This window comes from Bos indicus x Bos taurus, chromosome X, assembly GCF_003369695.1.
Source record: "Bos indicus x Bos taurus breed Angus x Brahman F1 hybrid chromosome X, Bos_hybrid_MaternalHap_v2.0, whole genome shotgun sequence".
NCBI classification, from domain to species: domain Eukaryota; kingdom Metazoa; phylum Chordata; class Mammalia; order Artiodactyla; family Bovidae; genus Bos; species Bos indicus x Bos taurus.
The window spans coordinates 24,228,991-24,279,656 of NC_040105.1; the positions used below are offsets into that span (position 1 = coordinate 24,228,991).

Consider the following 50,666-nt stretch of genomic DNA (forward strand, 5'->3'; position numbering starts at 1 on the left):
GTTCCAGAGCCCTGGTCTCAAGGACCCTGCAGAAGCCCCCTTGGTTCATGCCGGGGAGGAATCTCCCCACTGAAGGTGCTCACAATATCTCCTTATCCCTCCTCCAGGTGCCATCCTTACCTGCTTTCCTGCCAGCATTCTCGCCTGTTGTTCCTGATCTGTGTCATTATGCCTCAGAGGCACAACAATAAGTACCAAACCCACGGGAATTGCCACCAGGTCCAGGGGGACACTCAGGAGGCCCAGATCAGTGCTGCTGCAGTCCCAGGAAAAGAGTGCCCTTCCTTCCCCTCGTCTGTCCCTCAGGGTTCTCCCCCGAGCTCCCCTGTTGCTGCGATCACCAGGAGCTTCAGGGAGCCACGGCTGCTAGCTCTGCTGGTGCAGGGTCTTCCAGTGCAGGATCTGATGAAGGAGCCCAGGACCCAGAGGAGGAAAATGCAGGTGGCTCCCAGGCAGCCCCTGCCACTCAGAGCACTCACAAAGATCCTCTGTCAGGAAGGCTAGCATGCTGGTGGAGTTCCTGCTGGACAAGTACACCAATAAGGAGACCATCACTCAGAATGCCCTGCTGAAGGTCGTGAGCAGGACGTACATGCAGCCCTTGCCCGAGATGCTCAGGAGAGCCTCTGAGCGCGTGGAGCTGGTGTTTGGCCTGGAGCTGAAGGAAGATCATCTCACATGCTAGCAAAGTGATCCTCAAAAATCTCCATGCCAGGCTTCAGCAATACAAGAACTGTGAACTTTCAGATGTTCAAGCTGGATTTAGAAAAGGCAGAGGAACCAGACATCAAATTCCCAACATCTATTGGATCATCAAAAAAACATCTACTTCTGCTTTATTGACTACACCAAAGCATTTGACTGTGTGGATCACAACAAACTGTGGAAAATTCTTAAAGAGGTGGGAATACCAGATGACTTTACATGCCTCCAGAGAAATCAGTATGCAGGTGAAGAAGCAACAGTTAGAACTGGACATGGAACAACAAACTTGTTCCAAATCGGGAAAGCAGTATGTCAAGGCTGTATATTGCCACTCTGCTTATTTAACTTATATGCAGACTACATCATGTGAAATGCCAGCCTTGATGAAGCACAAGCTGGAATCAAGACTGCTGGGAGAAATAGCAATAACCTCAAATATGCAGATGATACCACCCTTATGGCAGAAAATGAAGAAGAACTAAAGAGCCTCTTGATGGAAGTGAAAAAGGAGAGTGAAAAAGTTTTCTTGAAACTCAACATTCAGAAAACTAAGATCATGGCATCTGGTCCAATCACTTCATGGCAAATAGATGGGGAACCTATGGAAACAGTAAGAGACTTTATAATTTTGGGCTCCAAAATCACTAGACATGGTGACTGCAGCCATTAAATTAAAAGACACTTACTCCTTGGAAGAAAAGCTATGACCAAGCTAGACAGCATATTAAAATGCAGAGACATTACTTTGCCTTCAATGGTCCATCTAGTCAAAGCTATGGTTTTCCCAGTAGTCATGTATGGATGTGTGAGTTGGACTATAAAGAAAGGTGAGCACCAAAGAATTGATGCTTTTGAACTGTGGTGCTGGAGAAGACTCTTGAGAGTCCCTTGAACTGCAAGGACATAAAACCAGTCCATCCTTTAGGAAATCAGTCCTGAATATTCATTGGAAGGACTGATGCTGAAGCTAAAACTCCAATACTCTGGCCACCTGATGCGAAGAAATGACTCATTGGAAAAGACCCTGATGCTGGGAAAGATTGAAGGCAGGAGGAGAAGGGGATGACAGAGGATGAGATGGTTGGATGGCATCACTGACTTGATGGACATGAGTTTGAGCAAGATCCAGGAGTTGGTAAAGGACACAGAAGCCTGGCATGCTGCAGTCCAAGGGGTCACAAAGAGTTGGACACAATTGAGTGACTGAACTGAAAGCCTTTGACTGTGGGGATCACAACAAGCTGTGGAAAATTCTAAAAGAGATAGGAATACTAGACCACCATGCCTGTTGCCAAATTAACATGTATGAAGTTTAAGAAGTAACAGAACATCACATGGAATAGTGGTCTGGTTCAAAAGTGGGAAAGGTGGATATCAAGGCTGTATATTGTCGCCCTGCTTATTCAACTTCTATGCAGATTATATCATGCAAAATGTTGGCCTAATAAATCACAAGCTGGAATCAACATTGTTGTAAGAAATATGAACAACCTCAGATATGTAGATGATACCCCTCTAAAGGAAGAAATCAAAGAGGAGCTAAAGAGCATTTTGATGAGTTTGAAAGAAGAGAGTGAAAATGCCTGCTTCACAGTCAACACCCAAAAAACTAAGATCATGGCATCTGTTCTTACCATCTCATGTAAAATAGATGCGGAAAAGTGGAAACAGTGGCAGACTTTATTTTCTTGGGCCCCAGTATCTTTGTGGATACTGACTTCAGGCATGAAACTAAAAGATGCTGGCTCCTTCAAAGGAAAGCTATGTGAAATTTAGACAGCATATTTAAAACAGAAATGTCAATTTGTCAAAAAAGGTACCTATAGTCTAACCTATGACTTTTCCAAGTAGTCATGTACAAATGTAAGAGCTGGGCCATAAGGAAGACTGAGTGCCCAAGAATTAATGCTTTCAAACTCTAGTACAGGAGAAGACTTTTGTAAGTCCCTTGGACAGCAAGGAGATCAAACCAGTCAATGTTAAAGGAAATCACCCTGAATATTCAATGGAAGGACTCATGCTGAAGCTGAGCCCCAATAATCTGTCCACCTGATGCTCTGAAAGATTGAGCACGGGAGAACAGGGTGACAGAGGATGGGATGGTTGTATGGCTTCACCAACTGAATGGATGTGAGTCTGAGCATACTTTAAGAGAGACTGAAGGACAGGGAAGTCTGGCATGCTGTAGTCCATGGGATCGCTAAGAGTCAGACATGAGTTAGTGACTGAAGAAAAGCAACAAAGAAATTGAAATGTCAGGCACCTACAGTAACGGCAAACAGTGAACACAGTGTGAACACACACACACACATACAAACACACAAACACAGCATACCTGTTATTGAGATAAACATAAACCCTCATGCTAAAAGCCCAGTTAAGTCAGTTCATATTATCCAATAACTTATGTTCAGCCTTCAACCAAAAATTGTAAACTATGTTAAAAAGCAGGAATGTCTAGTCTGATGAAACAATGAAAGAAATTAATCACACTCAGATATAGGATACCATTTTTAATATCAGATTAGGATTTTAGAATAGCCATAATTCACATAGCTTATACCATCCCTCGTTGCTCAGCAGTAAAAAATCCACCTGCCAATGCAGGAGACGCAGGTTTGATCCCTGGGTGGGGAAGATACCCTGGAAAAGGTATTGGCAACTCAGTCCTGTATTCTTGGCTGGGAAATCCCATGAAGAGAAGAACCTGGTGGGCTATAGTGCTTGTGGTCACAGAAGTGTCAACCAAATAATAATTTTAAAGAACAGTAATCAAGGATTGTGGAAGAATTACAAGGAACAAGGAATGTATACAACTGGAGGAGCCTGGTGGGCCACAGTGCATGGCATCACAAAAGCCTCAGAAAAGACTTAGCAACTAAAAAACAATGCAGAATGGGAATAATATAAGAAGCAATAGAGAAAGAAGCAGAATATATAAATTAATAATGACTGAGAATTTTCCCAAATTAATGAAAGCCAGTAAACCACAGATTTAGAAAACTCAGAGAACATGAAGCAGGACAAACAGAAAAATAAAATAAAATCTACACCTAAGCATATCATACCCAAACTGCAGAAAACCATGAAAAAGAGAATTCTTGAGAAACAGTAGAGGAAAAAAAAAAAAAACACTATAGAGGAAAAAGAGTCACAATTACCTAAAGTTTTTCTTCAGAAAGGGCTTCCCTGGTAGCATAGTTGCTAAAGAAACTGCCTGCCATGCAGGAGACCTGGGTTTAATCCCTGGGTAAGGAAGATCCCCTGGAGAAGGAAATGGCAATCCATTCCAGTATTCTTGCTTGGAATATCCCATGGACAGAGGAGCCTGGCAGGCTACAGTCCATGGGTCACAAGAGTCAGACATGACTTAGCTACTAAACCACCACGACCATTTCTTCAGAAACCATGCTATCATGAAAAGACTAGAGTTAACTTTTTATTTATTTATTTTTTAAGTGTTTTTTTTAAATTTTATTTTATTTTTAAACTCTACAATATTGTATTAGTTTTGCCAAATATCGAAATGAATCCGCCACAGGTATACCTGTGATCCCCATCCTGAACCCTCCTCCCTCCCCATACCCTCCCTCTGGGTCGTCCCAGTGCACCAGCCCCAAGCATCCAGTATCGTGCATCGAACCTGGAATGGCGACTCGTTTCATACATGATATTATACATGTTTCAATGGCATTCTCCCAAATCTCCCCACCCCCTCACTCTCCCACAGAGTCCATAAGACTGATCTATACATCAGTGTCTCTTTTGCTGTCTCGTACAGGGTTATTGTTACCATCTTTCTAAATTTCATATATGTGCGTTAGTAAGCCAGAAAGAAAAACACCAATACAGTCTAGAGTTAACTTTTTAAATCATTGAAAGAGAGAGGAAAAAAAGAAACACTAAAATCAACCTAGAATTCTGTAACCAGGGGAAAAAATCCTTCAATGGTAATGAGAAACAGATCCTTAAATGGACAAACAAAAACTGATGGAAAGTTGTCACCAGTAGATCTACTCTGCAAGAATTGCCGAAACAAATTCTTCTGGGAAAAGGAAAATGATACCGGTCACAAACTTTGCCTACACAAGGAATGTAGCAGAGTTAGAGAAAAAATAAATGAAGATCTCATAAAGCTTTTTATTATGTTCAGTTCAGCAAAAACATAGCTGTTTTTCCAAAATAATAATATAACTACAATATATCCAGTGATTATATATTCTGAATAAAAGGAATAAATGGCAGAAATGATACAAAGGACAGAAGAGGAAGAACTAGGAATATCTGCTACGAGATACACGGACCAACCTTCAAGCAGGATCGTGTTACTCCAAGAGGATTTGAATAAGTTGCAATTGTATGATGCAAACTCTACAGAAACCATTAAAAATGTTAAGAAGTATAACTGATATGCCAAAGAGAACAGAAAACAAAATACAGTTAAATCTTGATTCAAAACTAGAGAATGCATAAAAAGAATATTAAAAAAGGAACAAAATATAAGTTCAATAAATAGAAAACAGTTACAAATACTGTTAATCCAATACTATGCATAATCACTTTTCATGCTAATAGTCTAAATAGACCAATTAAAAGGAAGATATTGATGAAAAGAATTAAAACAACAAAAATATACCTAACCTTATGCTGTGTATAAGAAATCCACTGTACATTTGAAGATAAAATAGATTAAAAATAATGTGATGGAGAAAACTATACCATGCTAATATGAGTGGGAAAAAAAGGTGGACTACCTAAATTTACTTCAAACAAAGCAGTATTTAGAACAAGAAAGCCAGGAGTAAAGATAGGCATTATGTAATGATTAAGTGGTCAATTCTCACAGAAATCGTAACAACCCTTAATGTGTTTGGACCAAAAAAACTGTTAAAATACACACGGCAAATATAGATGATGCAGAAATACTCTTACACCTAGAGATGTCAACACATGTCTTTTAGGATTTGTCAGACCCAGTAGGCAGAAAATCAGTAAGGTGTAGTTGAACTAGATCTAAATGACATTTATAGAATACTTAACAACAGCAGAAAACACACTGTTTTCAAATTCACATGGAACATACAGCAAGACAGATCACATTCTATGCCATAAAACTCACATTGCTGCTGCTACTGCTAAGTCGCTTCAGTCGTGTCCGACTCTGTGCGACCCCATAGACGGCAGCCCACCAGGCTTCCCTGTCCCTGGGATTCTCCTGGCAAGAACACTGGAGTGGGTTGCCATTTCCTTCTCCAATATATGAAAGTGAAACGTGAAAGTGAAGTCGCTCAGTCCTGTCGAACTCCTAGCGACCGCATGGACTGCAGCCTACCAGGCTCCTCTGTCCATGGGATTTTCCAGACAAGAGTACTGGAGTGGGGTGCCATTGCCTTCTCTGAAACTCACATTATCAAACTTAAAAGAATAGAAATAATATAAAGACTGCTCTCACACTGGGATCAAAATAAACTAGAAATTGACAACAAAATGATAGCAGTAACACTGAGAGTATTTGGAGATTAAAAAAATATACTTCTAAATAACATGTGGGCCAAAGAGAAAATCTAATAATAAGTCTTGAAATATTTTCAACTAACTGAAAACAAAATTACAATTTATCAGAAGTTGTGGGATATAGCAAAATCTGTAAAGAGCTATATACAGCATTGAATGCCTATATTAGAAAAACCAAAAATTAATAATTTACCATTCCATCTTAGTAAACTTGTGAAAGGAAAAAGAGGAAAAAGAAATGAAGCAGAAATTAATGACACTGGAAAAAAGAAGACAATAGAGAAAAACAACAAAACCAGAAGCTGTAACTCTAAAGAAAAAAAAAATGATAAAAGTCTCAGCACCATAATCAAGAAAAAAAAGAGAAAACACAAATTATATTATGAATAGTAGAAATGAAAGAAGAGTCATGATGACGGATATGATGGACATTAAAAGGATAATAAATGAATATCATAAACAACTTTGTACCTTCAAATTTAAAAGTTAAATTAAGAAATTGCTTGAGGATATGACTAACCAAAATTTTGAAAGGAAAAATACATAGTTTGAATAGGTCTGCCTCTATTAAAGAAATTTAATCTATAAGTAATAAGCTTCCAATAAAGACAGCAACAAGCCCAGATGATTCCACTGATGAAATATAACAAAAATTTAAAGAAGAGATGATAACAGTTCTCTACAATCTATTTCAGAGAATAGAAGCAAAGGGAACACTTCTTCATTCCTTCCATGAGGCCAGCATTACATTTTAATTTCAAAACCAGAAAAAGAAATTAATAGAAAAAAAATCACACAAGGATTGTATTCAGAGAATGAAAAGCTAAGTCACAAACTGGGAAGAAAGAATTGTAGGACACATATCTGAAAATAAATATGTAGCCAAAACATACAAAGAACACTTACAACTCAACAATAAGAAAACAAGGAAGTCAATGTAAAAATGCTTAAAAGTGCTGAATAGACCTCTCACTGAAGAATATAAAAAGATGGTAAAGAGTATATGAAAAGATGATCTACATCATATGTCTTCAGGGAATTTCAGATCAAAACAACAATATAAAAACAGCCAATAATAGGGCTAACGCAAAAAAAAAAAAAAAAAAAAAAACAAACCTCACGATATCAAATACTGGCAAAAATGTGGACAAATAGGAACTCTAACTCATTGCTAAAGGGAATGCAGTGATATAAATACTTTGGAAACTGGCAATTTATTTTAAGCTAAACATAGTCTTATCACATGATCTAGCAACTGAACGCTAGGGTATCTACTCAAAAGTGTCAAAACCTTATGCCCATCCAAACACCTTCAAACAAATTTTAATAGCAGACTAATTCATGGTTGCCAAAAACTAAAAATCACCAAAGATGACCTTCAGCAGATGAGTGGTTAAAGAAAGTATGGTACTCTACATGATGGAAAGCTATTCAGCCCTGAAAAAAAAGGTTTCAAACCATAAACAGATATAGAGAAATTTCAACATGTATTGATTAGCAGAAAGAGCCAGTATAAAAAGCCGACATACTGTATGATGCCATCAATATTATATTCTGGAAAATGCAAACCTTTTAAAGAGTAAAAAGTTCAGTAGTTGTCAGTGGTTCCAAGTGAGGTTTTGAGGGATGGACAGGTGGAGCATGGGAGATCCACAGGGGATTCAAGCTCCTCTGCAGGACACCGTGTTGGCTGAGTACATAATATGCATTTGTCAAACACTAAAGAACTGTAAAACACATAAAGTAAAATACATTGTAAACAGTGGACAATAGTTAATAATAAGGTATTGATATTAGTAGATCCATTGTGACAAATGAACTCGTATCCATTGAACCAATACAAGATGTTAATAACAGACGATATCAAGTGGAGGAAGAGTGGCTGGATGGGAACTGTCTATACTATCTGCTGACCTTTTTCTAATCCTCAATCTGTTCTTTTAAAAAAAGAAATACAAAGGGTCAACAACCACATGGAAAGATGCACAACACTCATCATGAGAGAAATGCAAATCAAAATTACACTAAGGTATCATCTCATAATGGTTAGAATGGCCATCATCAAAAATTGTACAAGCAGTAAATGCTACTGAGAGCTTAGAGAAAAGGGAACTCTCTTCCACTGTTGGTGGGAATGGAAACTGATATAGCCATTATGAAGAACAGTAGGGAGATTCCTTTAAAACATAGGATTAAAGCTATCATATAACCCAGCAATAGAAATACTGTGCATATACACTGAGAAAGGAATAACTGTAAAGACACCTGTATCCAAAGTTCATTGCAGCACTATTTACAATAGCCAGGACATGGAAACAACCTAGATTTAAACTGAGAGATGAACGGATAAAGAAGTTGTGGTAGATGTATACAACTGAATATTAGCCATAAAAAGGAATGAATTTAAGTTACTTGTAGTGAGGTGGATGCACCTACAGCCTGTTACACAGAGTGAAGTAAGCCAGAAAAAGAAAAAGAAAGTATATTCATGCATAAACATGGAATATAGAAAATGGTACTTGTGAACCTATTTGCAGGGCAGGAATAGAGACGCAGATGTAGAGAATGGTTATGTGGATGCAGCAAGGGAAGGAGAGGTGGAATGAATTGAGAGTGGCACTGACAAATATAGAGTACCATGTGTACCACAGACAGCAAGTGCAAAATTGTATATAATACAGGGAGCTCAGCCTGGTGCTGTGTGACAGCGTAGAGGGGTGAGATGAGTGGGTGGGAGAAAGGCTAATGAGGCAGAAGATCTATGTATACTTATAGCTGATTCATTCTGTTGTATAACAGAAACTAACACAACATTATAAAGCAATTATCCTCCAATTAAAACAATTTTTTAAAGCTCTACTAATTTGAAAAATAGAAAAAAAAACTATGGATAAGAACACATAGCCAGTACCAAGTTATATACAAAAATGCCAAATAAATAAGATTCAGGAAAATGAAAAGCAGAAGATGATGGTAAAAACTTGATCCTCAGATTAAAATGCTTAGGGAACAGGCACAGAAAATATTAACAAATATAAGGAACTTCAGACATCTGGTATAAAAAGATCAACACAGCAAAGTCAAGAGACTGCTCTGGAAGAATCAACAATTGCTCAGATCATGTAATAGAAAGTACAACATAAACAAAAGCAACCATATAAAAAATATACCTACAAAGAAACCTTAAACAATGTATACACCCCAGATGGAAGCAACAAAAATTCCCTGAGAGCCTTAGGAAAAACAGGTGTCAAACAAAATACTATGTTATGTGTATTCAGGAGGAGCAGATATTGTAAGGCTCACTTTTCCTTAACTCCTTTACAGATTTAATACCACATGCAGAGCAGCTAAGACCCCAATCAACCATGGGCTGCTATTTCCTGGATCCAGGAAAAAAAAAAAAAAAAACACATGGAAAACTTACACAAGGAATAAAGAAAACTATTAACAAAAGCAAAAACACAAAATTACATAATCCCTGATGGACAATAGGTCTCCATTGAACTAGGCCATATGAGTGCCCAGGTTGGGGAGTACTCTGAGGCTGACATAGGTGTGCAGCCTCCAAGGGATGCAGACAACAAGATAAGCTGGAAGAGGCTTGAAAGTTGAGCCCCTGATTCTTCAAGTATGCCCTTGGACCATGAATCTCTACTGCTTCACTGAGGGTATCTGAGGCAGCATCTCAGAGCCCCATGCCAGGACCATGGGGCACCAAAGTTTGGGTTGGATGTAGCAGTATGGCCCAGAGGTCATTAAAAAACCAGCACAAACTTTGTTGTGTGTTTGCTGAGTTGCTCAGCTGTGTCCAACACTTTGCAACCCCATGGACTATAGCCTGAAAGGCTCCTGTGGCCATTTTGATTCTCCAGGCAAGAATACCGGATTGGGTTTCCATGCCTTCCTCCTGGGGATCTTTCCAACTCTGGTATCGAACCCAGGTCTCCCACATTGCAGGCGGATTCTTCACCGCCTGAGTCACCAGGGAATGTTAGTGGATTACAACTGTGCCTTTTCAACGGTCACCTTAATAGACTATCGCACAGGGACCAAAAGAGAAAGACTAGTATTACAGTAATTATACAAAAGGACAGAAATTCATCTCAGAACTTAAGAGCAATGCCCCTGTGGTCAACTAAGAGCCCACAGTGAGAACTGTCAGGCGAAGGATCCCCTTCCTTCACTTACTCTTCTGGGATTGTGTGGGCCATGGTTGGGGACAGGGGTGGATTCATGCCAGAAAGGGAAGGATTTCCAGGCCTTGCTAGCAGTCAATATGAAGATCCTGAGTGACATGTGAGGGGTTCCACACCACAGAAGACAGTCTCCCATCCTTCACTCTCAGTTCGTCTTACCTGCTTCAGCCATTTCCAGGAAGCCTCAGGCAGAAGTGTCCAGATAAGCATCAGGCAGAAGTGTCCAGATGAGACGTACGTGCACGTCACACCAGGACTCTGGGGATTTGATGTCTTCCATGTGAGGCTTTGTTCTCAGGTCAGCAGATGGGCCCTAGCCCAGCACCTACAGCAGTCAAGGGAAGACACAAAGAACAGAGAGCATCACTCAGCACAGAAGAAGGGGCCCCAGAGAGCCCTTGCTCTCAGTCTCCAGAGCTCCACGAAGGCTTTTAGGCTCAGACTCCTAAACACTCTCTGCCAGGGTTGCTGACAGAAGTGAGAGGCATGGAGTGAGGCCAGTTGACTGAGCTCATCACAGTAACGTCCCAGGACCTCCTAAGAGTCAAGGAAAACTCCCATGCCAATGCTGCAGGAAACTCCCCTGGAACCCCACCCACCCAGGCCCCGCCCCTGGTGTCCTCCTGGAGCTCAGATGTGCATGACAGGAAGTGACATCTTCCGAAACACGCTGGAGTGAGACACCATCTGTGAGAGTTGCGTTATCTTTGAGAGCTGCTGTGGACGGTGACCAGACAGAGGAGTCCCAAGTCTCATCAGTTGTCAAAGGTGGAGGTGACATGAGTTACTAGTGCGGGGACACATCTCCACACCCCCAAACCCTTTTCCGGCCAAATAGAGGGGACCGCACAACTTCAGGCCACCCTGCCCCTGCTCTCAGACCTAGTTCTTAGGCCACAAGACCATCTGCTAACCCCTAGTGGGTGTCAGGGAAGAATGCCTCAGTCAGGCTCTGCTGGACTCTGGCTCTGCTCAATAGAGTAAGAGCCACGAGCCCTGTGGAGTGAAGGTGGGACATTTGGGGGACTGAGGGTCTCCACGCCCCAGAACGGTGGCTACACATAACACCCCAACCACTGAGACTCAGACGCGGACCATCCGGGCAGCACCCGGGCGGCTCTAAAGAATGAGGGGCTCCCTTACTGTGATCGAGGACACAGGACACAGCGAGGAGGGGACCACGGTCCGAGGAGCTGGCAGCCAGTCAGCAGAGGGGGGATGTCAGGGCTCGGGAGGAGTCAGGGTGACGACCATCCTTCCCATCACATGGACCACTCAGGACCCTCCCCTGTGCTCAGCATTTCCTCCCAGACAAACAGAGGGAAGTGGGGCTGCAGTTAGGGGAAGTTAGGGTGTTATTGTAAAGGAGCAGCCGCCGGACAGCAGAGGGGCAGATCCCGGGACCCTTTGGTGGAGGGCTGAGTACTCCCTCCTCTCTTCCTCTGGGGTGACAACAAAGGAGGCAGTGTCAACTTCAGAGCAGGAGAGGGAACAGGGTGTGTGCGGAGTGGTGGGGGTGGGGTTCGGATATGGGGGAGTCTTGTCCCAATTTTCATCCTGACTCTAAATGTGACCTGAGAGAACCTGCCTCCTCTGCCAGCCCTGACAGGCTCCCCTCTAACACCCAGGCAGGGCTGTCTGGCTGTGCCCCAGTGCTCACTCTCATATCCTCCTCAGGGGTCTTACGGGATAGCCTGACCAGGAGAACAGGAGCCCTGTGGTTCTAGAGCACTGGCCTGAAAGACCCCTCAGAGGCAGCCTTAGTCAAGCCAGGGAGGACTCTTCCGGGTGAAGGTGCTCACGGAATCTTCTTGTCCTTACTCTAGGTGCCCTTGGTGCCGGCCTTCCTGCCTGCATGCCCGCCTGCAGTCTGAGACCTGTGTCCTCATGCCTCGGAGGCACAACAATAAGTACCATGCCCATGTGAAACGCCACCAGATCCAGAGGGACACTCAGTGTCCCCAGGAGGCCAAGACCAGTGCTGCTGCAGCCGCAGAAGAGGAGGGCCCCTCTTCTCCCTCTTCTGGCCCTCAGGGTTCTCCCCCGAGCTCCCCTGCTGCTGGCGAAAGCCAGAAGCTTCAGGGAGCCTTGGCCACTAGCTCTCCTGATGCAGGGGCTTCCTGTGCAGGATCTGATGAAGGAGCCCAGGGCCCAGAGGAAGAAAGTGCAGGTGCCTCCCAGGCAGCCCTGGCCACTCAGAGCATTCTCAATGATCCTCTGACCAGGAAGGCCAGCATGCTGGTGGAGTTCCTGCTGGAGAAGTATGGCACGAAGGAGCCCATGACAGAACGCCCTGCTGACGGTCATCAACAGGAAGTACAGGCAGCACTTCCCTGAGATCCTCAGGAGAGCCTCTGAGTGCATGGAGCTGGTGTTTGGCCTGGAGCTGAAGGAAGTGGACCACAGCAGGAACATCTATGTCCTCATCAGCAAGCTCAGCCTCGGGGGGGACGAAGGTCCAAGTGATGAGAAGGGGCCGCCCAAGTCCAGTCTCCTCATGGCGCTCCTGGGGTTCATTTTCATGAAGGGGAACCAGGCCACCAAGGAGGTCTGGGAATTCCTCAGTGTGTTCGGGGTCTATGCTGGGAGGAAGCACCTGATCTTTGGGGAGCCCAGAAGGCTCATCACCAAAGAGCTGGTGCAGAAGAAGTACCTGAAGTACCTCCAGGTGCCCAATAGTGATCGTCCACACTATGAGTTCCTGTGGGACCCAAGAGCTTGTGCTGAGACCAGTAAGATGAAAGTGCTGGAGGTTCTGGCCAAGACCCATGATACGGTCCCTAGTTACTTCCGAGACCTCTATGATGAGACTCTGAGAGATCAGGCAGAGAGAGCAGGGCTGAGAGTTGCGATGCAGCATCCAGCTATGGCTGAGGCCAGTGCCCCTCCCAGGGCCAAGTCCTGCAGCTCCTCCCACATCTAAGGAGGGAGGCCAGGGCACTTTGTTCCCTTTGTGTTGGAACAGAGCAATCTAGCTCCTAAATAGTGCAGAGTAGTAGGGGTGGAGGGAACAATACCTATGTGTTCCTACAGTTTTAAGTAGAAAGGGAGTTTACCTGCAGTTCATTTTAACAAAATATGTATCTTTCCCCCTTTATCCATAGGAGAAATATCTAGTGAAAGATGATTTAAAGTAGATAGGTAAAGAGATGAGGGAGGTGGTAAGTATTTTGTAGTGTTACTACTTTTGATAAGGTTTATTGTGCTTCAGAATACAAATGTATGGATCATATAAATCATAGGTCTTTGCTGTTTTAAAGTTTTGAAAGCCACAGTCTGGGTATTTGTAAAACACATTGGAAGTACTGAATAGATTGTTCACAATCCAAACAAGGTAACATGACTTTGGAACAGAATTTTCTTGAAGAGTAGTCAAGCTTCTAAAGAGTGAAAGGTAGTAGGGGTGAAGCAAACCAAGTTTAGATCTCATTACTGTTTTACATGACTAACTTCTACACATTATTTATTTCCTTTTCTCCAAATGTTTTAACTTCTAAGTTTGTTTTTGTTCAGAATATTAATTGGGTAATGATATTGCTGTTACATTTATTGCTGTTTTAAGAGTTTTAAAGTTACAGTTTCGGTAGATGTAAAAGAGATTCACAAACCATCTTTATTGTCTCCATGATCTGGAAGTAGGTAACAGGGCACGGAAGGAGAGATTTTCATGGTAATGCAAAAGACGACCACAGAAAATACTGACAAACAAAAAGAAGTGGAGGAAAATGTCTTTAAGTTGTTGTTTACCTTATTTCTTTTAAACTTTCTATTAGTAAAAATAAAAAAAAAAACTTTGACTTATTTAGCTAATTTAATAATATTTGTTTCTTTTGTCCTAATTCACTGCATATTCTCTGCTATCTTCACAGATTAAAAATAAACTCAGAGGGGTAGGTGGTATTTCAGGGATTTACAAAAATCATAACTTGCAGTTATTACAGACCTATACTTATTAAAGACTATGCCACTGCTTTATATGTAGTACATGCATTCCAGCATTCATGCAGGATAGGATTTACCCTAACCCTATGCTACTGGAAGTTAAGGTAAGAAACCTAAGCTATGACTGAGGACCACTGACTCCAGAAGAGTGGAGCCCTATAATGTTCTGCTCCTCAGAAGACCCCAATAGCTTTGCACACATCTGGCTCATCCTATCTTCCAATCCAGAACTTCCAAGAAATTAATGCCTTGGTTCTGAGGAACACAGCCTCGGATGAGTGGAGGGTGCAGTCTGAGTCCAGTCAGGAGTTAGGATGACGTCCCTGAACGAAGGGCTAGAGGACTACTTAGCCCAGAACAGAGGAGACTTTGAAGACCCAGCCCTGATGTCAGCCATACATGGTCCAGGACAAAGCTTTCTGGCTGAAGTGCCCCTTTCCACTGGGAGTGGTGTCAGGGAGGTGAGAGACTTGGTCTACTGGGAGAAGCCTCACTCAGTACAGAATAGAAAACTAGTGACTCCAAATGAGGATATAGGGACTGTACCTAGAACACAGCCCTACCACTCGACACCTCCCACTGGCAAATTTGGGAATGCCAGCATGATGCACCCCACACATTTAGACCATCTCAGGAGGTGAGGAACTTGGGCTCAGGGACCAGCCTCTGGAGGAATTCCAGTTCAGGCCAAGAGTCAAGCAGAGGACCATGAGGACTAAGGGAACCACTCACATTATAAAAGTGGGGACACCACAGAATCCCTCCCCTAGGGTAAGCCATGAGTGACCACAGGCAGGCATGTCCACGAGGGAGCCTTCACATCCTCTGAGGTGGTCTCAGGGAATTCAAGGCTGTAGCATGAGAAGACAGGCCTCCCTAGGCCATTGGAAATCATTGTGAGGACCTGGAGAGAGGACCGAGGGGAACCCCAACCCAAAGGAGAAAGGGACACACAGCCCCAGCATCGTTTCAAGTCTGGGAGCCCCAGGCAGAGGTAGCCAGATGTGTCAACCACTTGCTTCCAGCTTGGGAGGATTCCGGTCGATATGGGGAAGAGGCACAGACCCTGAGAGAGAAAGTACTCTCAAGGTCACTGTCCCTAGGGCAAGGGAGGCCAGAGCATCCTGCCCTCTGCTGTTAGTTCTCAGAAGCCCCTCAAAACACCTGTGGGTAAACATGGCCTACTCGGACTTCTACACCTGGGGACTGAGGGTGCTATGGGCTTACGTATAGGGTTGGCTGACATGGCATAGGGGAAATTTCCGGGTGGTCTAGTCATTAGGGAGAGGACCAGAGGATGCAGGGGAACATGAAAACCATAACAATGGGGCAACCACAGTCTGTCCCTGCTATCAGTACTGGCAGACACTTGGATAGATGTCAGGATGAATGGAGGCAACTGCCAGTCCCCCTTAGGGTGACAGAAAAGTGAGGACAGTAATAGTGAAGACAGGGAGGATATATAGGTCTTCCCAGGAGTCAAACAAGGAGCCTGAGCGAGAACTGGTGGAGCCAGCCAGCAGTTCAGTTCAATTGCTCAGTTGTGCCTCTCTCTTTGCGACCCCATGGACTGCAGCATGCCAGGCTTCCCTGTCCATCACCTACTCACTCCTGGACCTTCTCAAACTCACATCCATTTAATCAGTAATGCCATCCAAACATCTCATTCTCTGTTGGCCCCATCTCTTCCTGCCGTCTATATTTCCCACCATCAGGGTCTTTTCCACTGAGTCAGTTATTCGCATCAGGTGGCCAAAGTATTGGAGTTTCAGCTTCAGCTATTCAGGACTGATTTCCTTTAGGATTGACTGGTTTGATCTCCTTGCAGTTCAAGGACTCACAAGAGACTTGTTCAACACCACAGTTCAAAAGCATCAATTCTTCAGCTTTCATCTTACTTTATAGTCCAACTTATGACTACTGGAAAAACCATAGCTTTGAGTTTGGCAAGGAAATGTCTCTGCTGTCTAACATGCTGTCTAGGTTAGTCATGGCATTTCTTCCAGGGAACAAGTGTCTTTTAAAATTTGATGGCTGTAGTCACCATCTACAGTGATTTTGGAGCCCCCCCTAAAAAGTCTTTCACTGTATCCATTATTTCCCCATCTATTTTCCATGAAGTGATCTGACCTGGTGCCATCCATGATATTACTTTTTTAAATGTTGAGTTTTAAGCCAACCTTTTCACTCTCCTCTTTCACTTTTATCAAGAGGCTCTTTAGTTCTTCTTCATTTTCTTCCATAAGGGTAATGTCATATGTGTGTCTAATGTTATTGATATTTCATCCAGCAATCTTGATTCCAACTAGTGCTTCATCCAGCCTACAATTTTGCATGATGTATGATCCATAGAAGCTAAATAAGCAGGGGGACAAATAAGTACAGCTTTGGCGTACTCCTTTCCCAATTTGGAACCAGTCTGTTGTTCCATGTCCAGTTCTAACTGTTGCTTCTTAACCTGCATATGGTTTCTCAGGAGGCAGGTAAGGTGGTCTGGTATTCCCATCTCTTTAAGAATTTTCCACAGTTCAGTGTGATCCACACTGTCAAAGGCTTTGTCATAGTCAATAAAGCAGAAGCAGATGTTTTTCACAAACTCTCGTGCTTTTCTATGATCCACTAAACTTTTGCAATTTGATCTCTGGTTCCTCTGCGTTTTCTCAATTCACCTGGAACATGTGGAAGTTCATGGTTCCCATAGTGTTGAAGCCTGGCTTGGAAAATTTTGAGCATTAATTTACTAGCGTGTGAGATGAGTGCAATTGTGTGGTAGTTTGAGCATTCTTTGACACTGCTTCTCTTTGGGACTGGAATAAAACCTTGCCTTTTCCAGTCCTGTGGCCACGGCTGAGTTTTCCAAATTTGCTGACATCATATTGAGTGTGCACTTTCACAGCATCATCTTTTAGGATTTGAAATAGTTCAACTGGAATTCCATCACCTCCACTAGCTTTTTCCACAGTGATGCTTCCTAAGGCCCACTTGACTTCACATTCCAGGGTGTTTGGCTCTAGGTGAGTGATCACATCATCATGATTATCTGGGTAATGAAGATCTTTTTTGTATAGTTCTTTTAAAGTTTTCTTGCCACCACTGCTTAACATCTTCTGCTTCTCTTAGGTCCATTCCAATTCTTCCTTTATTGTGCCATCTTTGCATGAAATATTCTCCTGGTATCTCTAATTTTCCTGACGAGATCTCTAGTCTTTCCAATTCTGTTGTGTTCCTCTATTTCTTTGCACTGATCACTGAGGAAGCCTTTCTTATCTCTGCTTGCTATTCTTTGGAAGTCTGCATTCAAATGGGTATATCTTTCCTTTTCTCCTTTGCCTTTCACTTCTCTTCTTTTCTCAGATATTTTAAAGGCATCCTCAGACAGCCATTTTGCCTTTTTGCATTTCTTTTTTCTTGGCGATGATCTTGATCACTGCCTCCTGTACAATGTCATGAACCTCTGTCCATAGTAGTTCAGGCACTCTGTCTATCAGATATAATCCCTTGAAACTATTTGTCACTTTCACTGTATAATCATAATAGATTTGATTTAGGTCATAGCTGAATGGTCTAGTGGTTTTCCCTGGTTCCTTCAATTTAGGTCTGAATTTTGCAATAAGGAGTTCATGATCTGAGCCACAGTCAGCTCCTGGTCTTATTTTTGCTGACTGTATACAGCTTCTCCATCTTTGACTACCAAGAATATAATCAATCTGATTTCCGTATTGACCATCTGGTAATGTCCATGTGTACAGCCTTCTCTTGTGTTCTTGGAAGGTTTTTGCTCTGAGAATACTAGTGTCTTCTCTTGGCAAAAGTCTGTTAGCCTGTGCCCTACTTCAGTTTGGTAATCCAATGCCAAATTTGCCTGTTACACCAGGTATCTCTTGACTTCCTACTTTTGCATTCCAGTCCCCTGTGATGAAAAAGACATCTTTTTTGGGTGTTAGTTCTAGAAGGTCTTGTAGGTCTTCAGAGAACTGTTTAACATCAGCTTCTTAAGCATTAATGGTTGGGGCATGGACTTGGATTACTGTGAATTGAATGGTTTTCCTTGAAAACGAATGGAGATCATTCTGTAATTTTTGAGATTGGACCCAAGTACTGCATTTCGGACTCTTGTTGACTATGATGGCTACTCCATTTCTTCTAAAAGATTCTTGCCCACAGTAGTAGGCATAATGGTCATCTGAATTAAATGCACCCATTCCAGACCATTTTAGTTCACTGATTCCAAAAATGTCAGTGTTCACTCTTGCCATCTCCTGTTTCAGTTCAGTTCAGTCGCTCAGTCGTTTCTGACTCTTTGCAACCCCATGAATTGCAGCATGCCAGGCTTCCCTGTCCATCACCAACTCCCGGAGTTCACGCAGACTCACGTCCATCTAGTCAGTGATTCCATCCAGCCATCTCATCCTCTGTTGTCCCCTTCTCCTCCTGCCCCCAATCCCTCCCAGCATCAGAGTCGTTTCCAATGAGTCAACTCTTTGCGTGAGGTGGCTAAAGTACTGGAGTTTCAGCTTTAGCATCATTCCTTCCAAAGAAATTCCACAGCTGATCTCCTTTAGAATGGACTGGTTGGATCTCCTTGCAGTCCAAGGGACTCTCAAGAGTCTTCTCCAACACCACAGTTCAAAAAAGCATCAATTCTTCGGCGCTCAGCCTTCTTCACAGTCCAACTCTCATATCCATACATGACCACAGGAAAAACCATAGCCTTGACCAGACGGACCTTTGTTGGCAAAGTAATGTCTCTGCTTTTGAATATGCTATCTAGGTTGGTCATAACTTTCCTTCGAAGGAGTAAGCTTCTTTTAATTTCATGGCTGCAATCACCATCTGCAGTGATTTTGGAGCCCCCCAAAATCTCCTGTTTGACCACTTCCAATTTACTCTGAAACCAATTTATCAATGGTAAATTTACCAATTTATCCTACTTAAAAGAAAGTAGGGGAAAGCACTAGACCATTCAGGTATGACCTAAATCAAACCCCTTATAATTATACAGTGGAAGTGAGAAATAGACTTAAGGGATTAGATCTAATAGACAGGGTGCCTCAAGAACTATGGACAGACGTTCATGACATTGTACAAGAGAGAGGGAGCAAGACCATCCCCAAGAAAAAGAAATGCAAAAAAGCAAAATGGCTGTCTGAGAAGACCTTACACTTAGCTGTGAAACGAAGAGAAGTGAAAAGAAAAGGAGAAAAGGAAACATAAACCCATTTGAATGCAGAGTTCCAAAGAATAACAAGGAGAGATAAGCAATCTTTCCTCAGTGATGGATGCAAAGAAATAGAAAACAACAGAATGAGAAAGACTAGAGATCTCTTCAAGAAAATTAGAGATACCAAGGAAATATTTCATGCAAAGAAGGGCACAATGAAGGACAGAAATCGTATGGACCTAACAGAAGCAGAAGATACCAAGAATAGGTGGCAAAAATACACAGAAGAACTATACCAAAAAAATCTAAATGACCCAGATAATCATGATGTTATCACTCACCTAGAGCCAAACATACTGGAATGCAAAGCGGGCCTTAGGAAGAATCACTATGACCAAAGCTGCTGCTGCTGCTGCTAAGTCACTTCAGTCGTGTCCGACTCTGCGACCTCATAGACGGCAGCCCACCAGGCTCCCCCCTCCCTGGGATTCTCCAGGCAAGAACAGTGGAGCGGATTGCCATTTCCTTCTCCAATGCATGGAAGTGAAAAGTGAAAGTGAAAGTGAAGTCACTCAGTCGTGTCCGACTCTTCCAGACCCCATGAACTGCAGCCTACCAGGCTCCTCCGTCCATGGGATTTTCCAGGCAAGAGTACTGGAGTGGGGTGCCATTGCCTTCTCCGCTACTGTGCTACTATAAGTGAAAAAAAAGTTGGACTACCTACATTTACTTCAGAGAAAGCAGTACTCAGAACAAGAAAGTCAGGAGCAAAGATTGGAATTACTTAATGATTAAGTGGTCAATTCTCAAAGAAATTACAGCAACCCATAATGTGTATGGACCAAAAAAAAAAAAAACTACCCTAAAATAAATACACCAGGCAAACATTGATGATGCAGAAATACTATTATACCAGGAGATGCAAACATGTGTCCTTTAGGAATTGACAGACTTGGTAGGCAGGAAATCAGTTAAGGTGTAGCTGACCTAAAAAGCACCAATAATTAACTAGATCTAAATGACATTTATAGAATACTTAACAACAGCAGAAAACACACTGTTTTCAAATTCACATGGAACATACATCAAGGCAGATCACATGCTATGCTGTAAAACTCACATCATCAAACTTGAAAGAACAGAAATCATACAAAGAATGTTATCACACTGTGATGGAAAGAAACTAGATACTGACAATAAAAAGCAGTAAAATTGACAGTACTTGGAGATTAAACAATATATTTCTAAATAACACTCGGGTCAAAGAGAAAATCTAATGAGAAATTTTAAATATTTCTAACTAAATGAAAACAAAATTACAATTTATCAGAAGCTGTGGCATATAGCAAAACCTGTAGAGATATATATACAGCATTGAACACCTATATAAGAAACCTTAAAATTCATAATCAACATTCTTAGTAAACTTGTGAAAAAAAGAAAGAAGCAAATGAAAAAGAAATAAAGGAGCAATCTACAGCACTGGAAAAAGGAAGACAATAGACAAAAACAACAAAACCAGAAGCTGTTTCTCTGAAACAAGAAAGGATGAAATTCTCAGCAAACTAATCAAGAAAACCAAGAACACACAAATTACATTGCAAACAGTGGAAATGAAAGAAGGGCCATGACTACTGATATCACGGACATTAAAAGGACAATAAATGAATATTATAAACAACTCTATGCCTACAAATATAAAGATTAAATTGAGAAATTGCTGGAGGATATAATTTATCAAAATTTTGCAAGTAAAACTTATGAATGGATAAGGTCTGCATCTATTATAAAAATTTAATCTATAAGTAATAAGCTTCTAATTAAGACAGCAACAGGCCCAGATGATTCCACTGATGAAATCTAACAAAAATTTAAGGAAGAAGTGATAACAATTCTTTAAAATGTCTTCCAGAAACAACAAACAAAGGGCACACTTCCTCATTTCTTCCATGAGACCAGAATTACATTTTAATTTCAAAACCAGAAAAAGAAATTAAGAGAAAAAAATTTCACACCAAGATATTATTATGAGAATGAAAAGCTAAGTCACAAACTGTGAAGAAAGAATTGTAAGACATGTATCTGATAATAAACATGTAGCAAAAATACAAAACAAACCCTTAAAACTCAACAATAATAATGAAGTCAATTTAAAAATGCTTAAAAGTGTTGAATAGACATCTCACCGAAGAATATAAACAGATGGTAAACAGCATATGAAAAGATGATCTATTTCCCATGTTTTCAGGGAATTTCAGATCAAACAACAACGAGATACCTATTAATAGGGCTAACACAAAAACAAACACCTCTCGATACTAAATGCTGTCAAGGACGTGGACAAATAGGAACTCTAACTCATTGCTGCACTGGGATGAGCCAGAGGGATGGTAAGGGAAGGGAGGTGGGAGGGGGGTTCAGGATGGGGAACACGAGTACACCCATGGCGGATTCATGATGATGTATGGCAAAACCAATACAATATTGTAAAGTAATTAGCCTCCAATTAAATAAATACATGTAAATTAAAAAAATAGACAATGCAGTGATGCAAATAATTTGGAAACTGTTTGGCAATTTCTTTTAAGCTAAACATAGTCCTATCATATGATCTAGCAAATGAACGCTAAGGTATTTACACAAAAGAGCCAAAAACCTATGCACATCCAAAAACCTTCAAACAAATGTTAATAGCAGACAAATTCATACCTGCCAAAAACTGAAATCACCAAAGATGACCTTCAGTAGATGAGTGCATAAACAAACTATGGTAAGCTACATGGAATGCTATTGAGTCCTGGAAGAAAACATTTCAAACCATAAAAAGATATAGAGACAATTCAATGCATATTGATTAGCTGAAGGAGCCAGTATAAAAAGCCTACACACTGTATGCTGCCATCAATACTATATTCTGGAAAATGCAAACCTTTAGAAAGAGTAAAAAGTTCAGTAGTTGTCAGGGCTTCCAAGTGAGGTTTTGAGGGATGGACAGGTGGAGCATGGGAGATCCATGGGGGATTCAAACTCCTCTGCATGACACCGTGTTGGCTGAGTACAAAATACCCATTTGTCAAACACTAAAGAACTGTAAAACACATAAAGTAAAATACATTGTAAACAATGGACAATAGTTAATAATAACGTATTGATATTAGTAGATCCATTGTGACAAATGAACTCGTATCCATTGAACCAATACAAGATGTTAATAACAGAGGATACCAAGTGGAGGAAGAGTGGCTGGATGGGAACTGTCTATACTATCTGCTGACCTTTTTCTAATCCTCAATCTGTTCTCTTAAAAAAGAAATACAGAGGGTCAGCAAACACATGAAAAGATGCACAACACTGCCCATCATGAGAGAAATGCAAATCAAAATTACACTAAGGTGTCATCTCATAATGGTCAGAATGGCCATCATCAAAAATTGTGCAAGCAGTAAATGCTACAGAGCGCTTAGAGAAAAGGGAACTCTCTTCCACTGTTGGTGGAAATGGAAATTGATATAGCCACGATGCAGAACAGTAGGGAGATTCCTATAAAAACTAGGATTAAAGCTATCATATAACCCAGCAATAGAAATACTGTGCATATACACTGAGAAAGGAATAACTGTAAAGACACCTGTATCCAAAGTTCATTGCAGCACTATTTACAATAGCCAGGACATGGAAACAAACTAGATTTCAACTGAGAGATGAATGGATAAAGAAGTTATGATAGACATATACAATGGAATGCTGCTGATGCTGCTAAGTCGCTTCAGTCCTGTCCAACTCTGTGTGACCCCATAGACGGCAGCCCACCAGGCTCCCCCATCTTTGGGATCCTCCAGGAAAGAACACTGGAGTAGGCTGCCATTTTCTTCTCCAATGCATGAAAGTGAAAAGGGAAAGTGAAGTCGCTCAGTCGTGTCTGATTCTTAGCGACCCCATCGATCAGAGCCTACCAGGCTCCTCCGTCCATGGGATTTTCCAGGCACGCGTACTGGAGTGGGTTACCATTGCCTCTCCATACAGTGAAATATTAGCAATAAAAAGGAATGAATTTAAGTCACTTGTAGTGAGGTGGATGCACTTAGAGCCTGTAAACAGAGTGAAGTAACTCAAAAGCAGAAAAAGAGTGCATATTAATGCATACACATGGAAAATAGAAAATGGTACTTATAAACCTATTTGAAGGGCAGGAATAGTGACACAGATGTAGAGAATGGTCATGTGGACACAGCAAGGGAAGGACAGGGTGGAATGAATTGTGAGTGGCACTGACAAAAATACTGTACCAAGTGTACAGTAGAGAGCTAGTGGGAAACTGCTATATAATACAGGGAGCTCAGCCTGGTGCTATGTGACAAAATAGAGGGGTGAGGTGTGGGGCTGGGAGGGAGTCTCATGAGGCAGGAGGAATATGTACTTATAGCTGATTCATTCGGTTGCATAGCAGAAAATAACAAAACATTATAAAGCAACTATCTGTCAATTAAAACAAGTTTTTAAGTCTACTAATTTAAAAACTAGAAAAAAATATGGATAAGAACACACAGCCAGTACAGAGTTATATGCACCAAAGCAAAATTAATAAAATCAGCAATAATGAGGAGAAAAATATCACACTAAGTATTTGATGCTTGAATTAAAATTCTTAGAAACAGGCACAGAATATATTGACATATAACGAACTTCAGAAATCTGGCATAAAAAAGATCAACACAGCAAAATCAAGAGACTGGTCTGGAAGAATCAACAGTAACTTAGATCATGTAATAGAAAATACACCATAAACAAAAGCAACCATATAAAAAACGTACCTACAAAGAAACCTTAGAAAAATGTATCCAGTCTACCTGGAGGAAACAAGAATTTCCTGAGACACTTCGGCAAAGAAGTCTCAAACAGTATCTTAGGTGTATACACGAGGAGGACATACTGTAATACTGTCAATTTTCCTGAAATCCTTTACAGATTTAGTACCAAACTGGGAGTAGCTGAGACCACAATCACACATGGGCTGCTGTTTCCTGTACTCAGAACAAACCATGGAAAACTTATACAAGGAATAAAGACAACTACTAACAAAAGCAAGAACACAAAACTAAATAATCCCTGAGGAACAATAAGTCTCCATTGAACTTGACCCTGTGAGTGCCCAGGTGGGGGAGTACTCTGAGGCTGACACAGGTATGCAGGCCACAAAGGAAACAGACAACAAGATCAGCTGGAAAAGGCTTTAAACTGGAGCAGTTGATTCTTCCACTGGGCCATGGGACCATGAACCTCTAGTGCTTCACAGAAGGAACCTGAGGCAGCATCTCAGAGCCCCATGCCAGGATCATGGGGCACCAAATGTTTAGGATGGACATGGCAGTATGGCACAAGGGTCATGAAAACACCAGCACAAACTTTGTTAGTGGATGACAACTGGCCCTTGTAAATAATCAGCTTAAGAGACTGTCACACATGGACTAAAAGAGAAAAGCTTGTATCACAGTAATTGTACAAAAGGACAGAAATTCATCTCAGAACTTTCAAGCAATGCCCCTGCAGTCGAATAAGAGCCCACAGTGAGAACCGTCAGGCTAAGGAGCCCCTTCACTATCTCTGCTGGGATTGTGTGGGGCATGGTTGGGGACAGGGGTGGTTTTATACCAGAAAGGGAAGGGTTTCCAAGCTCCGCCTGCAGTCAATATGAAGTGAGATGTGAGGGGTTCCACACGACAGAAGGAATTCTCACATCCTTCCCTCTGGCTTATCTTATCTGCAGCAGCCATTTCCAGGAAGCCTTACGCAAAAGCCTCCAAATGAGATGCGGGTGCACTTCTCACCAGGAGTCTGGGGATGTGACATCTTCCAGGTGAGGTCTTGCCCTTAGGACAGCAGACGGGACATAATGCACCATTAAGGTCAGAGGAAGACAGGGATAGAGGACAGACAGCATCACTCAGCACACAAGAAGGAGCCCCAGAGTGCCCTCACTGTCTGTCTCAGCAGCTCCAGAAAGGCTATCAGGCTCGGGCTCCCAAATTCTTCCTGCTTGGTTTACTGAGAGAAGTGAGAGGCAAGGAGTGAGGCTAGTTGACTGAGATCAGCAGGGACATCCCAGGAGCCACTGAGTCGAAGGGACCACATCCCCCCTCTTGCCTGAAACTCCCTCAGAACCCCCCCCACCCAGGACCCTCCCCCCTGCTGACTTCCTGGAGCCCAGATGGGCATGATAGCAAGTGACAGCCCCCTATCCACACTGGGGTGCGATGCCATCTTTGAGAGGGCTGCTATCTTTGAGAGCTGCTGTGGTTGTGACCAGAGGGAGGAGTCCGAGGTCTCACCAGGGGTCCAAGTTGGAGGTGACATGAGTTACAAGTACACTGGTTAGTTACAAAGATATGCCCTGGCACTCCCAACACCTTTTCCAACCGAATAGAGGGGACTTCCCAGCCCCCCAGCAATCCCGCACCTGCTCTATGCCTGGACGCTCAGACCAGGATCTTAGGTCCAATGTCCATCTGTTATGCACGTCGGTTCTCGGGACATAACCTGGGTCAAGGGGTGGTGGATCTGGGTGTGGGGTTGCTGGACCCTGGCTCTGTTCAGTAGAGGGAAGTCCGGGATCCTGTGAAGTGATGGAAGGACCCGTGGGGAGACAGTATCTCCATGCCTTTTGATTGGCAGCCACCCCTAACCCCTTACTCAGCGTGTCTTGGCCAGAATGCAACCAGTCAGCATCTGGGCAGTTCTAAAGGCTGAGGGCTCCCTGACTGTGATCACCGACACAGGACGCTCAGGGAACAGGGGACCTCGTTCAGAAGGGCTGGCAACTGGTCAGCAGAGGGAGGATGTCAGGGCTCGGGGGGATTCAGGGTAATGACCATCCTCCACACCACACAGCCGACTCAGGACCCTCCCCTGTGGCCAGCACTTCCTCCCAGCCAAACACGGGGACAGGGGTGGTGGTCTGTCAGGGGAGGCTGCAGCTTGGTTGTGAAGGGACAGCTTTGAGACAGCAGAAGGGCAGGTTCCAGCCTCCTTCATTGGGGGCCTGAACATTCCCTCCTCTCATCATCTGGGGTGACAGGGAAGGTGGCAGCGTCAACTTCAAAGCAAGAGAGGGAACAGGGTGGGTGAGTTTGGGGGCGGGGGAGATATGAGAGAGTCTTGCCCCAGTTGTCATCATGACTCTGAAATGTGAACTGAAAGGACCTGCCTCCCCTGCCAGCTCCCATAGGCCTCCCTCTTAACACCGAGGCAGGGCTGTCTGGCTGTGCCCCAGCGATCGCTCTCACTTCCTACTCAGTGGTCTCAAGGGAGGGGCTCACCAGGAGAACACAAGACTTGTGGGTCCTAGAGCACTAGCCTCAAGGACCTGTGAGAGGCAGATTTGGTTCAAGCCAGGGAGGAATCTCCTCACTGCAGTTGCTCACAACATCTGCTTGTCCTTCCTCTAGGTGCCCTCCTTGCCTGCTACCCTGCCCGCATGCGCCTGTGAACCATAACCTGTGTCACCATGCCTTGAATGCACAGGAAGAAGTACCATGCCCGTGTGAAATGCCACCAGGTCCAGGGGGACACTCAGTGTCCCCAAGAAGCCCAGACCAGTGCTGCTGCAGCCCCCAAAGAGGAGTTCCCCTCCTCCCCCTCGTCTGTCCCTCAGGGTTCTCCCCTGAGCTCCCCTGCTACTGGAGATCACCAGGAGCTTCAGGAAGCCATGGCCCCTAGCTCTCCTGATGCAAGACCTTCCTGTGCAGGATCTGATGAAGGTGCCCAGGGCCCAGAGGAAGAAAGTGCAGGTGCGTCCCAGGCAGCCCCTGCCACTCAGAGTCCTTGCATAGATCCTCTGACCAGGAAGGCCAGCATGCTGGTGGAGTTCCTCCTGGAGAAGTACACCAAGAAGGAGCCCATCTCGCAGCACGCCCTGCTGAAGGTTGTTGGCAGCAAGTATAGGCAGCACATCCCTGAGATCCTCAGGAGAGCCTCTAAGCACATGGAGCTGGTATTTGGCCTGGAGCTGACGGAAGTCGACCATAGCAGGAACATCTACGCCCTCATCAACAAGCTCAACCTCGGGGGTGATGAAGGTCTGAGTGATGGGTGGGGGTGTGCCCAAGTCTGGTTTCCTCATGGTGCTCCTGGGCATTATCTTCATGAAGGGTAACCATTCCACCAGGGAGGAGGTCTAGGAATTCCTCAGTGTGTTGGGGGTCTATACTGGGAGGAGGCACTGGATCTTTGGGGAACCCAGAAGGCTCATCACCAAAGATCTGGTGCAGAAGAAGTACCTGAACTACCGACAGGTGCCCAATGGCGATCCTCCACACTATGAGTTCCTGTGGGGATCGTAGAGGTTGTGTTGAGGCCAATAAGATGAACGTGTTGGAGGTGCTGGCCAAGATCCAGGACAGGTCTTGACTTCCTTCCCAGAACTCTATGACGAGGCTCTGAGAGATCAGGCAGAGAGAGCAGGGCTGAGAGGCACAGCCAGGGCTCCAGCCATGGCTGAAGCCAGTCCCTTCCAGGGCCAAGTCCTACAGCTCCTCCCACATCTAAGGAGGGAGGCCCAGACACTTTCTTTCCTTTTGTGTTGGAACAGAGCTATCAAGCTTCTAAATAGTAGAGAGTAATAGGGTGGAGGTAACAAAACTTGTATGTTCTTCACTGTTTTATGTAGTAAGGAAGTTTAGGTACAACTCATTTTAACAAAATATATATCTTTTTTCCTTTATGTATAGGAGAAATATCTACTGAAAGTTGATTTAAATTAAGGAAATGAGGGAGGAGTTTAGTATTCTCAAATGTTAATTATTTTAATAAGGTTTATTGTTCTTCAGAAAACAAATATATTAATCATATAATTCTCATTGTTCACTGTTTTAAAATTTTGAAAGCCACAGGTTGGGTATATGTAAAACACATTGAATGTATTGAATATGTTGTTCACCGTCTAAACAAGGTAAGATGACACTGGAACAGAATTTTCTCAAAGAGTAGTCAAGCTCCTAGATAGTACAGGTTAGTAGGGGTCGAGCAAACCAAGTTTGGATCTCTATTTTCTTCCTGATTTAAACTAGCAACTTCTGCATATTGTTTATTTCATTTTTATCGAATTTTTACTTCTAACAGATTCTTTTTCTCCAGAATATTGATTTGGTAATGATTTATTGCTGTTTTAGGATTTTTAAAGTTACAGTTTTGGTAGATGTAAAAGAAAATCATGAACCATCTGTACTGTCTTTATGATATGGAAGTAGGTAATATGTCGCTGAAAGAGAGATTTTCATGGTAATGTGAAACACGACCACAGAAAATATTGAGAAACCAAAAAGCTTTTAAGCAAATATAAAGGAAAAAGCTTTTAATTTGTAGTTTGCCTTATTTCCTCTAACCATTTGTTTTTTGGTAAATATAAAATATACTTTGCCTTAATTTAGCTCATTTAAGAATATTTATTTCTTTTGTCCCAATGCACTGCATAGTCTCTGCTATCTACTGGATAAAAATAACCTCAGATAGGAAGGGGGTATTTTGGAGCTTCATAATAATCGTAACTACCATTAAAGACCAGTGTTTCTTAATCAGTATGACTCTGCTTTATATGTATACATGAATTCCAGCATTCATGCAGGATAGGATTTAGCAGACTCCATTTATAGATGGATAACTTGCAATTGTCTCAAGTTCACAAGACTGATAAAGTGACCTTCATCAGACAAGTCCCCTGATGTGCACTAGTCCAGAGTCCTTCCCTTTCTTTGCAAGGGCAAGCACTGAGGAAATCTCTTTTCACCAGTGACATATTTGGTACCGTGACTAGGACTGCTGCTAGGGTGAACTCCAGTGGTCTTGCCCAAACTGCTGGCTGGAGACCCCTGACTTTTGCTCTATCTCTCCCATGAAAACTTGCTTGCTGTCACTCCCTGCTTTGTTCTCTTTCCATGACCCATAGGGCAAGTTCTGGGTCAGCTCACTGTGTCATGGCTCCCCTCAATTAAGAGCTGCAAGGAGTACGCCCAGGCTGTGCATACCCAAAGAACACTTGGGTGGCAGTTGACACTGTCCTTGGGCCTGGTAGACACAGAATTTCCAATGGTGAAGGTGCCTACTGAGGCCAAGATTTTTCTCCTCTCAGTCTTTGTCATTTCCTCTATGGCTCTACCCATTTTGAGGTGAGAAGTTTAACCGAGAAGACTGCATGATGTTCAAATTAAGACCGAACAAATAATCAGGGACTTCATTGGGTGAGTTTCTTCTCTTTAAGTCCTTGAGCCCAATTCCCTCCCTACACGTTCTTAATCCCAGTGTGGTTCTGGACCAGAACTGCATCAGGGGCCAAAACTGGGGGACTCTGCAGCCTTCTCTATAGATTTTTGGCTTACCTCGCTTCACCCTGACATTACACTGTGGGAGATCCCCTCCATTCTGGGGGACTCAAGCAGACTTTATCAACCCCAGAGCACAGGCAGTAAGCAAGCACCTTTCTCAGCAGGCTTAGGACTCTCTGCCTAGGAGACAGTCCACTTCTCCCAAAATCCACAATCAGGAACTCCAGCCTCCCCAACTTCATAGCTCTACACCTTCCCTCGTATCCTTGATTTCTCTTCGATCCTGCTCTCCAGACTTCTCAGACTGTCTCTTGATCCTTGAGCCTCCTTGCTGGTTAGGTGTTGCTTCTTTCACTTCTATAAAGTAATGTGGTCAGTCGCTAAGGCATGTCCAACCCTTTTTGGCCCCTTGGACTGAAGCCCACCTGGATCCTCTGTCCACGGGATTTCCCAGGCAACAATACTTGAGTGGATTACCATTGCCTTCTTTAGGGTACCTTCCCAATCCTGTGATTGAGCCCACATCTCTGCATTGCAGGAGGATTCTTAGCAAGGGGCCACTTCAGGAGTCCAAAGAGGAGCCCTCTTCAATATCACAGCGACAATACCCTGAGGGGAACTTTTGCCTAGTTTTGTTATCACTGCCTTGTGGTACTCCAGTCCTATCTTTCAGCTCTGTGTCTTCTTGTTTTACTTCAGTGATAACAGTAAACTTTTTAGTTGGCTCAGAGCCTAGGTCTCATCCCTCCCTCTCTGAAGACTTTAGGTCCTTGGATGCTGGTCAATTTTACTCCCACTGGCTTCTGTTCCTTTTCAAGACTAACCCAAGGGGCCGCCTCAGGCTCACCAATCAGGTAGATTTCAGGTGCTCACAGGGAATCCACTGTTGATACTGGGAGTGCACCAGAACAAATAACTCGCATTGGTCCCTGTCTTGTGACATCCTAGCCCAAAAATGGAAGGCGAGGGTGGAAGTCCCATGCATCCTAATGTTCATGACCCTATTCTAAAATCCATGTCTAAAGAACTCCTTTTAACTCCTGTGAAAGCACTCACACCCCTTTCAAAGTGCTTCCTTCTCCAACAGGAGACCGATGTTTTATATGATCAGCTTATTAGTCCACTTCCACAAGAACCACAACCAGGAACTACTACCTCCCCAGTTCTGAGGCGGGGACAGTCTGCCAGACCATCCTCCTCTAATGTACCATCTAGGCAGCTGGAGACCCAAGGCCCCCACAAATCAACTCATGGATTCTGCCTTTGGCATACTTAATGATAGAGGTAGGGTTGAGGAGGCAAAAAGGATTCAGGGACAACAGCAAAAAGCATAATTACACAAAGTGACAGCTCAAACCCCTGCACCACCTTAGGGTTACTCTCCCTTAACAAAGCCAACGGCAGGGACAGAATCCAGGAAGCCTGGATCAGAGCCACTGTCTTGTGCACAAAGGATGGATCTTCCTACAGCTAGGGGGGTGACTGAAGGACGAATGCTCCCTGTTTGGGAAAAGTCCACAAGTACCCTACCTGACAGATGTACAAATGAGAGGGCCTCCAGAAGCATGACCGCAGTCCCTCCAGTCCTATAGGAGACTCGAGGCTGCCAAACCAAGCTAGCCGAGGGATCCAAAGACTGATGGAGCCTGGGAACCTCCATGGCTCCCAAAGGACACCTGCGCATTTCCCCAGAGGAGCCTCAGGTAACCCTCGATGTGGCAGGGAGGACAGTTATTTTATATGTGGGGCAGCTACCCAGTGCTGATTTCCCTTGGCCCTCAGCCCTCCAATCCTCCATGATAATGGGGATGGAAGGAAGGTCCCAAACCAAGTGACCTGCCCCTGCCCTCAAGTCCTTGCTAGGAAAGTTTACCTTTGATCATCAGTTTCTGATCATGTATGACTACCCCCTCCTCTTGTTGGGAAGAAACTTGCTCACTAAATTCCAGACAAGAGTCCAAGCTGGAGACCCTCATGGAGAAGACACCCAGCAAGAGAAATGACTGCTCTTGGCTGGGGGAACCTGCCTCCATATGACACGGATAGAATAGCATAGGATACAGTTAGCTGTCCCAGGTGACTCGGTGGAAAAGTATGCACCTGCAATGCAGGAGACAAAGGTTCAATCCCTGGGTGTGGAACATCCCCTGGAGGAGGAAATGGCTACGCATTCCAGTATTCCTGCCTGGAGAATCCCATGGACAGAGAGCCTGGAGTATTTCAGTTCATGGGGTTGCAGAGTCAGACATGAATGAGGGCCTGAGCACAGAGAGAGAGAGAGTCGGGTAGCTGTAGAAGTCTAGTAGGAGCCTAGAGATAGAGAAACCTAGGAACATTTGGGAGACCAGTATAAGTTACTGATCGCTCAAGAAATGTATCAGAAGGTCGTGAAAGGTAGCAGGCTTGCTTAAATATAAAGCCATAAATGAAACATGCCATATGCTCCAGTCCCACAGGTAAAAGAAGAATGTCACCACCCTTCTACTGATTTGAAGAAGTACTATGATAATCTGAGCTTGACCTCATAGCGTCAGACACTCTCCTGCCCCAAACGAAGCGGGAGTGAGTTATGTAAGCCTGACTTCTATTCAAAGAAGGCAGTCTTTCTCCTTTGTTCACTTTCCCTTGATTATAAAATGCAACCCACTTAATCCTCAGGGCAAAGCTCCATTACCTGCCTGCTTGCATTTCTTACAAGTGTCCTGTATTAATACATCTATTTCTTGTCTAACAATTTCCCTTTCTGAATTCCTTCTGTGCTGAGACCCCAAAACCTGAGCCTCCCAGTATGTCCAGGCACTAGGAGAGTGATTTTAATTAAAATACCATGCATCAAATCCCAAACAAGAATTTGGCTGAATTCAAGTCCTGGCCAGGTGGGTTTCAGTCCCAGCCTTGTGGGCTCAAGTCCCAGCTTGAGGTGAATATTTTCAAACAGAGGAGGTCTCCATGCCACCCTGTCCAAATTTTTCAACTTTGGCCATTAAACTGGTTCACAGTGCTAGAACTAAAGTCACTTTCTTCCGCATTTCTGTGCACCTAGCGTCTCAGTATCTTTCCCTTTTTGTGTACAAATCCAGACACTGTATGCCACGAATGCCTGCACTTTGTGTGCTTATAAAATTCAAACCGACGGTGCCTGCAGGGTTGGAATGGAAAAAAAAAAAAAGAAAAAAATGGTCTAAAAATTTTCTGGCTATCTTAGAAAGGAGGCTTCCCTGGTGGCTCAGAGGGTAAAGAATTTCCCTGCAATTAAGGACACCCAGGTTTGATCCCTGGGTTGCCAAGGGCCCCTGGAGAAGGGAAAGGCAACTCATTCTAGTATTCTTGCCTCAGAAATCCTATGAACAGTGGTGCCTGGCTGGCTACAGTCAATATTGTTGTAAAGAATCAGACAGGACTCAACAACAAGCTCCTAACACCTCTTCTCCTCCACCACTTCTTCTTGTGTTTGTCCCATTTTCCCACGTTTTGGGAGAGGTCTTGTTGATGTCTGACAGAAGAGAATCCTTCCTGCCCTACAGCTTCTAAAGTTTTTCCACTTTGGAAAGGATCTAGATTCCACATTTTCCTTATTTTACAGATGGAGAATTTGCATCTTGTTCCATGAGAAAGGACACACAAACTACCTCTTTGTTATTGTAATAACTCTGATTTATGGATTTGAAAAAAATTTTAAATTATTACATAACAACCCTTCCCACAGTCTTCTCGTGATCTTTTTAGTAAAATATAAATCACTTTTCCATGTCTGAGATGCTACTGTTGAATGAAAAGATGTCTGTGATACTAAGAATGTTGCATCCATTGCTGGCAAATGCCAACAGGGTAAGATGACTTAACCACAAAGATCACCAGCAGTTTCAATTATCTCCTGTATTCCTTTTGTTGCTGAAGTTAGTATGCTCCCCTTTTAGCAGATATGGTCTCTATCCTTTTTAGCCTTTTCCACTTCTTGTAACTCAGAGATTATCTCTTGCCTCTCTTTCTGTGTTTACATAAGCATTTCCTCATATCCTATTGTCTTTCTATAGCTCTGCATTGCATTTTAAATCACTGCCTCTATAAGAAGCATATTCTAATCAGGTGACTCAGTCAACTGCAAGAGGCTTAAGAAGGCTGTCCTATAAGGAGAGAAAAGCTGGAAACTAGCAACTGAAACACGAGTTGCAGCCTCCCTGTTTATTTCAATCCCTTTATTTTGAAATAATAGATCCATAAATTGTAAAAACAATTATGGGAAAGATTGAAGGTGGTAGGAGAAGGGGACGACAGAGGATGAGATTTGTTGGATGGCATTATGGACTCAATGGACATCAGTTTGAGTAAGCTCCAGGAGTTGGTGATGGACAGAGAAGCCTGGCATGCTACAGTCCATGGGGTCGAAAAGAGTTGGACACGACTGAGAGACTGAACTGAACTGAGTGATGGTGAACACCTTTACATGGACCCGTTGGCTTTTTGTATGTCTTCTTTGGAGAAATATCTATTCAGCTCTGTTACTTCTAAACAATAGATATGGCAAGGTAATGGGTGCCCCTCCTATGGTTACATTACAGTACCTGATGGCATTCCTTTGATCACAGACATTATTTTAGGAGACCTTATTTTGCTAGAGGATATGTTCTTACTTCCCTACCTACCTTGAATAAGAAACCTGTCAAGTTAGGAACTACCTATAAAAAAGGCAATGTGTCATGGAACTGCAAGCTGAGGTTAGGAACGGAGAACTGCAAAAACTATTGCCATGAACAACTCTGTCCAAACATCTGCATTAAGAACCTTGACTGACCTCTAGCATGGTTTCTAGCAGCAACCTAAGGCCACATTCTAGGACAACTCAGCTACCCCTGAGTTCCTGTTTAGAAAATTTCAAGGCTACCAAAGGAATCATTTCCAGCCAACATCTGACATAAGCCCCTCATCTTCCTTTACTGAGAGTGTCTATTTAAAAGAAAGAAAAAAAGAAACCCTCACAATTACAAATCCTTCCTCTGTCCCTTTGAGATGTATGTATCTCCTACAACCCAGGAGTGTCTTTCTCGAGGACCTGAAAGCATTTCCATTGAAATGTAACAGGAAGGAAGGGTAGAGCCTTTGTCTCCAGTTTCTGTGGGAAATGTGAAGTCAAACAACAGAAAGACTAAGAGTTCAATTTTGAAAAATAAGTAAAGGACTTGAGATATTTCTACAAAAAAGATAAACCAGTCACCAAAAAGTATATGAAAAGATGCTCAGGATCATTAGGAAAATGTATATAAGAACACAATGGGATACCGTTGGATCCCTCCTGTGTGGCTGGTAAGAATGCAAGATGGTTCAGCCTCTCTGGAAAAGAGTTTGGGAGTTCCACAAATTTAAAGAAAAAAATTACCATAGGACCCAGCAGTTCTATTCCCAGGTATATAATTTACACAATTTAGAACTTGTAATCAAACAAATATTTGTACACAAATATTTAAAGATGCATTATTCATAAAAGCCCCAAACTGCAAACAATCCAAAATTTCTATCAACAAATAAACAAAATGTTGTATATTCTTAAAATGGACTAGGATTCAGTCATAAAGAGGAATGAAGTACTAATAACTAAGAGACCATGGATGAGCCTTGGAAACATTATGCTAAATGAAAAGGTCACATACCATATGAGACCATTTATATGAATTATCCAGGATAAGCAAATTCAGAGTGACAGAGTGCAGACGGATCCTTCCCAGGGACTAGGGAGTAGTGTGAATGAGAAGCAATTTTTTGAAGGGTAAGAGGTAAAGTAAGCAGATAGGGTAGGTATTCCTGGAGAAGGAGAACTTGGCATGGCTTTCCTGACATAAGAGACACCATTTTTGGCCTAAGTCATTTTGTGATCAAAGCCTCTGGACAATGTTTGCCCTTGAACAGCCATCAGTAATAATGAACTTAAGGAAACAAAAGAATGCAGCAATGAGGGACTGTTATCAGGCAAGAGTAGTATCAGTAGCAAAGGTAATAAATCAGTTGTAAAGAGGCCCAGTCCTTTCAAGGGTAAACATTAGCAGGAAGCACATCCTTTGGCTGTTTTGCAGAATTCAACCCCCCCTCATGTGAACAACCTCAAGATCAACTGGAACCGAAGGAATGGTGATTTTATCTTTTCTGATCTTCGTGACTTCAATCACCTGTAAAGCTTGGACTCCATTGACCTTTGTGTCAACTCTATGCTGAACTCTCTGCTGCTCAAGCCCCTTCATGAATATGTATGTACCCTTAGCTTAAAATTTTCCCAATTTTGCTGTCCAGGGAAACACTGCTTTGGGGACGATCCCCGCTGTTCTCGTTACTTGCTGCAAGAAATAAATCCTTCCTTCTCCTGCTCTTTGACTGGGCTGTGTCATTTGGCTCAACACTCACCAAGAGGTGAACATAGTTTTCCGGTCAGTAGAAGTTACTTCGTGGAATGAAGGATATGTTGAAATAAGACAGAAGTGGTGACTGTACAACACTGTGAATGAACTAATGGCACAAAATTATTTGCTTTAAAATGGCATCTGAATATATATACATATGAATTATATTTTTAATATATAATATTCTGTATAATGCATAATATAATCAAATGATTGATTCCACTATGTGTGTGTGTCTGTGTGTGTGTGTTGTGTGTACTGTTGTTGTTTAGTCGCTCAGTCATGTCCAACTCTTTGCGAACCCTTGGGCCATAGCCTACCAGGCTCCTCTGTCCGTGTGGTTTCTCATGCCAGAATACTGGAGTGGGTTGCTATTTCTGACTCCAGGGGATCTTCCCAACCCAGGGAGTGAAACTGCATCTCCTGCAAATCTCCTGCACTGCAGGTGGATTCTTCACCTCTGAGCCACCAGGGAATAACTAGAGAATTAGCATTCTACTGACCCTAATGAAGTAATGGATAAGGGTGAAATGAAGATCCTCATCAAGTGTCAGTACCACCACAAAGTAGAAAACAAACACTACATATCTCTAATGGAAGCACACAACTTTGTCTCAGGAGTGATTAGCCAATAAACAAATGAATACATAAATAAACTTTAAATTTAACAAGCTGTTTCCTGTAATTATTGAGGATTATTGATGCTGAGTTTCAAGTCTACTAAGTTCATTGTTTTATTCTCCAAAGTGTTGTTTATGATTGTTTTTATTATAAGTATCCTGACTTTAAATTTTAAAACTGAAGCAAAATGGGACAGCTTTTAGAAACCTACACATCACTAAATTGAAAATGTAGTCCAAACCCATAGTACCATCAAAATGTCCATGACAAGCCAGATTTGGTGGCCCATTACACCAAATGGTCAGGGAGAAACTAATCACCAGCTTCCTTGAATTCTTCTAAATCATACAAAAAGACAGAAAATGGATCAACCATTTTAACAGGGTTGCCGTCCTTGACACAAAGTCCAGGTAAGGATGTCCCAATAAAGGAATACTTGAGCAAAGATCACTCTCACACAGCCATGTGATTAAATGAAGAAATAGGCTGTGTCTAAGGAACATGACTAGCACCTAAAGAGCAGAAACTGCAACAAGGAACACACAGATATCATATTAGAAAAAAATTGACAACTAGAAACCACTGCATTTACAGAAAAAGGAGAAAAGCCATTTGTAAAGGGAAAGAACAGGTTTGTTTTTTTTTTGTATTTTCAATACTGTTGACACCAAATGTATGATTTTTTCTTTGTTTTTCACACACAAGCCAATTCTCTAACACTGGCTGAGTATCTACCATGATTCAATTTGTTTCTGACAGTATCTACCTGGAGTTAGCATCACATCTCACAAGTTAAGGGCTCATTCCCACAAGAGTGCCTTACACTTAGTCAAATCCAGGTCTCCTATAATTCTGACTGACTGGCTTTAAATCGGGGTTACCACAAACCCTTCCCAGGGTTGAATACTTTTCTGAATCAGCTCAAAGTACTCAAGGAAACAGCTGACTTATTAGATGATTGGTTTATCATAAAACATCTGACTCCCCAACAGCCAAATGGACAAGATGCTTGGAGTGAGGTGTGGGAAAGGGGTGCAAAGCTCTCAGACCCAGTCAAGGTTCACCACCCTCACATCTCCTACATGTGTTCAGCAAACTGGAAGCTCTCCAAACTGTCTCATTAGGATTCATTTGGAGGTTTGTTCCATAGCCATAATTAATTAAGTCATTTGTTGTTGCTGTTTACTTGCAACAACTCAACTAACTCAACTGTTTACTTGCAACAACTCAACTAACTCATGTCTGACTCATTTGTGAACACATGGACTGTCGTCCACTAGGCTTCTCTGTCCATGGGACTTCTCAGGCAAGAATACTGAGTTAGGTTGCCATTTCCTCTTCAAGAAGAACTTCCCGACCGAGGGATAAAACCTGCATCTCCTGCATTGGCATGTGGATTCTTTATGGTTGAGCCACTAGGGAAGCCCCCATGGAATGTAGGAAGAATTCCCAATAAAGAAAGAAACAACACATGGATATGTGGTACCATCTCCGCTATTTGACAAAAATTTTCCTGCTTTCCCATGTGAATATCTCAGAAACCATCACTCCCATCCTCACAATGAGAAAAAACCTGAACAAACAGAAAATCAAAAACTCTTCCTAGGATCTATCAGAAAACTGAAGTTACAGGGAAAACCGCAGCCATCCCAAACTGAAGATCTAGGTAAATAAAGGGAATCACAGCTCGTCAGCAGCAGAATGTCCTAGATCTAGGAATGAGGAGAAAATTCCAAGCCAGGCTTCAACAATACACGAACTTCCAGATGTTCAAGTTGGTTTTAGAAAGGGCAGAGGAACCAGAGATCAAATTGCCAACATCAGCTGGATCATCAAAAAAGCAAGAAAGTTCCAGAAAAACATCTATTTCCATTTTACTGACTATGCCAAAGCCTTTGACTGTGTGGATCACAATAAACTGTGGAAAATTCTGAAAGAGATGGGAATATCAGACCACCTGACCTGCCTCTTGAGAAATCTGTAAGCAGGTCAGAAAGCAGCAGTTAGAACCGGACGTGGAACAACAGACTGACTCCAAATAGGAAAAGGAGAAAATCAAGGCTCTATATTGTCACCGTGCTTATTTAACTTCTATGCAAAGTACATCATGAGGAATGCTGGGCTGGAGGAAGCACAAGCTGGAATCAAGTTTGCCGGGAGAAATATCATTAACCTCACGTATGCAGATGACACCACCCTTATGGCAGAAAGTGAAGAAGAACTAAAGAGCCTCTTGATGAAAGTGAAGGGGAAGACTGAATAAGTTGGCTAAAAACTCAACATTCAGAAAACTAAGATCACAGCATCGTGTCCCATCACTTGGGCAAATCGATAGGGAAATAGTGGAAACAGTGACAGACTTTATTTTTTGGGGCTCCAAAATCACTGCAGATGGTGACTGCAGCCATGAAATTAAAAGAAGCTTACTCCTTGGAAGAAAAGGTATCAACAACGTAGATAGCATATTAAAAAGCAGAGACGTTACTGTGCCAACAAATTTCCATCTAGTCAAGGCTACGCTTTTTCCATTAGTTATGTGTGGATGTGACAGTTGGACTGTAAAGAAAGCTGAGCACCGAAGAATTGATGTTTTTGAACTGTGGTGCTGGAGAAGACTCTTGAGAGTCCCTTGGACTGCAAGGAGGTCCAACCAGTCCATCCTAAAGGAAATCAGTCGTTAATATTCATTGGAATGACTGATGTTGAAGCTGAAACTCCAATACTTTGGCTACCTGAGGCAAAGAACTGACTCTGTTGAAAAGACCCTGAGGCTGGCAAAGATTGAGGGCATGAGGAGAAGGGGATGAAAGAGGATGAAATGGTTGGATATCATCTAGGAAGCTCAGAGAATATAAAGCAGGATAAACAGAAAAAAAAAATCTAAACTTTGTCATATCACACTCAAACTTCAGAAAACCAAAAGAAAACATAATTCTTGAAGAACATTAGTGGAAAAAAAAATAACTTGCTATAGAAGAACAAGAGTAACAATTACCTAAGATTTCTCTTTGAGAACCATGCTATTTGATATTTGGCAAAACTAATAAAATTATGTAAAGTTTAAAAATAAAATAAAATAAAAAAAAGAAAAGACTAGAATTAAAGTTTCAATTCATTGAAAGAATAAACAAAACACTACTACCAACAGAATTTAGTAGCAAGGGGGAAAAATCCTTCAACAATAATGAAAAACAAAGACTTTATATAACAAACAAAAACTTATGGAAATTTGTACCTAGCAGAACTACTCTGCAAGAAATGCTAAAAGAAGTTCTTCTGGGAAAAGGAAAATGATATAGGTCAGGAACTCTGGCCTATGTAAAGAAAGGAACAGAGTTAGAGAAAGAATAAATGAAGTTAAAATAAACCCTTGTATTACCCTCAATTGATCAAAAAGATAACTATTTATTGAAAATAATAATAAACCAAATATGCATCTAGTGATTATACCTTATGGATAAAAGAAAAATGGCAGAAATGGTTGAAAGGCCAGGAGAGGAGGAACTGGGAAACAAGATACTTGCACCAACCGTGAAGCAGGATGGTGTTATTTAAAAGAGGATTTGAGGCGAATTCATTTTGATATTTGGCAAAACTAATACAATTATGTAAAGTTTAAAAATAAAATAAAATTAGAAAAATTAAAAATTAAAAAAAAATAAAAGAGGATTTGAATGAGTTGTACATGGATCATGCAAACTCTACAAAAAACAGTAAAAAAAAATTTTTAAACATATTACTGATCTCCCAAGAGGACAGAAAATGAAATAATGTTAAATCTTCATTCAAAAGTAGACAAGGCAGAAAATCAGCAGAATGTTAAAACAGAAACAACAACAAAGAATAAATTCAATGAATAGAAAACAGATACGAATATGGTCAATGTTAAACAAACTCTGCATAATCACTTGTAATGTGAATGGTATTTAAAAGGTAGAGATTGATGAAAAGAAATTGAAACAACAAAAATATACCTACCCCTATGCTGTCCATCTTTATTTTGGGCTTCCCTGAAGGCTCAGATGGTACAGAATCCACATGCCTTGCAGGACACCAAGGTTCGATACCTGGGTTGGGAAGATTCCCTGGAGTAGGGCATGGCAGCCCACTCCAGTACTCGTGCCTGTAGAATCCCCATGGACTGGGGAGTCTGGCAGGCTACGGTCCATGGGCTCATAAAGAGTCAGACATGACTGAGCGACTAAGCACATGGGATCTATAAGAAACCCACTCTAAATTCAAAGACATGAATAGATTAAAAGTAAAGGGATAGAGAAAACTATGCGATGCTAATATGAGTGGTAAAAAAAAAAAACATACTGTACTCACTGAATCTATTTATGGTAAAGCAGTATTCAGAACAAGAAAATCAGGAATAAAAATGGGCATTACTTAAAGATTAAGTGGTCAACACTCAAAGAAATCATAGCAAACTTGAAGGTGTATGGACCTAAAGAAGCTTTGTTAAAATACCCAGAGCAAACATTGATGTGGCAAATATACTCTCACAGGAAACATCAACACATCTCTTTTAGTAACTGACAGATTCAGTAGGCAGAAAATCAGTAAGGTACAGTTGAACTGAAAAGTAACAACCATTAAAGAGATCTAAATGACATTTATAGAATATTGAATGACAGCAGGAAGCACATTATTTTCAAGTTCACATGAACATACATCAAGACAGATCATAGTCTAAGCCATAAAATGTACATCATCAAATTTAAAACATACAAATAATACAGAGAAATCTCTCAGAGTGTGATGGAAATAAAATAGAAATTGATAACAAAAGATAACAGGAAAACTAAATATTATTTGCAGACTAAACAATAAACATCTAAATAACACATGGGCCAAAGAGAAAATCTAATGAGAAAATTTAAAATATTTTTACAAAATGAAAACAAAATTACAACTTATCAGAAGGTGTGTGATAACAGCAAAATCAGTAAAGAGGTATACACAGCATTGAGTGCCTATAACCAAAAAAACCCTACAATTAATAACTTAAGCTTCTATATTAGTAAACTTGTGAAAGAAAAGAAAAAGCAGAGGAAGAATAAATCAAAGCGGAAACCAATGACACTGAAAAAAAGGAAGGTAATGCAGAAAAAAACAAAACCCAAAGAAGTTTCTTTAAAGATACAAATAAAAAGAACATAAAATTCTCCCCAGGCTAAAGAAGAACAAAGAGAGAAAACACAAATTAAATTACTAATAGTAGAAATGAAGGAGGGGCCATTACTACTGATTCCATGGACATTAAAAGGATAATGAGTGAATATTATAAACAACTCTGTGCCTACAAAAAGGAAAGGTTCCATTGAGAAACTGCTTGAAGGTATAACTTAACCCCACTTTCACAAAGAAAAATAGATACTCTGAATAGGTCTGTATCTATTAGAGAAATTTAATCTATAACTAATAAGCTTCCAGTAAAGACAGTAACAGACCCAGATGTTTCCACTGATGAATTCTAACAAAAATTTAAGGAAGAAATGATAACAATTCTCTACAATCTCTCCCAGAAAATAGAAGCAAAAGGAACACCTCCTAATTCCTTTTCTGTGAGGTGAGTATTACACTCGAATATCAAAATCAGATGAAGAAATGAAGAGAAAAAAATTGAGCACAAATACCTCTCATGAGCATAGAAGCAAAATCCCCAACAAAATATAAGAAAAGAAACCTAACAATCCATAGAAGGAATTACATACTATAGCTAAGTAGGATGCATTTCAGATGTGCAACATTTGAAAATCAGTAATCATAAATCATAATAACATAATAATGCTGTAAAAAATGTACAAAATGAATTTAAAAACTCAGGTCTAAATAAATATCAGAGAATTCATCAAAGATAGCATTCAGTCAATAACCCTTTTCTGGTATTACTTTAAATCAGGATATTATAGAAAATAATCCAAAGTTAAAACACTTAGAAAAATTATTTGTTACTTGGACCATAGGATCAAGGCAAGAGATGTTGGACAACATAATTATTATCATTGTATCCTTATTCATATTGACAGTATGTGAAAGTGAAATGTAATATAACTCAACTTTCAAATTACTATGTGCTATACCTTTAGTGTGTATGTGAATATGCTTTTTTAAAACTAATATTCTTGATCTTTGCTGCCTCAAAGTTAAACAAAACCCTTCTATAATAGGTGGAAATAATTTTTATCTACTTTTTTATGTACTATTAAGGATCCTCTAATGTGAAATGTACAGTGGAAGTCTAAATGGAGGTGATGATTGTCATTGTTTAAAACATCCCTCTATGTCACCGCTAGGTAAGTGTTCAGAGAATAATTCTTTGTATTAAAGTAAGACAGAGAGTCGGAATTTTAAATAGTTGTGCCAATGGTTTTTTATGGATATAAAGATGGCAGCTCACTGAAATCCTGATGTATTTTTATAACAGCAATAACTAGAAGTCATGAATTTTAGTTGACATGGTAACAATCAGGAAATCTTCACAGATACCCAAGAAAAATATATGTAACCTTTTCCTGAAAGGTCATGTAATTAATGTACATCCTTGTTTACTAAATAACTGCTTTCTCTGTTTTGTAAACCATAAATATCACATTTCTCTGACCACTGTATCACAAGAACAAGAATGTTTCCAAATGCTTGTAATCTGTATTTTGATCAAAGATTATAGAGTAAACTTTGGAAAGTTTTATTTAGATTATGTGTGAACTTACTATATGTTAATCAATAAAAGTGAATGGCTTTTCATATTAAAAAAAATAAATCATAATAACAATAGTCTAAGGAAGATAATCACAAGATGAGATCAACAGATGAAGGGAAAAAATCATCTGATAAAATTAAACACCCATTCGTCATAAAAATTCTCAGTAAACTAGATACAGACATGCATTTCCTCAGCTTCATATAAAACATCTAAAAAGAAATACAGGTAAAACATCATACTTCATAGTGAGAAGACAGATGCTGTCACATTAAGGTGAGGAACAAGGTGAGGTTATCCCTTCTCACCATGCCTATTCAACACTGTACTGAAAGCCCTAGCCAATGCAATGAGATAAGAGAAGGAAGCAAAAGATACAGATATTTGGAAGGGAAAAATGGAATTATAAGCATCAATAACAAGAAAACTCCTGGCATTAATAAGCCAGGTGTATATGTTAATAAGGTTAATATATTACCAATAATAACTACTATATAATTAATATATTAATAAGGTTAATACATAATAGTCAATTCTTTTCCAATAAAGAGATGGAACTTGCAATTAAAAACTTAACACCATTTAAATTAGCACCAAAATATATTAGAAATAATTCTTTAAAAATATGTATAAGATTTACATGATAAAAACTCATAAACTGCACTGAAAAAAATTAAAGAAGATCTAAATAAATAGACACTCTATGTTCATAGATAGGGAGATACTATAGTGTTGAGATGTCACTTATTGCCAACTTAACCTAGGTACTTAATGCAATTCTGTTCAAAATTTCAGCAAGTTAGCGCGTAGATAGCAGCCAACAATTTAAATTTTACGTCAAAAATGAAATGATCCATAATACCCACTGAAGTCAATATGAAAGGTCAAAGTTAGAGAATTGATATTACTGGATTTCAAAGCTTACTTTAAAGCTACAATACTCAAGACTGTATTCTGCTGCTGCTGCTGCTGCTGCTAAGTCGCTTCAGTCGTGTCTGACTCTGTGCGACCCTATAGACGGCAGCCCTCCTGGCTCCCCAGTCGCTGGGATTCTCCAGGCAAGAACACTGGAGTGGGTTGCCACTTCCTTCTCCAACGCATGAAAGTGAAAAGTGAAAGTGAAGTCGCTCAGACGTGTCCGACTCTTAGTGACCCCATGGACTGCAGCCTACCAGGCTCCTCCATTCATGGGATTTTCCAGACAAGAATACGGGAGTGGTGTGCCATTGCCTTCTCCGAGACCGTATGCTATTAACAGAATAATAGACAGATCAATGGCACATAACAGAAAATCTAGAAACGGACACCCCAAACACTCAGCCGACCTTTAACAATGGCACAAAGGCAATTCAATGATAAAGGAGAGTCTTTAAACTTATAGTCCTGGGATAACTAGACATCCATATCTAAGAAAAATGAATCCACATACAAACTCTAAACCTTTCAAAATAATTAACTCAAAAGGAATCACAGACCTAAATGAAAAACTCACAATTCAAAAAAAAATTGCAGGGACATTCCTGGCAGTCCAGTGTTTAAGACTCAACATTTCCACTGCTGGGGGAAGAGGTTTGATCACTGGTCAGGGACTAGGATTCCACATGCTATATGGAATAGGCAAGAAAATCTAGACGATAACATGGGGGCAAAACATGAGTTTGGTAATGAGATTTTAGGCACAACACCAAAAGCACAGTCCATGAAAGAAAATAATAAGCTGAACCTTGTTAATATTAAAAACTTCTATCTGCAAAATATACTAATAAGAGAATGAGAAAGAAAAGTCACAAAAGGGTAGTTATAAATCTATTTGCAGGGCAAGAATGGAGACACAGATGTAGAGAATGGGCATGTGGACACATCGGGGGAAGCAGACAGTGAGACGGATTGAGAGAGTGGCGTGGACAAATATTCACTACCATGTGGACAACAGGCATGAAGGGGAAGTTGCGGGTGACACAAGGAATCAGCTCTGTGCCGACCTAGAGGGGTGAGGTCGGGGGTGGGAGGGAGGTTCCTGAGGGAGGGGATATATGTATACTTACAGCTGCTTCATTCAAGAGAATCTGACACACCATTTAATTATCTTCTAATTAAAAATAATTGTTAAAAATCTATGCATTTAAAAACTAGAAAAAAAATCTGGAGAAGTACATATAGCCACTAGAGTTATATACAACAATGCCAAATGAATAAAAGTCAGAAGTGATAAAAAGCAAAAGATCACAGTAACAATTTGATTCTCGAATTAAAAATCTTAGAAAACAGGACAGGAAATATTCAAACATGTAAGAGACTTCAAAAATCTGGAATAAAAAAAAAGATCACAGCAGCAAAATCATCCAGTTGGTCTAGAAGAATCAACAGTTGTTTACACCAAGTAACAGAAAATATACCATAAACAAAAGCAACCATAGAAAAAATTTACTTACAAAGAAACTTTAGAAAAATGTATACTGTCTTCATGGAGGCAATGAGAAGAATTTCCTGAGAGTCTTAGGAAAAAGAAGGCTCGAACAGAATAGTATGTTATGTATATTCATGAAGAACAAATATTGTAAGATTGTCAATTTTCTGTAACTCCTTTACAGATTTAGTACCACATTCAGAGTAGCTGAGACCACAATGAGGCACGGTCTGCTGTTTTTGTACACAGAAGTAACCACGGAAATCTTATGAAAGGAATGAAGAAAACTTAACAAAAGTGAAAACATAAAATTAAACAATCCCTGATGGACAGTAAGTCTCCACTGAACTTGACCCTATGTCTAAAAGTAAATAATCCCTGATGGACATTAAGTCTCCACTGAACTTGTCCCTATGTGTGCCCAGGTGGGGGAGTACTTAAGAGACTGGCACAGATGTGCAGGCTGCAAGAGAAGCAAACAACAGGATCAGCTGCAAAAGGCTTTAAAGTTGAGCCCTGGATTCTTCCACTCTGCCATGGGATCATGAATCTCCACTGCTTCACTGAAGGAATCTGAGGCAGCATCTCCGAGGCCCCATGCCAGGACCATGGGCCACGAAGTTTGGCTTGGATGTGGCAGTATGGCCAAGATCATGAAATAACCAGCACAAAGTTTGTTGTGTGTGTGCTTAGTCACTCAATTGTGTCCGAATCTTTGTGACCCCGTGGACTGTAGCCCACCAGGCTCCTCTGTCCAAGGGGAAACTCCAGGCAAGACTACCAGAGTGGGTTGACATGCCCTCCTCCAGGGGATCTTCCTAACCCACGGACTGAACCCAGGTCGCCCAGACTGCAGGCAGATTCTTTACTGTCTGAGCCATCAGGGAATGCTAGTGGATGAGAACTGGCCCTTTTAAACGATCACCTTAATTAAGACTATCACCCAGGGACTAAAAGAGAAAAGTTAGTATCACAGTAATTGTACAAAACGATGGAACTTCATCTCAGAACTTTTGAGCAATGACCCTGCAATCCACTGACAGCCCACAGTGAGAACTGTCAGGCTAAGGAGCCCCTTTACTTACTCTTCTGGAATTGTATGAGCATGGTTGGGGACAGGGGTGGACTTATACCAGAAAGGTAAGGATTTCCAGGCCCTGTCAGCAGTCAATATGAATGAAGTTTCTGAGTGAGATGTGAGGGGTTCCACACCACAGAAGACAGTCTCCCATCCTTCCCTCTCAGCTCATCTTACCTGTAGCAGCCATTTCCAGGAAGCCTCCAGTAGAAATGGCGAGATGCGACTTATGTGCACTTCATACCAGGAGACTCGGGGGTTCCCATCTTCGATATGAGGTTTGGCCTCAGGTCAGCAGATGGGACGTAGCCCAGCATCTACAGGGGTTAAGGGAAGGCATGAAGAATGACAGAGCATCGCTTACTACAGAAGAGGGAGCCCAAGAGAGTCCTTGCTGTTGGTCTCATGGGCTCCAGGAAGGCTGTTAGGCTTGGGCTCCCCAATTCTTCCTGTTGGGAGTGCTGACACAAGTGAGAGGCATGGAGGGAGCCACCTGACAGTTCAGGACAGGGACGTCCCAGGACCCTTTAAGAGTCAAGGGAAAGACCACGTGCCAATCCTGTGAGAAGCACCCCCAGAACCCCGCCTGTCCAGGTCCCGCCCCTGCTGTCCTTCTGGAGCCCAGATGGGCATGACAGGAAGTGACGTCTCAGGGGACAGGCTGCCCAGGAGAACAGGAGCCCTGTGGATCCTAGAGCACTGGCCTCGAGGACCCCTTAGAGGCAGCTACCATTTAAGCCAGGGAGGACTCTCCTCGCTGAAGGTTCTCACAGCATGTCCTTGTCCCTCCTCCAGGCGCCCTCGTTGCCTGCTTTCCTGCCCACACTCCCACTTGCAGTCCCTGATCTGCTGTCGCCATGCCTCGGAGGCACAAGAACAAGTCCCATGCCCACGGGAAATGCCACCAGGTCTGGGGGGACACTCAGGAGGCCCAGGCCAGTGCTGCTGCAGCCCCAAAGGAACAGTGCCCCTCCTCCCCCTCTTCTGCCCCTCTGGGTTCTCCCCCGAGCTCTCCTGCTGCTGGTGATTACCAGAAGTTTCAGGGAGCCATGGCCCCTAGCTCTCCTGATGCAGGGCCTTCATGTGCAAAATCTGATGAAGGTGCCCAGGGCCCCGAGGTGTAAAGTGCAGGTGCCTCCCAGGAAACCCCTGCCACTCAGAACACTCACAAAGATCCAGTGGCCAGGAAGGCCAGGATACTGGTGGAGTTCCTGCTGGAGAAGTACACCAAGAAGGAGTCCATCACGCAGAGCGCCCTGATGAAAATCGTCAACAGGAACTATAGGCAGCACTTCCCTGAGATCCTCAGTACAGCCGTGAGCGCATGGAGCTGGTCTTTGGCCTGGAGATGAAGGAAGTCAACCGTAGAGGAACATCTACACCCTCATCAGGAAGCTCAACCTCGGGGGAAACGATTGTCGGCGTGATGAGGGGGTGCTGCCCAAGTCCCGTCTCTTCATGGTGCTCCTGGGGGTCATCTTCATGAATGGTTAACCGCACCACCGAGGAGGATATCTGGGAATTCCTCAGTATGTTGGGGATCTATGCTTGGAGGAGGCACTGCATCTTTGGGGAGCCCAGAAGTCTCATAACCAAAGATCTGGTGCAGAAGTAGTACCTGAACTACCGAAAAGGTACTCAATAGTGATCCTCCACACTACGAGTTCCTGTGGGGCCCCGAGAGCTTGTGCTGAGACCAGTAAGATGAAGGTACTGGAGGTTCTAGCCTAGTTCCACGGTAGAGTTCCTAGTTCCTTCCCAGACCTCTATGACCAGGCTCTGAGAGATCAGGTGGAGAGAGCAGGGCAGAGAGGTGCGGCCAAGGCTCCAATCATGGCTGAGGCCAGTGCCTCTTCCAGGGCCAAGTCCTGCAGCTCCTCCCACATCTAGGGAGGGGGGCAGGGCACTTTGTTCCCTTTGTGTTGGAATAGAGCAGTCAAGTTCCTAAATAGTGCAGAGTAGTAGGGGTGGAGTGAACAAAACCCATATCTTCTTACAGTTTTAAATTGTAAGCGAGTTTAGGTCAATTTTGTTTTAACAAAATATACATCTATTTTCTTGTATCCATATGAGAAATACCTAATGAACGATGATTTAAATTAGAAAGTTAACGAGGTGAAGGAGGTGTTTAGTATTTTCAAATGTTCTTACTTTTGATAAGGTTTATTGTGCTTCAGAATTCAAATGTATGAATCATATAAATCATAGTTTCCAGCTGTTTTAATGTTTTACAAGTTTGGGTATTTGTAAAACACACTGAAAGTACTGAATATATTGTTCACAATGCAAAGAAGATAACATGACATTAGAAGAGAATTTTTCTTGAAGAGTAGTCAAGCTTCTAAAGAGTGCATGGTAATGGGGGTTAGATCACATTTCTTTCGATCACATTTCTCTTTCTGTTTGACACGAGTAACTTCTACGTATTATTTGTTTTGTTTTGTTTTTTTCCAAATATTTTTACTTGTAAGAGGTTGTTTTTCTTCAGAGTATTAATTTGGTATTGATACTGCTGTTATATTCATTGCTGTTTTAAAAGTTTTAAAGGTACATTTTTGGTAGATATAAAAGAAATTCAGGAGCCGACTATGTTGTCTTTATGATCTGAAAGTAGGTAACATAGCACTGCAAGAGTGATTTTCATGCTAATGTGAAAGAAGACCACAGAAACTTTTGAGAATCATAAAGAAAATGGAGAAAAGAATAGAGTAAAAAGTCTTTATGTTGTGGTTTACCTTCTTTCTTTTAAACTTTCTTTTAGCAAAAATAAATACTTTGACTTATTTAGCTCATTTAAGAACATTTGTTTCTTTTCTCCTAATTCACTGCATATTCTCTGCTCTCTCCTGGATTAAAAATAAACTCAGATGGGAAGATGGTATTTGAGGGGTTCATAGTAATCATAACTTCCACTTATTACAAACCAATACTTCATAATCAGTATGCCACTGCTTCATATCGGAGAAGGCGATGGCAACCCACTCCAGTGTTCTTACCTGGAGAATCCCAGGGACGGGGGAGCCTGGTGGACTGCCGTCTCTGGGGTCACACAGAGTCGGACACGACTGAAGTGACTTAGCAGCAGCAGCAGCAGCAGCAGCAGCAGCAAGTGGTTTATATGTAGTACATGCATTCCAGCATTCATGGAGGATCGGATTTAGCAGACTCCATTTATGGATGAATAACTTGTACATTTCTCTAGTTCACAAACTGATAAAGTGACCTTCCTAGGACTAGTCCCCTGATCTGGATTAGTGCAGAGCCCACAATGTGCCACTTCTCCCAGGCTAAGCCAGGCATCATGTCTTTTCTTTCATTATTCTTCTAAACACTCCAAAAAAATGTGTCTCGTTGGATTCATGAGGCCCTGTCCCAAAGAACTGTTTTGGAATAAATTTTTATTTTTTATTTTATTTTTTTAATTTTTTAAAATTAATTTTATTTTATTTTTAAACTTTACATAATTGTATTAGTTTTGCCAAATATCAAAATGAATCCACCACAGGTATAAAAATGCTAATAAATGAATGGTATGAAAGAAGACAAAACTACTCAGGGACAATGTGGTCATGAACACATGCAATGTCAGATACTCTGAAAAGATCAATATGCCCTCATTTATCTTTCCTGA

General features: G+C 41.8%; 1 protein-coding gene and 1 pseudogene across 1 annotated transcript; both read left to right on the top strand.

Moving 5' to 3' along the window:
• The first annotated feature begins 11,544 nt into the window (after positions 1-11,544).
• LOC113887961 lies at positions 11,545-13,341 on the top strand (annotated as a pseudogene).
• Positions 13,342-14,674: 1,333 nt separating this feature from the next.
• On the top strand, positions 14,675-27,857 carry LOC113887962 (melanoma-associated antigen B17-like). The gene is made up of 3 exons (XM_027535343.1): positions 14,675-14,748; positions 27,040-27,606; positions 27,731-27,857. Exons 1-3 carry the CDS (start codon positions 14,675-14,677, stop codon positions 27,855-27,857), a joined length of 768 nt encoding a protein of 255 aa, XP_027391144.1.
• The last annotated feature ends 22,809 nt before the right edge of the window (positions 27,858-50,666 follow it).

Coding starts and splice junctions, on each gene's coding strand:
- LOC113887962 (XM_027535343.1), top strand. CDS start 14,675: ATGACGTCCCTGAACGAAGGGCTAGAGGACTACTTAGCCCAGAACAGA. Junction 14,749..27,039: donor TTTGAAGACCCAGCCCTGAT/GTCAGCCATACA, acceptor TTGAATGCACAG/GAAGAAGTACCATGCCCGTG. Junction 27,607..27,730: donor GATGAAGGTCTGAGTGATGG/GTGGGGGTGTGC, acceptor CTATACTGGGAG/GAGGCACTGGATCTTTGGGG.